The sequence below is a fragment of the Excalfactoria chinensis genome, chromosome 25, assembly GCF_039878825.1.
Source record: "Excalfactoria chinensis isolate bCotChi1 chromosome 25, bCotChi1.hap2, whole genome shotgun sequence".
NCBI lineage: Eukaryota > Metazoa > Chordata > Aves > Galliformes > Phasianidae > Excalfactoria > Excalfactoria chinensis.
This window is the reverse complement of record NC_092849.1, coordinates 1,360,461-1,421,408: the sequence shown is the minus strand read 5'-3', so window position 1 is coordinate 1,421,408 and position 60,948 is coordinate 1,360,461. Positions and strand designations below refer to the sequence as shown.

The window sequence follows — 60,948 nt, the reverse complement described above, 5'->3', positions numbered from 1 at the left end:
TCGGATGGATATTTCAGTATGACTGAACAAGTCTCAACCTTAATCCTCTATGTTAGGCTTTTAAGTCCTGCATCTTGCTATGACATTTCTATTAGGTCAAATGAAAAGACATGCAAAGTGAACAAATTTCCTTTGAGACCCAGTTTAATCTCCAAAGAACAAACACGGAATACAAGATGTAGAGATTAGCACAGATAAGCTACCCGCTTGATTTATGCTTTGAGTCTTTGAGGGAAGACTGAGATGATGCTTGCAGCAGGGATGAGATGTGTCAAGAGAATGGAAAAGGGCTGGGGAGCACTCCGTCTCTTGACTGCAGCATTATATGTGAGTCTTTGAGAGCAAAGCTGGAACTCTCTGCTCCTAAGAACATCACCCAGCTCATATAGGGGATGAAAAGTCATGAACCTGAGGGAGGTGCTAACCCACAGCATCTTCTCCCACAGTTGCAGGACATTGCTGGCCCTGACAGTGGAACCAGAGGACCGAGGCCCAGCAATGCCCCAAGCAGCCATCCCCACACCCCAGAGCTGGCTGCCACAGGGCCGGGCATCAAGGAGGCTGGTGCTGGTGGTGGTGTTCGTCGCACTGCTGCTGGACAATATGCTGCTGACTGTTGTGGGTAGGGTGAGCACTGCAGGGATGGCTGCAGAGAGCTGTCAGCCCCTGCTGGCGACAGGCATGGGGACAGGAGTGGGGATGGGTGTGGGGACAGGTAAGGGAAGAGCAGTGGGGACAGCCATGGGGAAGGATGGGTGAAGGAGCTTCCAGCATTGACACTGAGCTAGCACCATCCAGTTCATATGCATGCTGAGCCATAGAATCAAGCAAACTCACTGATGAACATTCTCCTTGGCTTTTTTTCCCCAGTGCCTATCATCCCCACCTTCCTTTATACAATAGAATATGAAGGTGCCAACAGCTCTGCTGCCCCACATCAACCCGAGTCACCTCCCTCAGCCATCGAAGGTCCTCCTTTCTCCCCCATGTCCTCCTATTTTGACACCAGCACCACGATGACCTTGGGCTTCCCCAGCACTATGGAGCTGCAGAAAGGGACCAGTGACAGGCACCCACAGCATCCCACCATGAGCTCCCCACCACCCAATGGCTGCCCACAGGGGGAGGAATTCCTCACCCAGGAGAACATGCGTGTTGGATTGCTTTTTGCCTCCAAGGCTCTCATCCAGCTCCTGATCAACCCCAGCGTGGGGCTGTTGACTAATAGGTACGTCTGCAGTCTATTGCTTGCTAGTGAGGTGACAAAGATCAGTCACATAATGATCCAGTGAGAGAATAGCAAGGAGGAGAGTGCAAGTACAACAATAGGAATTAATTTAGCTTTTTTTAAGAGCCTACAAATGGTTTGCAAGCTTGCATTATAAAATCAGCCTCACAAATGCTCAACGTCATATCAAAACACTTCAATACACACAGGCACAGCTGTGCCAAACATCTTTTCCTCTCACTCCAGGATAGGATACCACATTCCCATGTTCATTGGTTTTGTCATCATGTTCCTCTCCACGCTCAGTGAGTACTGCCCCTGATTTTCCCTTCACACACAGCAGGATGCCCCAAAATTAAAGCAGCAAAGGAGACAACCACCTGCTCTGTCCCCATGCATGAAAAGCTGGGGACAGGGAAGGACTCAGCTGGGCACAAGCAGTTGCTGCTGCACTTTAGCAGGGCTTTAGATGTGCAGCTCTGCTGGGTACTGTGTTTCTCCTTCTGCAGTGTTTGCATTCTCTGGCACCTACGTGCTGCTGTTCATCGCTCGTGCTCTACAAGGCGTTGGTTCCTCCTTCTCATCAGTTGCAGGTGAGTGTGCTGGGTCACTGCGTGCCGTGAAGCCCTCTGCCAATTGGGCTCAGTCATCACCTCGGGTTCTCTCTGCTCCCAGGCTTGGGCATGCTGGCCAGCATCTACACAGATGACTTTGAGAGAGGCAACGCCATGGGCATCGCTCTTGGAGGGTTGGCCTTGGGTGTGCTGAGTAAGGACCTGTGGCTGCCAGGGGCTTTATACCCACAACATCCCCATGCTTTGCTGCTTGGTGCTGCTGAGCATCCTTCGTTCAGTCCTGGGGAAGGGCGGGGGAGTCCCATTCTCTGCTCCCCATCCATTTCCATTGGCTCCACCAATATAGTCCATCACGAGACATGGGTTTGGGTTAAGGCCAGTTGCCTGCCGTGTGGTGACACAGCCTTTCCCTTGCAGTTGGGGCCCCGTTCGGCAGTGTGATGTACGAGTTTGTGGGGAAAGCCTCCCCCTTCCTGGTCCTGGCATTCTTAGCTCTGCTGGATGGAGGTGAGGGGCCACGTAGTTAACCCAACCCCAAAGCAAACAACTCACCCAACCATAAACCAAAGGACATGGAAAGACTGAAATACAGCCACCTCAGGAAGAACTTCTCAGGGCTCTCACAATTAATACAGCATCAGTTACTCTGTTATTGCTAAACCATATGCTTCTCACCACCAGGCGTTTGACATAGCAATACAGTAAGAATTACTCCCTCATTACTTAATGACCCCCTTGATTGCTTTAATGGCTCAAATAGCACATCAGTCAAGCTCCCTGAACAGAGTTTCTCTGCAGAAGGCACACGTGGTGCTGCCTGCAGCATCTCCATCATAATACAAAGAAATGGGATGTTGCCTGTGGATGGCAATCCCTGCTCTTTCTCTGTAGCTTTGTTAAAGATTCAGGCCACGACAGCGTTCAGAATTACAGATAGCAGAAACACACAATTTTAGTGAGAACTATTAAGCTAATTAAATTACAGTCACAGTTACCATCTTTGCCTAGATATAATGTAAGACATCTTTAATGGAGCATGTAAGAGACTTTGGAAAGTGAAATGTAAATGCCCTATGTTTGAAGCTAGTTTTTTTCATCCTGTTCTTTTCCATGTCAAATTTTGGCTATGCCCCATTTGAAATCCCCCAGCTGACAGCTCCCTGGATGATGCCCCAACAGCACAGCTTTGCATTCTTGGGGCTCTGCCAGCGATTGGTGCCCCTCTGAAGGAAAACCCACAGGGAAATGTGGCTTGGAGGAACACTAACAGCACTGTTTCCTCCCCAGGTTTGCAGCTTTGCATACTGCAGCCCTCCAAGATCTCCCCTGAGGTGAGTATGGGCATGATGCTGGGGCAGATGCTGCAGGTGTGGGGTGGCTCAGCCCCCACCTGCAGCTCCCTAAACCCCCATCTCAAGCAGAGCACCAGAGGCACACCAGTGCTCACCCTGCTGCGGGACCCCTACGTGCTGGTGGCTGCAGGTAACCTCTGTGTTCCCACATTGCCCCATTTCCTTGTTCCTACTCAAAGCGGCAGCAGGAGAAGCCTTAAACACTTTCCCTTCTCTCCCCACCAGGAGCCCTCTGCTTCTCCAACATGGGGGTGGCCATGCTCGAGCCCACCTTGCCCATCTGGATGATGCAAACCATGTGCTCCCCCAAATGGCAGCTTGGTAGGTGCTTCACTTTGCAGTCCTCACTCCTCAGCAGCAGTTTGATGCAGTTTGGCCTGAGCAGGTCCTGCTGGGCACTGAGGGATGGGCTGAATATCTCTTATATCATCTTAAAAGGAAGAAAACATATTCTCACAGCGTGATACCAGCCTGTGTGCTGCTCCAATTTCAGCAGGAAATATCCTTGGTGGTAGCTATACAATGGGCTTTTCACTATTATTGAAAAAATGGTATAGAATCAGTCTCCCTACCACAGCAATAATGGTGGAAGAAAGGCTGAGTAAATCAGTGTCGTGCTGAGCTGAAGTCATGGCAGTCAGATGGGTTTTGCAGAGGCAGCTCTCAGTAGAACGCGGCCATTTAGAGATGGTGTGTGCCAACCACCAGCTGCCTTGAAAACGTGATATGGAGAAAACACTGTCTGTCCTATAAAAACAAAAACTAATTGTTCTAAAATCCAGTTGGCTGGGAAATAACCTGGGGGACAACACTTACAACCCAAATTGAATTGCAATCTGGAAGCAGCAGGGCTGAGATAACCCTCCTAATCAAGTTATTCCCTTGGTCAGGCAGCAGTATCCGTCCCAGTAAGAGCTCAGGATGATCTGTGTGATTGAACACAGGTGGGTGAGTGTAAGGCAGCACCTCAGGGCACTCAGAGCTGCTCTGGTCACTGCTGAAATCAAAGGGATTTTTAGAGTTACCCAAAAATGGGGAGAGAGCAGTGAGCTGGCAGCAAGAAACCCCCAGATACACTATACCTGAGATTTGGGAGTGGTCTGCATTTAGATACGCTTCAACCAAAGCTCCCTACCTGAAAAGCTCTCATAAACACAAAGAGCTTCATTATTTATATCCTTTCATTTGCCCACTTCCAAAATTCTCAGACTACTTTTCTCATAAATAAAACAGAAAAGCTTGGACTAAACCTGCAGAATTAACAGTGTTTTGTAACTGTCAAAGAGGAGAAAGCAAGTTAAATATAACTCCGTGTGTTTCGACGAGGAAGTTGTCTCAGTGAAATATAGCTGATGTGCTTTATCTATAGTCAGCAGGAGAGTATATTAAAAATAAACAACTGGTAAATCAGCAAGCAGCTCAAATATTGACTTTTGACTCATAACGATCGCTAAGCTTTACATTCAAGCAGCTATTTTATCTCTCTTTATTTAGCCAAAAGCAGAAGGCAAGGGGAGAAAGATAGACAAGGAAAAAGTGATGACAGGAGAGAAGGATGGGGACAGAAAGCTCTGCAGTTGGCTGCAGCTGGCTCAAATCTGAGTGACTCAGTTTCTCACCCCTGCAGAAAGAAAACTCACTTTCTGTGCCCATCTCTGCCTTTATAGAGGAGCAATGGGGCTGTGACAAAGAGGACAAGGAGAAGCACCACAGAACCTAAGGGCACCCTCAGTGTGTGTTGCAGATTCTTTGCATTTGCAGAGGGATTGCACACTCCCTTTTATTTTCTCCCCTAGGGATGGCAGGAATGCCAGTATATCTTACCTCATTGGCACCAATCTCTTTGGGCTCCTGGCTAACAAAATAGGCCGGTAAGTGAACAGCAGTGATCACAGCAAGGATCCTGCTTGCATACACTGAAGGCATCACCCTCTTCTGCTCTCGTTGCAGGTGGCTGTGCTCCCTAATCGGCATGGCTGTGGTGGGGATCAGTCTGCTCTGTGTGAGTACTGCAGGGCAGCTCTGAGACCTGCTCAGGGGTCGCACCACAGATCTGTTTCACACAACTATGCTGTGCCTCCTCACCTTACAGCTCTTCTGGCCTCATTCCCACCTTCTCTCTTTCCTCTCTAAGGTACCTCTGGCAAAAAGTATTTATGGGCTGATCGGCCCAAACGGCGGGCTTGGCTTTGCCATAGGTGAGTGGTCAGTCTGTACAATCCCCAGCACTGCTCTGGGAAAAGGGAGTTCCTCATGATCTCACGCTTGCTCTGGGCAGGAATGGTGGACTCCTCCATGATGCCTATTATGGGTTACCTCGTGGACCTTCGCCACACCTCCGTCTATGGCAACGTCTATGCCATCGCAGATGTTGCCTTCTGCATGGGCTTTGCAATTGGTATGGACCCATGGGGTGATGTTCTCAATGCGTTCCTCCGCCTAGTGTTCAATGGCAGCAACTGGCACTGAGTCTGTAGCACATCCACTGCAGACTTCAGACCCCCTCCAAAGTGGAAGAGCACCTTTTGCTCTTTTCCTGCCTCCTGAGCCTTTGTTCACGTTTAAATGTGCAGGTCCATCAACAGGCGGTGTGATTGTACGAGCTATTGGGTTTCCCTGGCTGATGGTCATCATTGGAGTTACCAACATTGCTTATGCTCCTCTCTGCTGGTTCTTGCGAAGCCCTCCTGCTAAAGAGGAGAAGATAGTGAGTGTACTTTTATTGCCCTGAAGTATAGGAGTCTGATAATCCAGAGGGAATGAGGATAAATTAGCCAGGGACTGTGTCCTCCTAATTCACAGCTTGTATTCCCTGGGGAAAAGTTGCTGGTTGCTTTGGCTTTCTCTAAAGCTAGTAGGTCATTTATTATTAATTTTCTACTAAAGCATCACTTCTCTCCTTTATGTAGGCAATCTTAAGCCAGGAATGCTCCATGCAAACCAAAAGCTCCACTGCTCAGAAGCCCCTGCAAGATTTCCCCCTCACAGACAACACTGATGTGGAGGCAGAAAACGCGGAGTAGCAGCAAAGCTGCGTGTCCTGCTTGAAACTAAGTTAAATTCACAGAGCAATGTCTTTCTCAGCACCCAGGAATAACCCAGATCCCTCCAGGACCTGTGGGCACAGGATGGACGTGGGCTGTATGTTCATCTATTCTGGTACATCAGGGAATGCACAACCAGGACTTGGAGGCTCCCAGACCAACTGTGCCAACCCTTTGCTGGGTGACATCAAATAAGGTCACTGCAAATCCATCTCAGCTGTAAAAAACATACGATGTAGAGAATGGTATCACACTGTCCTAGGCTGTCTATAGGGATAAGACCAACACCTCTCCCACACAAAGTTGCATTCATTCATGTCTTTTAAGTGCTTACTGCTTTTGGAAGCAAAGCAGCAGAGAATATATTATATATTATATAATATAGAATAGTTCTGCTGTAATCCCCTTTCTGTGCCAACAGGATCCAATAAAGACGCCCCTGTCCTGTTGATGTGCTCCATGCTCACCTGAAAACGGCTTTGCAGAGCTCACTGTTGTCTTGTTACAGCTTCTGTGCTATTTATGTGTTATTCACGGCTGCTTTGACTGCCCTTCTGAAGTGAAGGAATTCACTTAAATATAAGGCTGAAAGTCGTAAACCTTTAGACACTGCTTCAGCCAACGAAGCCTCTGAGTTCACTTGTTATTACAGAGCATTTCCACAGACGCCTTTAGCTGAGTTAACGGGATGTTTGCGATCCCAACTTATCGCGCTAAGTAACTTCGTTTAATGTCCATTTTACGACTTCTGAGGGAACCAGTTCCAGCTGCCCTACAGCCGCCATATTGTCCCCACGGCTCTCGCGAGATCTTCGCAAAACCCTCGCGAGACTTACGCGAGACTCTCTCCTCCCGAATGTTCCGCCCACTTCCGGTAATGGCGGCGCGCTAGGCCGCGCGGCTCGGTACCGCCATGCACTCCGACGACGTGAGTTCGCCCCGCGGTTCGGTTCGATCCGTCCCTACCAGGAGGCCGCACCGCAGCTCATTAGCGGCCACCTTGTGGCTGGGACGGTTGCGTTTGGCCCGGGTAGTCCCTCCCAGCAGCGGGAAAATAACACGTGGAGGCGGCTGGATCGGGATGGGGGGGGGGGGGGGGGGCACCTCCTATAATGCTGCACTATCAGAGCGGGTCCCCTCCTTCATAGCGTGGGATTGGAGGGGTTGTGGGGTGCTCAATGAGCTGTGCTTTGTCCCTGCAGGTTGTCTGGGACACGCTGGGAAACAGGCAGTTCTGCTCTTTTAAGATCAGGTGAGTGTGTGAATGTAAAGGCAGTAAGCTCAGGCAATGCACAGCTCTATCTTACAGCTCTTCCTTCCAGGACTAAAACTCAAGGCTTCTGTCGCAATGAATATAACATTACTGGGCTCTGTAACCGCTCCTCCTGCCCGCTGGCCAACAGTCAGTATGCAACCATCCGTGAGGAGAAGGGTGAGTGCTGCTGGGGCAGCCCCTGTTCACAGCCCTGGGCTTGTGGGAACAACCTGGAGGGTCTGGCTCTGTGTCCTACCCCACACTCAGGTCTCAGTAGGGGTCATGTTCTTCTCTATAGGCCGTTGCTACCTGTATATGAAGACCATAGAGCGTGCTCCATTTCCCCGTCGGCTGTGGGAGAAGGTGAGTTGATGAGACTGCTAACATCATGTACCCACAAGCAGGGGACAGTCCAGCTCCTCCCAAGTACAGATGTGGCCCCTTCACTCAATCCTTCCCCTTTTTTCCTCAGGTCCTCCTGAGCAAGAACTATGAGAAAGCGTTGGAGGAGATAGATGAGAATCTCATCTACTGGCCACGGTTCATCCGACACAAATGCAAGCAGAGGTTCACTAAGATCACACAGTACCTCATCCGCATCCGGAAGCTGACTCTAAAGAGACAGTAAGTGACACCAAGAGTGATTGCATTGGTTTGACTTAAAGCTGTTGCCTGTGCACTGAGCTGCTGTCATAGGCTGCATGCAGAGCCCTTTCCTGGCTCCACTGCACCTGCATGTGCTGTTTTCCTGCTGGCTTTGGCAGGCTTCTAAGTGAACCTGGTTTAAACTGATGCAACAGCATCTTAATATAAAACTAAACTTGTTACACCCACGTGTCTAATGATGCAGCTGCTGGTTGTTGTTCTGAGCAAGCGTTTGCTCATCTGCTACACAAGAGGCTGAAAGGTTCATTGAGCAGCTCTTGTTCCCTGCAGGAGGAAGATTGTTCCATTAAGCAGAAAGATTGAAAGGCGAGAGAAGAGGAGAGAGGTAATGACTCTTCTCATCTCCTGTCTGTTGCTTCTGTTTCTCATGCCTTTGGCAGATCTGACACAGGTCCTTTTTGCTCTCTTAGGAGAAAGCCCTGATCGCTGCTCAGCTGGATAATGCCATTGAGAAGGAATTGCTGGAGAGACTGAAGCAGGATACGGTAAGAATCATTGCCTTCAGAGCACAGCAGTAAAACTGCTTCTGCTGGCTCTGTCCTTTCCCAAAATGCTGAGCTCCTCATTCTTTAGGAGTGCCTATTTCAGCCCAGTATGGTACAAACTGTACAGGCCTCAGATGACTCTACTACCAATGTCTGCTTCCCCCTGGACTTAAAGAAAATCTTTTTCTTGCTTGTTTCTTTTTCTTCAGTATGGAGACATTTACAACTTCCCCATTCATGCCTTTGACAAAGCCCTACAGCAGCAGGATGCAGAAAGTGAGAGCGAGTCTGACATGGAAAAGGAAGAAGATGTTGATGAGGTAATGCTTTCAACCAGAGCATCACAGCTAACCCTCCCTTGAGTTGGTGCAACAGCTCTAATTCACCTGCAGACCAAGCATTCAGTCTTAGTGCTGGGGGAGGGGAACAGATCAGGAGAGTGAATGCAGACACAGCAAGTGCAGCCTTCATGGCTGCTACACTGTGAATTGTGATGGGGTATTTCTCAGCCCACTTCTGACTTTGTTTCTGACAGGACAAAGATAAAAGAGAGTTTGTGGAAGCAGATGACAGTGACCTGAGTGACTTTGAGGTAAGTGAAGCAGCAAGTAGAAACTTGTCAAGCTAAACTGTTTGAAAGTAACCTCTGCCAGCATGGGGGCTCTGCAATGGGATCACATTTGTGGGATATAATGATACAGTTGGACTGCACAGTGCCCACCACAGCCCTGTTGCTCTGGCTAGACGGCTGGGAGCCAGGAATTGTAAAATGGAATTGGATACACAAGATAATTTTGGAGAAAGTGGGGGCTCAGTTGTACAGCGTGCTCTGATTCTTTTCCTTTCTCAGGACATGGATAAGTTAGAGACAAGTAGTGAAGAGGAGCAGGAAGATGAGGAAGAAACAGAGAAGAAAGTGTCTCAATCCACATCTAAGGGGAAAACTCCTTTGAAAGGACCGACCAGAAGAAAACGCCCTTACATTGAAATAGAGTATGAGGAAGAAACAGAGCCAGCCACCAAAACAAAAGTGTCCTGACTTTCTCCTGAACTTGCATTTTTTTGCTGAATGACAACACCAGATGTGTCCATCCACTAGAACTCCTGCAGCCTTCACCACTTTAAACGGGATTATCAAAAATTGCTTTTTTTATATTGTAGCTTAATATTTGTTTTTTTTAAAAGGAGATAAGGATTTCTGTCCTGAGCCCAGGCAATTGCAGCAAGTCTGTACAACTGTTGTACAGAGTGTAGTTACAAGAAAAACTTCCCCAACTTCTCTACAACCATGTGAGGCTCAGCAAGGACTGTTTCACAAACAGAACCTGGATTGGGGACAGTGCTGCTTCATTCTGAAGCTGGAGAAGCCTGCATGGGGCTAGGAGAGCACTCAAACCTTGTTTGAAGGAGATATGAGGCAAAGGAGAAGGAGAAAGTAACTTAAATAAAAAAATATTTTACTGTACAAAAAGCAGAATGAACATTCAGTCATGCCTCACGTGTTCTCTTGCACTCTCCTGATACATTCCCGTACACGGTTCTCCTCACAGCAGCTGTACACACCTTCCAGCAGAATCTGAAACAAGAAAAGCATCAGTTTCCAGTGCCTTGGCACACTGGGATGTATGGTGCAATCAGCTGTGCCCATATGCCCTTGGGAGCAATACAAACTGTATTATCTGTTGCTGTATATCAGATCCCCTATCAATTAAGCCAAGTACTAACAGGGTGGGTGGAAATACTGTTGGATTTAAGAAACAAACGGGCTCTTTCATGCACCATACTTCTTTTTTTTTGAGGGGGAAGAGCAGAGATAAATTATTATCGGGTCTCCAGCTAACCTTCACTTGTCCTTCAGAGCACCGGTCCAGCAGGATAAGGCACTCAGTGGCTCTCTGGAGCAAGGCAGTTCTCACTGGCTCTGGTGTTGAACCCTGGTCAGTATGGACATCCCAGATCATCTTCAGCAGGGCTTTGAGCAACACAGGGAGCCTGCACGGCATTCTGAAAAGGAAGAGAGCTTGCATGCCTTAATATAAAACATCTTTGTGAGCCAGGCAAAGGTGCAGCCTTGCTTTGCAGTTCCAGGCAGAAGCTGTTAGTGGCTGTTCACATGTGAAGCTGGATTACAGGAAACAAGTGCTTCAGTGATGAGGCTGAAGGAAGCTGCCTCTTTCTGAATGCCCACCGGAGGAAAGACACAAGCCCTGAACACAGAGGTAACTTTAACAGCACAGGACTTGCTCCACAACCCTGCCATACAGAATGCATAGATTTACATTTTAGGCAAGGTTAGGCTTCTAGAGCAGGAAAAAGATAAAGACTTAGCTTTTGGGCAAGGTCTTTCAGGACTGCAGTCATGCAAGTGATTGCTCCCTGTGAGGTTTCCCTCTAGGTTTCAAAGCCTTTGCCTCAGATAACACTAAATGTGGCTTTGAAAGGCCCAACATCCATTCAGGATATGCTTTCTGCAGCATCCTTCACCCCAGACCAGTACCTGGGCCAAGCATGCTCTATAGTGCACTGCAGTGTCTCCAGTGTTCCAAGTCTGGCTTCTTCATCAGGGCCATCAGAGACTTCCAGGTAACCCAGGATAACCCTTTCTAGCCTCTTCAGGTGCCGTGCTATCAGGATGCCAAGTCTGTTGACACAGAGCACACACTGAGGAGGGAGATTTATATCGGGGACAAAACAAGGCCTTGCAGAGTTGTGGTTGCTGCTCTCACCTCTGCACAAAGGCAGGCAGGGTTCTGGCGTATACCCGCCGCAGTGCGAGCCGATGCTCTGGCTCCATGTGGGTCAGAATCAGCTGCAACACCTCATCCCAGGGTGAGGTTGGCCTGGGCTGCTGCTGCTGCTGCCGCTGCGCTCTCTCCAGGACTGGCAGCAAGTCCAGCAGGCACAGCAGTACTGCCTGGTGCAGGACAGGAAATCTGGGCAGTCCCTCTGACATAAATTACATACAGCTTCCAGTCCCTACAGCTGCAGCCCTCATAGACTTCTACTGCCAGCTTCCCCTCTGGCTGGCCCTCTTCAGCAAGGCTGCCACCTCCTCTGAGGTGGTTCCTGAAATTTGCTGAGTTACTTTGTCCCCTGGACACAGATATCTGCTGGTAACAGCCTGAACTATGAGCAAACAGATTCTGCCTCCCCATGCCTTTATCTGCCTATCTCACATAGTGATGATATGCAATACCATAAGGCAGATTAAAATTAAGTTCTGCTATCCTACCTGGATGAGAGGAGCCTCTCGTGAGTAGAGGTGATTGTAAAGGGCATGGTACACAACCTGAGCCCTGTTGAACTGGCACAGATCAGCACCTGGCTGAAAAAGAGAGCACACAACATTATTCCCAAGCATCACCTTTAGTGCTCACTTAACTTAATCACAGGGGAAAGTCTAGTTTTGTGACAAACCTAGGCTTTGTGAAAAGACGCATAAACATTTAGAACATTGCATACAAGACAGTGGGAACAGGTGCCATAGCAAATGCAGCTTGAGCCCTGCCATGCACAGGAGCAGCCACTTTCCCTTGCCTCCCCAGCTGCTGCTTTACAGTTCCACTGGCATTAATTTAACACCTTGCCCTGTAAATCATTGCTAGGTTGATATGTGCATCATCTGAATTCAAAATACGCTAAAGGAATTCTTTGCTTGCTGCAACAGATGGGAGAAATACAAACTTAAACACTCGGAGCAAGGAGAAAAATTACAAGGTTCACAGAAGAATTAAGAAGTCTGGAAACCCAACAAAGAACAGCCAGAAGGAGATCAAACCTCCCCTTACCACATTGAGAACGATGTGGTGCAGGCAACGCACACCCAGCACTTTATTCTCTTCCCGGAAGTCATCTGAGATGAGCAGTGACGCAGGGAGGACACGCTCCAGGTGCTGGCTGAGCCACGGCCGGGTGACGTGCATCAGTGTCCAGGAGAAAACGTGCTTGGTGGCCGGGTTGCGTTTCCAGGTGTCTCTAGGAATACAAACAGGAGCCCAGAGAATCAATGAATAGTTTGAGTTGGAAGTTGCAATAAGCTTTTTCCTTATATCGAGCCCAAATGTCTCCTCTTTTAGTATGAAACCATTTCCCCTTGTTCGATCACAACAGACCCTACCAAGGAGTCTTTAGATACTGATACCTTTAGATACTGAAAGGCTGCTTTGAGCTCTCCCCAGCTTTTTCCTTATATCGAGCCCAAATGTCCCCTCTTTTAGTATGAAACCATTTCCCCTTGTTCTATCACAACAGACCCTTCTAAGGAGTCTTTAGATACTGATACCTTTAGAGGCTGCTTTGAGCTCTCCCCAGAGCCTCCTCCTCCCCAGGCCCCGGATCGTTTCTATGTCCCTCCTCATAACGTGAGCTCACCCTGCACGAAATCACACCGAATCTCCCCACGTTTCCCACCCGGGACCCACTTCTCCCACTCACTTGCTCAGCCGCGGCCTCAGCAGCCCCATCACCGCCGCGAATCCTCCTTCCTCCTCTTCCTTCCTCCCCCGAAGGAGCTCCTCTACCGTCCCGCAGCCCGCAGTTCGCACCAGAGCCTCCAACAGCTCCGAGGCCACCGCCCGGGACCCGGCGCTGGTCCAGCCTCCCTCCGCGCTGTGTGTCACCGCCAGTATATAGATGTGCCCCATCACACGCCGTAGGACCTGCTCCACCGCCGGCCCCAGCGACTCCTCTGCTTTGGCAGCCTCCAGCTTAGCGAGGAGCCGCAGGAACACGCCGCCAACATCGGCCGCTCTCTCAGCTGCTGCCTCGTAGGCTCCGTCTCCATCGCGGAGCTCAGCCGCGTCCTGCTCGCCCTCCGGGAGCGCCGCGAAGTCGCTCAGCTCGGCCGCCAACCCACCCAGCGCGGCGGGGCTCCCGGCCCCGAGCAGCCACCGCGACTCCGCGGCCTCCAGCAGCGCTCCCAGCTCCGTGACCACACCGGGACGCTGAGAGAGGAGCCGTCCGAGCTGCCGGAGCACCTGCTCGGCCGGCGGCTGCGGCTCCATGGCACCCCGCGGCCTACACTGCCCCACAGGCCTGACAACGAACGGTTGTTGCCTCCGCGCTGCCGTAAAGCACGCTTCTGTCGTAAAATCTGCCATAACTGCGCAGTGGGCGTGGCGCCGCGCGAATAAATTAGCATAGGTAATTTTGAGCCTACACGGGGGATCGCGCAGCCCCGGAGAGGCGCAGAAAGAAGAAATAAGAACAGAAGTGAATTGTGCTCATAGGCGAGATGCCGAAGGGTGCAAAAAGGAACGGAACAATGAAAAGAAGTTGCCTCGCCGTGAGCTATAAGTGAGGGGCACGACAGTACAGGCTGGACGCGGAGGACTAAGAGCTTGATCCTTCCGGTTCATAGCGAATGATGAATGGGAGTTGCACGCGGCTGCGTGACGTGTGCGCCCTTCTGTTACGACGTGCACAGCCCCTTCTGAGCGCCGGAGGGTCTCAATGCACCAACAACAGCTTGATGTCAATATAGGATTAAATAAGGGGGGGGCTACGGGCTGATTTTGGGGTCCTTGGGGTTTCCAGTTAATAGGGTATTTTGGGGGTGATTTAATGGTGCTGTTGGAGTCTCTTAGTGTTTCCAGCTCTTTTCTTAAGCACTCAAAGCTGAGTCCGGCTGACAAACATGAGTTTAATCTGTTTTTACACTAAACCTGTACATTTCTCCCCCAAAAGGGGAAAGGCTGAGAGTCCATAGGGATGGGTACAGATGGATACAGAGAGCAGGTGGGTACAGAGAGCAGGTGGGTACGGACTGCAGGTGGGTACAGAGCACTCTATGCACTGAGAGGGGAGTCCCACACTCCCCCCAGGCTGTCCCTGCAAGGCACTTTGGGGTGGGGTACAAACAAACCCCCCCCCCAACCCACACACACACTGAAAGTGATGCACCATGAGCCAAATCCCAGCTCTCAAAACCCCAAATCCTTCAGGGTTAAGCTTTTGTTTTCCCCGTGAAAACCCAGCAGGGCTGTTCACACCATCTCATCCAGCAGAGTGCCAATGCTGGCGTGGGGCTGAGCCGGACCTGCCATAGGTTTGTTGCACATGGGGCACACGCAGCGCACCTCCAGCCACTTCACCAGGCACCTGCAAATCAGAGACATGGGAGGATGCAAAGCAGAGACATGGGAGGATGCAAACCAGAAGGGAATCCCCCCCCCTGCTGCCCCAGTACTCACTTTCGGTGGAAGGCATGTTGGCACGGCAGCACCCCCAGCTCCTCCTTCACCTTGAAGTCCTCCAGACAGACGGCACAGGTCTGCTGCAGGGGGTGAGAAAGGGTTGAGAGTGAGCAAGAATACGTGGAACCCAAAGTGATGCTCATCTGCAGCCCCACTCCTGCTAGAAATGCTGTGGAAGCCCTGCTGCTGGAGTGCCTTTCCATGGGTATTCCCAGCCCCATGCTGCCCCAGGACGGGTTTTCCTTCCTGATTTCCAACCCAGCACTGTTGATCCCAGCCTGGCGCTGGCACATGCCTGTCTAACTCACCATACAACCTCAGGAGCCCCAGTTCCATGCTAGCCCAAAGGATGGAGCTGGGATGAGTGCACCATACTCACCCCATGCACATTCAGCCTCCGGGCATCGCCTTTCAAAACCACCTGGGGAAGGAGATAGCAGTTGAGTATCAGGAGCAGCTGGGACTGATCCAGTGGTAGGTTTCTATGAAGCAAGCATGGAGCTGGGTAAAGTCCAAGCTAGACAAACTGTGTCCATGGCTCATCAGCCACCCCAAATGGGGCTTGTGGCTCCTGTGGGGCAGCCCCAGCCCTTAAGCCTCACTGAAATGAGCCAGATGGGGGGAAGGTTGAGCTGGGCATTGCAGCCATGTGCCCAACATGTTGGTGGATAATCTGGGGACCAGAAGCATCACACCCTGCTGCATCCCCACCAGCTGCTCCCACCTCCTCCATTGACCCCACATCTCTAGGGGTCATCTGTAGAAAACAGCCATCAGCCTTACCTCCTTGTACCCAAATCTCTCACTCTGTGCCTGGTGCCGCAGTTTGCTAGAGATGGGGAGAAAAAAAGCACTGTGAGCTTCACAGCATCTCAGAGAGGAGCATCTGAACAGCATGGGTGCAGTTCCAAGATGATCCCCGAATACCCCTCCCAAAGCCCCTTTTCTGCAGAGCTGGGGGTTCTATTGCTTCACCTGCAGGAATCAGCAGCAGGCAGCAATAAGGGCTGACAACCCTGATTGTTTGCCTTCAGAAGTCATTCTCGGTGCAGGAAGTGCCCTATTTCCAGCACTCACCCACTGGCAGCTCCCAGCCCTACCACTACGACCTTGGCTTAGACAGACAGAGGGGAGACCTGCTTACAAAGCAACCCAGCAAAGCACAGGGGGGAATGAGACCACTCGCAGCCTTCACTTCTCCCCCAGGCCGAGCACTGAGATGTGCTCCCACAGCCCCCAAATGGCTGAGGGGTTGCAGTGGGGCTGAGGCATCCTGTGGTGAAGGACGGAGCAATTCGAGCCCAAAGAAACGCCAGCTGCTGCTGCTGAGTTTAAAAATAGCCCTCCCTGAGCTGGGAGGGGAGTGGAAAGACATCCTTCTCCTGTGCAGCACTGCTCCTTCCCCTGCCCAACACAATGCATTGCTCTGCGTGGTCCCCTGAAAAACAAGAGCCCCTTCCTGCGTTTCCTGCTCTGCTCTGCCGCAGGGGACCAAAGGATTGTGCCTGGCCCCTGATCCTTGGGGCAGAGCCTTGTGGTGAGCAGCTCTTGTATGATGGGATAAAGCAATGGGCACAGGGGGTGCAGTGGTCCAGGCGCTGCGGATGCTCCTGGATGATAAGGCTCCATCAGAACAGCAATCGGTGCTGCAGGGTTCCGGCTCACCTGATGAAGTAGCAGCAGAAGATGAGGCTGAGCACGAAGACAAAGATGCCAGTGCCAAAAATGACCATGTAGATGTTGAGTGGCAGGTCCTGAAATGTGATGGGGGGCATCGTGCAGGATTTACTGGTGTAAATCAGCCCCAGACTGCAGGAGCACCCTTTGGGGGGAGAAGAAAACTCAGTATTTAGAATAGGAAAAAAGAGGAAGAAGAGGTGAAGAACTGAAGGAGGTGAAACTTACCTTCTTCCATGCCATAAAGGATATGCCAGACAAGGCAGGAGGGCACCCTGCAGCCCAGGGCAGGAGATGTGTGTAGCTCCTGCTCATTCCCATCCGACCTCTCCCAATGCAGCCCCCAGAGCCTCCCATCCCCTAACAAAAGCCCTGATGCTGTCTTGTATGCTGGAAATCAGAGATCTCTGCAGGGGTTGCACCATTACTGACTGCTGCATCTCCACAGGCATTGAACTGCTCTCCAGCAGCACAATGTGCCCAAGACAGACCTGTGCACTGGGAAGGATGGGAAGCATCCAGCTTAGGGATGTGCATCAAGCAAGCACCTGGGCTGCAGGAAATGAGGTTTTCCTGCCTACAGAAGGCAGAGCCACTGCTGGCCTTTGCCTCCTGTAATTGCTTGACACAGCCTATGTGCCACTCATCTACAGAGCAAGAAAGGGAGGATTTGTTTTGTTGGCTGCTGTTCTCCCAGCATTCTGCTCTCCAGACGACCAGGTGCAGGAAAAGACAATAGGAAAGGCTTTTTTTTTTGTTGGGGATTTTTTTTTTCTCCTGCTGGAAATGATTGCAAGGGGAAAAAAAAGAATTAAAAGGATTATTTCAGCTCTTAAAAAAACACCACAGGACAAGTAAATGAGGTAATGCTGTGTGCAGGGAGCTGGGGCATGGGCTGCTCAGGATGGAGGAAGGCTCATTTGAAGGTGACCAAAAGGAGAACAGTTGTGGCAGCAATCACAAGTCATGAGCATGTAGGAGTCCTGATGAAGCAATGCTGCTTCCATGTGTGTTTCAAACCAAGAGCTGCCTCCCTGGACATATGAAAAGCTCCACTGCTGCAAGAGCTGCGGCACCAAAGCAAGATAAGGGCTGGAAAGCTGAGTCCCATTCGGCCCTTCTTTTGATGGGAATGCAGGCAGAATAGCCCTGCTGGACCCACACCTCAGCAAGGGGCTGTTCCCACAGTCCCCACTCACACAGGGATTGGCAGAGCAGTACCATGCAGCAGGGACACAGATGAGGTAGGAGAGGAGAAGCTGTAACATACAGCCCCGTACTGAAGGAAGCAGAGAGAAACAGCCCTGACACGTCCCTGCCAGCCACAACACAGCTGGCAAGGCTAATTTTAGAGCCACCAGCTTAGCAAGGCTCATTCCTGTTCAAAAGACACTCAGGAATTCCCAAGGGCCAGAAGGAAGCACAGCTCTGGGCAGTGCCTGACCTGGCTGGGGAGCAGGATGGGCCCTGGAGCAGCAGTCCCAGCAGACCCAGCCACACTTCCCCCATCTCCTCCACCTCCTCCCCAGTGGAATTTATCAGCAGGGTGGGCGCTGACTCGGTGCTGGGATTAATTAGCACAGCCCTTTGCCTGACAAAGGCTTTCATATTTTTAGCTCGGGAGGAACAGAGCAAATCTGGTTTTAATACAGCAAACACCCAACAGGCACCAAACCCAAACCAAGCCACTCCACCAATCTAAGCCTCCCCAGGGCTAATTCTGCACCTGAAGGCAGGGGCCTGGAAAGCAATGGGCAGGAATGGTGACTTGGTCTGTGCAGTGCTTTGTGAACCAGGCACAGGCCTGGGGTTTGTGCTGAGCGCAGCTTCTCCCTCACCCCCCCCAATTCTTGTTCAATCAAACAAATGGAAAACTCAGCAGGTCATTAAATAAAACCATTCTTTCCACTCCCACACAAAAGCTATGGGGCTTTGCATCACCAAAATTGAATGCAGCTTCCATATCTTTTTTTTTTTGCTGTGATGCTAAAAATGGGCTTTCCTGCAAAAGCCTGCCCTGTGCCAACAGCTCACAGCAGGGACAGAGCCCACCAAACAAAGGTTAGGGCTGGGGACCACCAAATCCCCTAGAGAATAGCTGAGCAATGGGAGGAAAAGCTGCGATGCCAAAGAGGAGCTGCAATTCCAGTCCAGCGCAGCGCATACCTTCTGTTATGAAACGTGGAGCACAACTATTTGTGTTGCAAACCTCAGTTTCATTGCTGGGTATCACGTTTATTTGCACCGATGGCCCCAATTCTGCGACGGCCTTCCATGGTAAACAACAAAGCGATTTTTGCCAGACTCCACTGACTTAAATATTTGTGAGGTCAGGGCTTAAGGCCAAAACGCACACATCAGATGCTTAGGGCCAGTCCTAAACCCACGTCCTGGCCTTTGCACAAGGGCAGGCTCTGTTCTCAGCGCTGCCCAAAGCCCAAACCAGGGGAAGTTGAGAGAGCTGTGGCTGCTCAGAGCCTCCCAAAGCAAACTGTGTGCCTGGGGCTGCTGCATTTGCTGCTGAGGAGCACTAATGCAGCTCATGAGGGCAACCCAATGCTGGCAGCCTGCCTGCCTGCAGGACCACTGCTTGCCCCAGCTGCACAGCACACACAGGGCATTGCATTACAGCAGAGGAAGCCACTGGGTTGCATTATATTTAGCTTCAAAGGCTGCAACCCCTCCATAAATTAAAAGAACCCGGCCTTTGTTGCTGAGGCAGAGCTTTGATGGTGGAATTCCCAGCGCAGCTTCTCAGCTATTAGTCATAAAAATAAACCACTTCTCATTTAAACAGAACTCCCTCACATGTGCAAACAGTTCCATGTTGCTGTGAGTTTCTTTCAGCCAGGAGCAGAGCGCCTGGGCTCCACTAAGTGGAGTTTGTTCCACTGACACGTGGGAGAAGGGTTTTCATTTCGAACAGCAAGAGCAAAAGCGCTGCAAGTTCCACCAGCGGCGGGATGGGTACTCTGGAAGCGAACCAGAAGCAAGACCGAAGTGACCCTAACCCTAACCATGACCCTGACCCGAGTCCACGGAGTCCCGGGAGGAGCCAGAAAGCATCGCGAAGCAGCCCGGAGCCACCCCAACCCCTCAGCCCCATCCCGGTTAAGGCTGCAGCCCCAAATCCCGGCCCTTCTCTCACCGTGGCACCACTGGAACGGGGGCATCCGGGAGCGGCTCCGCGGGGCCGAACCGGCTCCGCCGTACGCAGCGCCGGGCCATGGCCGGGAGCGGGGCTGGGCCGGGCGGCGAGGAGCAGCCCCGGCCCCTCAAACCCCGCCCCGGCCCACGGAGCCGCCCCCGGAGCCGCCCCCGGTCTCGGAGCTGCGGGTTCTGCTCGCCCCGAGCCATGTGCTTTGCTGGGTGCATCCCTGCGGGACGTCCCGTACGTTGGATGGGGCTTCGGGCAACGCGGGCTGCTGGGTGTTATCCCAGCCCACGGCAGGAATGGAAATGGGAAGGATTTTTAGGTGCATTCCAACACAAACCCTTCTGTGCATTAGCCCTCTGGAGAGCTGTGCTGCAGGCGCTGAGCTCCCAGTGGCTCTCAGTCTTGTGCAGGGGATGCAAAGGAGATTTGGGCATGATCAGACTCTTCCAAAGTGTAGGAGCATCCCTTGCTGCTCTTCGATCTCCCAGTAGAGACGTCTGGGTACTGCCAGCATCCAGCAATGCACAGCACATAGAGCAGGGCACAGCACACAGCAATGCACAACACACAGCAGTGCACAGCACACCCAGCAATGCACAACACACAGCAATGCACAGCACACAGCAATGCACAGCACACCCAGCAATGCATAGCACACAGCAATGCACAGCACACACAGCAATGCACAGTACACAGCAATGCACAGCACATAGAACAGGGCACAACACACAGCAATGCACAACACACAGCAATGCACAACACACAGCAATGCCCAACACACAGCAATGCACAGCACACAGCAATGCACAGCGCACAGCAATACACAACACACAGCAATGCACAGCACACAGCAATGCACAGCACACCCAGCAATGCACAACACACAGCAATGCACAGCACACAGCAATGCCCAACACACAGCAATGCACAGCACACCCAGCAATGCACAGCACACCCAGCAATGCACAGCACACAGCAATGCACAGCACCCAGCAATGCACAGCACACAGCAATGCACAGCACACAGCAATGCACAGCACACTCAGAAATGCACAGCACACTCAGAAATGCACAACACTAAGCAATGCACAGCACACAGCAATGCATAGCACATAGAGCAGGGCACAGCACACAGCAATGCACAGCACACAGCAATGCACAGCGCACAGCAATACACAGCACACAGCAATGCACAGCACACAGCAATGCACAGCACACACAGCAATGCACAACACACAGCAATGCACAGCACACAGCAATGCCCAACACACAGCAATGCACAGCACACAGCAATGCACAGCACACAGCAATGCACAGCACACCCAGCAATGCACAGCACACAGCAGTGCACAGCACACAGCAGTGCACAGCACACAGCAATGCACAACACACAGCAATGCACAGCACACACAGCAATGCACAGCACACACAGCAATGCACAACACACAGCAATGCACAACACACAGCAATGCACAGCACACACAGCAATGCACAGCACACACGGTCTGACAGTGACTTCACTCTCTGATTCACCCCCTTCTGCCCTGGACTGAGGATCAGGGAGGATTTCTTCCCATCCCAACCCTGAGCACACCAGGGTGATGCTCTTCTACCTGTGGCACATTGCAGCCTGAACACAAAGTCTGTCCCAAAGCACACAAGGGATGGCCAGGCTTCTTCCTTAGCACTGCCTTTATTTGTACAGGTTAACACTAAGCATGGAGGACACCCAAACACTACGACTAAAGGCCTGTTTGCCAGGGACAACACGCCAGACCTAATTCACATTGCTACACAGACTGAAAACAAATGGGAAACAAGACAAGGAACACACACAGCTTCAGTCTCCTGGGGAGGGAGGGATGGGACCGGCTTGGCAGATGCATCTGCCATATGGGAGAACCAACCCTTGAAGGCTTCCAGGAGCCAACAGGGGTCGAGAATAACCTGAAAAGTGTTGCCATGTCCCTCCAGAGGCATCTCTGCGTGAGCAGGCTGGGAAGGAGGCTATGCATTAGGCCTACCTAAGTGTCAAGGTTGCAGATTGAGGGCCTATGCTTTACCACTAGGAATAGCTCGCATGTCTGGGGACCCCCTCTGCTGGGGGGGGGAACCTGTTGCATGGAACCCACTAGCTGCCAAGCATCTGCACCAGGAGGAAAGCCCTATCTATCTCTGCCACTCAGCAGGATGGGGTGAGCACTGCGCTGCTCCCACCACGCAGCCCCTCTCATCCTCCTTCATGCACTCCTCTTCAGCCTCAGGGCATTGTCCAGGGCGACCAGCTGGCGCAAGAACCCCCTGTTGGGGATGATACCACGGTGGTCTTTGACGGTCTTTATGGCTTCTACGAGGGGCATGTGGTGGCGGATCATGAGGTAGGCGAGGACCAAGGTGGCCGACCTGCTCACCCCGACAGCACAGTGCACAAGGATCCTTCCTGGGGGTAAAACACAGGGGCTGTGTCATAGCAGGGCGAATATCTCAAATACAAAGTTACTGAGGGTCCAACTTTGCATCCTTGTGCTGCAGTCAGGAGTGCAGCCTCCAGGGCTGCATGTAGGGCCTCAAGTATGGCGTGAATGTGGTCCCCTCCATGGCAAAGGGTATCAATGCAACAGGGTCTCCCAAAACAGTTTGAATAGGAGCAGCCACAGTGCTGGACACAGGCTGTGACCCATGGGGCAGGGCTCTAATATAGCCTATCTCCTCTTTGGAGGAGGTGATCCAGACCAGAAGATGGCTGGACTAGATTACCTTAGTGGTCTTTTCCAATCTTAATGATTCTATGATTCTTCATAGACATCAGGCTGGAAGTAGCTTTGTTTCCTAGGATGCCAATCAGCTTTCCACCCACCCTCCCCATTCTTTCCCAGCGCTCTTCTCTTTACCACTGACCTTCATTCAGCGCCTGATGGATGAAGTCAGCTGCAGGATAAAAGTAGGGGCTCATGTCAAAGGAGGGCGAGTCGTGGGCCTCGATGCCCAGGTAGCGGATGCCCGTGCCCTCATAGTACTCTGCACCCCCTCTCCATTTGCTGTGTGAGGCATTGAGGATGTGGGTGATGCGCAGGTGAGCCAGCTCACGCCGGTTGGCTGCTATATCTCTGCAGGGGGGGGGGAGAAACAGTGCAGGAAAGTTCCATGTTAAAGAAAAGTCTCAAATGTCCCGGTCCATTTGCATCTGAGAAAGCCAAAGGAGAAGGAAAGATGCTGAACTCAGACTCACAGTCATGGGTAATCTCACAGCCCATGGGCACGTGCCTCCACCCACCTGCTTCAGTACTTCAACCCACGTCCTCCTCTCCCTCACATTCCCAACTGTCCTCTCCTAACTTCTTCCATTTCAAAAGCCATCCCTCATCCCCTCGCTTCCCATTTCCCTTGTGATACATACTGATCTCCCAAGTAGAGTCCCGGCCAGACCTCATCAGCATGGTTACAGGCTGTCTTCCCTGTGTACAGCAACCGTTCGAGCTCGAAGATGCTGAGGATGGGGTGATGGTTGCGTTCCTCCCGCACACCCCGGCTCGGTGACCTGGTGCTATTCCTGGAGAACCGGGACAGGAAAGCCATTGGAGCTGCTGAGACCCACAAGGCATACCTGTGGGGTCGTGAAGGCCGCAGAATGGCCTGGAGGTCTCTTCTGCTGCTGCTGCCACCCACGGTCCTGTGATGGAAGTGATGGAGATGCTGTTAGAAGGACAAGGAGCCCTCACCCCATCCCTGCTATAGAGCTGCTGGTCTGAAGCAGCCAGGCCCAACCTTCCTGCAGAGAGGGCAGTGTACAGGCAGCTATCCAGTGGTTCCTGCTGTGAGACAGCATCACCTACACTCCCTTCCAACAAGCAATACTGCTGGGGAGCAGTTCGCAATGCCAGGGCTGGGGAGGGAAGCCAGAGAGGCTGCCAGATTGCTGAGTCTCCATGGGCTGAGGTTCTGCTCCAGCTCCACGACTTTGGGTTCAAGCCATACTGGCAAGAGATGCTCCATACAGGACCACCTTCCTCCTGAGCTGGCTCAGGGGCTTTGCCTGCCAGCGGGACAATGCCAGCTCAAGAACTGATGCTGCCAACCTGTGATCAGAAGCAATGAAAGGCAGCCAGGTCTGGGCAAGCCACCAGGATTGGGGAGGAAATGCCCCAAACAGGTGGAGGATTCCATATGGCACCATGCAGAGCCTGGCCCGGACCCAAACTGCTGCAGACCAGGCACAAAAGACAGCAGGGAGGGAGTGCAGGGTTAACCCTTCTGAGCACAGCAGTCCTGCTGCTGCATTTGAACATCAGGACTGATTTGGGTGGGAAAGAGTTAATGTCAGTGGATGAGAGAGATCATTTTACAGAGCCGATCCTCTGGGACACAGTTCCACTCTCAGACCTTTAGATCATGCTGATACATGTCACCCATCTGCAGAAAACCTCCCCGGACAAACCAGTGTCAATCCCTGCAGCCAAGCATTAACTCAGAGTTGCCTTCTGCTGCCCCACAAACACAACCCCTCCAACACGATCCCTCTGTCTCCCCATGCAGCTCCCTTTCCCACCATCTTGCTGCTGCCCTGAGTTGCCTGGGGACAGGAGGTGTCCCCAGGGCCCCCATCACAGCCCAAAGCAGTAGCTCAGCGCTGCCCACTTCTCCCAGTGACCCCAAGGGAGGAAGAGCAGTGACACTGGGGAGCTGGAGCAGATCACATCTCCCTGCTCTAACATTTTGCCCAGGGCGCCTGCCAGCAGCCAGCAGCGTGGAAGGGAGAAACCTGCGGCCATTTCTTGGCAATGTGCATGAGAAAAAACATTGCAAGGACATAGGGGAGCTCAGAGAGGTTCCAGAGACCCCTGGGTGCCCCCCTCTTTCCCCCCCTGTGCTTGGGGTGCTGCACAGAGAGGTCAGTGCCATTTCATCCCTGGCAGTGCTCCTCGGCTCTGAGCAGGGCTGGATCTCACCCTGACACATCTCCCCTGCCCTGATGAATTTTGGACTCCTTCGTGCTGGGAATTGAGACTTGGCAAACCCCACCTGGAAAAGGGATTCTGTGTGGCTGAGTGCCGGGCCCTTAAACCTTGGGTGACCTTGGCTGCAGTGCAGCCACATGCCACCATAGGCAGCATTAGGAAACAAACAGCAGAGGGGTCTGAAATAAACACCACGTCATCATTACGAGGCTGTGCTGAGCCAAACAGCAGACCCCCTTATTGCTGCAAAACCAGCAGTTCATACCTATGGGGGGGGGGGGGGGGGGGGATGCAGCTCTAACCTCAGGCCCAGAGCTGGCTTCCAGCATCCCACCCCCAGCACACTGCTGTGCCTGAAGTGCTGCAGGGGAAGAGAAACTGCCCCACGTCTAAGTACTCAGAACAGAACCCACCCTCCCCCTATGGGCACCCCCCCCACCGGGGGGCTCACAGCCCGTTCTGCCCATGGCTGCACGGAGCTCCTCTGCCAGTCATGCCACGCTCAGAGGGAGGGGAGCAGCAGGAGAGCTGCCTGGAGCAGAGCACACTCCCAGAGACAGACAGACAGACACGCAGGAGGGAGGAGACGCCCACCCCCTTTTACTCTACCTTGGTGAGGGCTGAGATGGCTCGGCTCGAAACAGTGTTGTGCTCAGATCCAGTCGGCCATGTCTTCCTGCTGCTGCCGCCGCTGCTGTGGAAAGGCTGATGTATGAACATCTATTTTAAGCCATGACATGTCCAGAGGCAGGTTTGTTTATATCATGCTGTGCATGGATGGATAAGGGAGGAATGAGGGAGTCGGACACAAACGCAGGCTTGCGTGCAGGCATGCACACACCCTCACATAAATGCCCATTACTACGCAGACAAAAACAACAGCAACAATAGCAGCTTTGCTATCACTCCTCCTCCAGCAAACCAAAGCCCCGGGCAGACAGAGAAGGGGAAAGGAAAGCTCTGATGCAATGGTGCTGGTGGCATGGTTACATGGTTACCACCATCGTATCTCTGCAGCTGTCTCTGGAGGATGCCTTGCTAATTTATTTGTGATAATTGACCCTGATGAGCTCCTTTGCTGGGGTCTGTTTAGCAAAGCTGGGGTTTGGCGTCAGTTTCTTCTTCATTTGTGAAGGAAATAAACCATGGGAGGTGAAAGGGGGGAGGGGATATGTTATATCTATTGATACATTCATGCCAAAGTCAGGGATGAAAAGAGGAAGCTCAGAAGACTGAAGCTGTTTGTTTTGACGTCTTCTAAATGACACCGTTCGCTTCAGAAACGCTTCAGTGTTTCAGTTAAACACTTCCCAGGCGGAGCGTTCTCCCGTCCCTTTGAAGTGCTGGTGTTCAGTTTAAGTTTGCCTCGAATCAGAAAGTGGCAGTGGGGGGGGGGGGGGGGGGGGGGGGGGGAGAAACAATCTGAGAAGGAATGGAGACACTCTGTTTCAGAGCAAACCATCACCCTCAGGTTTATGGCATTCCCTCCTGCACTCCTCTGCAATCCAACAGAAAACTTTCTGCTTAGTTGTGCATCTCAGGATGCAACCTCAGGAGCTCCGGGACTGAACATGGCATCCCCATGCAGCTCCCCTGTGCGCTGCTGCCCTCCAGGCCTGCTGCCAGCTCCCTCTGCTCCCTTTGGCTCCTGTTTAGCACATGGGAAGATGCACCCAGAGGCCCCACAGCAGACTCCCAGGGGAGCACAGGTGCCAACAGGGGACAGCCCCAGTAAGCCCTGCCCCTGCTGAGCCATTGTTTCTGTGCTGCAGGATGCTGCCAGCTCAGGAAAGCCTGTTCTGTGTCTCATCCTGAGCAGAGGGTTTGGTGCCTCTCACTGCAGAAAGGCCCCATTTCTGCCCTCCAAATCACAGCAGCCAGGTGGCCTGTAAGGAAATTTGCAGCTGTTGCATGGACAGCTTTAAAGTGGACCCCCCCCCCCCATTCCTGTCCCAACAGTCTGTAAGTTGTGCTTCTAAACAGAAGTGCCAACAACCTCCATCACAAAGGGTGAGATCTGAATTAAAAAAGCCCTACATGAAATAAAATTAGATGGATAAACGCTTTGGCAGAGCGTTGCCTGTAGGGAACTTACTGGCCATTTAAACAGAGGATTAGTAGTCGGTATGTTTTTATTCCAATAATAATACTGGAATTGCTTTGTAAAGCAGCCAGGAGTCTCCAACAAAGCCAGTGACTTCTTCTGAGATAATGACATCTCTGATGGTTTGGAATGTCTGGGCAGCTGCAGCGAGGAGTGTCAGCAATCTATTTCTGCGTGAGGGAAGTTTCTCAGACACAAGCCAGACCTCCTCCCCTTGTTTTCCATAAACAGCGGTGTTGTAGTGCAGACTGACTCACTCCTTGCTCCCTGGCAGGCTTTATCAGCTCAGTGTGTCCCTCCTGCAGCACCTGTCCTTGAAGACGAAAAGCCAAAACCCCAGAGCTGGGATGCAGGGTAGGGGGGGCACGAGCCCCACTCAGTGTTTGCTGTGACTTGCACACACCTTGCTCAGTTTTCCCACCTCATTCAGACCACCCTGTTGTTGCAGTTCCATCCCTCACTTGTTTTGCTCAGGAATGCACTGAAAAGCCCAAATCGCCAAGGCACAGGGAGAGAATTGAGAAGACAAACCTGAAAAGCCTTTCACCTGCCCACAGTTCCCCCAGGGTTATCCCCCTGGGCAGCACCCAGCTGTAGGATCAGCCACAGCATCCCATGGCCCCACTGTCCTTGCCACCTCTATTGCTCCATGATACCTGTCCCCCACAGCTGCAAAGAGCTTCTAGTGCTGGGCAGGCAAAGGCTGTGTGGATGCCTGGCTGGGGGGCACAGGAGAGGAACACTGAGCTGTGGGCATTGCTGCAGAGAGCTGCTTTAGGGCTGAGCAGCTGAAGGGCAGCACAGCACAGGTTTACTGCAACCCGTAGCTGCAGATCTGCTGCTGAGGGGCTGCTGCCATACAGCAGGGTTGGGATGCTGGCACAGGCAGTGCTGTATCCCTGTATCTCAGCTATTGTCAGAAACTGCTGTGCACAGCAGGCCTGTGGCAGCAAGGGCAGAGCAGCTGCTTTCAGTTCAATTAGAGGCAGAATTGGCTCCCAGCAGAATAAGCAGCACACCCACAGCTCCCAGCTGTCCCTCCCCTCCTAAACGGAGCTCAGAGCAGGGAGGAATAGGGTTTGGGGCTCTGTGAAACCCACAAGCAAACTGCAAAAAGGGCAGCTTGGAAAAGTTCTCAGATCCGACCACTGGAGGCTGCTCTGGTTATACATAAATCACCACCACGCACGTTGTCAAACATGGAAAACTCAACCCAAGGAAATAAAGGGCAGGGGTTAGGGAGTTTCTAAGCTGCTCTTTCCTGCCTTTATACTCCACATGCATGCAAATGCACCGTAGACTTCACAGCTCTATTTTAAAGATCAGAGATCAATCACTTTGCGCAGTAAATGCTGCATGTCCAAAAGCCACCTGGAAGGCACAGGAGCCAGAGTTTATTACACTCAATCACAAACAGAACGTATGTATTTCATCCAACATGCACCGCTTGGCAGACCCACTGCAGAGTGCAGAGGGAGCTGCAGAATACCAGCAGAAAATTAAGCCTCGTCGTGGCAAGAAGGTGACATTATGGAGAGGGGCAGTGCAGGTGAGAGCAGTGTTGCAGCAGTGTATTGAGAAGGATCTGACAAATGGGGTTTGCTTGGCACTGAGCAGCCCAGGAAGGAGCTGTGTGCTCAGGTGGGATCAGTGAGCACCCAATGGGGGAGGGAAATCCTTTGCAATGCTCTCTGGCTGTGCTGTGGGGTGTGCTGCAGGCTGCCTCAAAAAGCATCACAGAACATTGATCTGCAAGAGGCTCCTGAGGCCATGCAGCCATCCCAACGTGGTATCAACTGCATCAAAGCGGTGAGGTAACAAAGAGCAATCTTTATTCTCTATTTGCTTGCATTTAGAACAGGATTGAAGGTTTCTCTGGGGGCTCCATCCGTGCTGTAGCAGTCTGGAAGGAAACTGCGAAGCTCGAGGTTACCTTCCCAGGCTCTCCCAAAGCTCTCCATTCTCTGGGACAGCAGTGGTGTGTTGTTAAACCCTTTCTCAATGCCAAACAGACTTCTGCTTCCCTATAAGAGTGGGATCGAAGGTAATAAACCCTTAGAAGGAGGATGTGCAGGAACACAGCCCCTCTGTGCCCACTCCAGAACAGACGTTAAAGCCTCATCACTTGGCTGGATCGATTCATTGCTGGAGGGGCTACTCGAGTTCTGGCAAAGCTGAGATATTTTCCATTAAAAGAAAGGAAAAGGCTGGGGGGGGGGGGGGGGGGGGGGAAGGAAGAGGAAATAACAGCACCAGACTCATTGTCCGACAGCTGTAAAACCCACAGAGCCTCAATTTGTGAGGAAGCAGTCCTTGTCCAGAGGGAGAGAGACAGCTGCTCGCTTTGTTGCAAACTTGCAGTGTTTATGATTACTTAGCAGGGAAGACTCAGAATTGCTGGTGGACGCATTTTGCCTGTCATCCGCTGTCTTGTTAATGTCAGGAGCAGCCCAGGATGGATCTGAGTCTCTACAGAACACAGAGGGAAAAAAATCACTAGGAAAAAAAAAATACAGCTGAAAAAAAACCAAACAAACACAAAACCCAAGTTGCTGGCAAAACACGCTGTGGAATCCTGATGGCTGCTGTCTGAGCACTCACTTCAGCTTGTCTCTTCTTGTTAGCAGAGAAGCTGGGGCACAGCCCGAACCCTATGGAGCTGGTGGGAGGTTTTGCTGTTGACCTGATCCTCATTGTGTTTAAATGCTCAGAAGGATGTCAGATGGAGGAGAACTTCGCATGCCTTCCCTGGAAGGGAGGGCGGCTGAGACACAGCGATCCCCATTAGCAAAGCTCAGCTCCGCACGCTTTTGAAAGGCTAATCCTTCAAGACGGAGGTCACATCTATCTCTCATAGCAAAGCACTCTTCAGAGCAGCACCAATCAGCACTGGAAGCTGCACCTTGAAGGCAGGGGGTGGGAAGGTGGTGTGGGATGCCCCAGGACAGCCCTGGTGTGATGCTCACCCAGATGTGCCTTCCTGGGTCCTCCAGGAACTCAGATGCTGCTCTTACAAACCTCAAATCCTCCACAAGATCTGCTAGAGAGAGAAAAAAAAGGAACAATATCAGCGTTGAGGTGGAAATTGAGGGCAGGTCCTTAGCAGATTCACTCTGACTTGCAGGGAGGTTGGGACCTCGCTGTGATTATTTCTCTTCTCCAGCGTTCTCAGACCCAGATCTGATCACTGTGAGCACGGACACGGAGTGCTGTCTTTCTGAGACCCAACACAATGGGGTTCTGCTCTCTACGCACCCCAACACCCCGCGCTGATTTCTAAAGCAGGGAGAAGAGCTTCGGGCTCAAATATGAAGTCGTTCAGTTGGGTGCCTAATTCCTTTCAATCTTTATTTTATTTCCTAGCCTCGGGGCTCTGAGCAAGCAGCTGGTTTGATTTGATGAAGAATAGAGCTGTCCCATTAATGGGTCTGATGTCTGAGAGGGCGCTTTCAGCTGGGGATGGATCCCAGCACCCTTTACCAGGCCACACTTGCTGCTAGATCATATTTTCCCTTCAATGACATTACATCTTAAATGTGCTTTCACTGTAATAACGTTTGCAGTAATGAAATCACTCTGCTGCACGGTCTTCTTTTAACAGCACAAATACCTGAGTTGGCTACAAAGGGAGATTTAAATGTCACAGAGGATGTGCTGGATGTGTCCATCAGAAGATAAGGCTTCTCTTTGTCGATGAATGGAGACACAACGGTGGCTGCCGGGCGTTCGGGGCACAAAGGCTCACTGCAGCTCCTTCAATAGGGAGAGAGGCAGCTCAGGGGAGAGGCAGATAATTCAGAGAGCTTTCAAATCTCATGCTGGCTATAGGGCTCCTAAAGATGTAACAGTGACAAGGCACTACATTTGCAAATGAAATGGCTCCAGAGCAGCTCCTCTCTGATCTCAGGTTGTCCAAGGAGGCTGTGGATGCCCCATCCCTGCAGGCATTCAAGGCCAGGCTGGATGTAGCTCTGGGCAGCCTAGCCTGCTAGTTTGTGACCCTGCACATAGCAGGGGGTTGGAACTGGATGATCTTTATGGTCCCTTTCAACCCAGGCCATTCGATGATTCTCTTGCCTCCTGAGTTCAGCATTTGCTTTGAGAGCAACGATGCGAGGGTGGGGAGAGGGATGGAAGGCCATTGCCCTGGGCCAACCCCACCTGAACCACTGAAACAGGCAAACTGCAACAAATGGAGCTGCATCGTTTCTATACTGTTGGTTTGCTTTGAACAAACAGAAGCTCATTAGGTCTCCCCAGCAGTTGGAAGTTGTGGTTTCAGTTGCACACACTCACAACCATTCGGGCCTGATTGGCTGCAGCTGGTTAGACCCCAAAATTCTCTTCCAATTTAGTCTGTGAGAAATGGATCTCCTTTGAAACGTGTGGCTGCTGGATTCCATTGCTTTGCTTATCCCCAGGAAAGCTCTCCTTTGGTTGGCTGATTTACTCCAACAAAAGAACTACAAATCCCTGCTTCCATCAAAACCAGCTGTAAAACTTCCAATATCTTAAAGGGAGGATTGTGCCTTGGGGGTGTAGGATTTGGTGAACTGAAGAGCTACATGAGAAGCCACTGCATTTTGCTGCTGGCTCTGAGTGGTGATGCTGCCTGTACCTGCAGCATGAGCCCCATTGCCACCAGCAGAGACAGCAGCACTGCACCTACATGGGAAGTGCTCCTCTTTCAAAGAGAGGATGGCAATGAAGAAAGGAAAACATCAGGGCTGATGATTCAGGGCAGATCATCATGCTGTGCCACATAACATGGCTATGAGAGGAGCAGCCTTTCCTCTGCAGCGATGCTTGGTGCAATGGGGAAGGGGATCCATTTTCTACTTCTGTTTTTAGCAGAAATGTTAATTTTAGCCAAAAAATAAAAGGTCACGAAGGACGAAAGACTGGGAGGTGGTAAATAAACAATCCTCCTCCTCTTCTCGCCCAAAAGAGGCTGCAGTTCTGAGCTGCTTTGCCTAATGGAAACAGGCAGCAAAGGGTGTTTGGGCTTTAATAATTCTAATTATTCCACAGTATTGTGAAGTAAATTAGAAACCCAAATGAAATCAGCGTCCCATGGCATTTGGAAATGTACAGTCACAGAATGCAGGTATCTAAACCTATCCTGAGTTCTGTCTCACGTAGACAGGGCAGAAAATAATGGAAAATACACTCAGAAACAGCGTAGAAAATTAAAGCGCACACTTCTGTACACTGAGTGCTGCATGGGCACTGCCACGGGGAGGAAAGCATGAAGGAAAGCAGCCCTGGAGCCTCCTGCACATTACCCCCATGCCTTATCTTTCCTTTTCCAAACGTGTCTCTAAGGAGGATGTTCCACTGTTTCCCCCTCTCCCCTTCTCCTGTGGGATATGCATTCATTGCCCCCTTGCTGCAGCTGTTGGTCCCTCAGGAGGAGCTGGGAAGTGCAGAGGGATTGGGCATTTAACAGCTGGGAAATCCATGAAGGTTTGAATGGGAATCCCTGGGGGTGTTTGTGGGGCTTCCCTGGAGATTCTGCCCCACAGGAATGGTCTGAGTGCAAGCAGAGAAGAAACTCAGAGTTTTTCCACAGCAATAGAGTAGGAAATTCCCACCCCCTATTGTATGGCACAGCTTTGCCCTGGGCACAGCATCTAATGATCCAGAAGCCTTTAAGAGGTGAGCAGGAAGACAATTCCTACAGCCAGGTGTGAGAGCTGGGGACTCAGAGCACTCTCCCATAGAAGCAGCTATTTATCAGCATCCTCATCCATCATGCTGAAGCATGAAAGGCCAAACCAGTGCCACTGCTTCTGGCTGGTTATTGCAGCACTACTGCACATGGGAAGGCAGATACCCTGAAAGCACTGAGTAGAGCCTGGGAGCAGAGGGCAGAGCCTGATGGGCTGAATAGGATGTGACAGCAGGTAAGCAGGTGTGCCCAGGTGAAGCCATCCTGGTGGGGGATGCTGCTGTACTGCAGCTCTGGGTGATTTGTGCTGCCCAGAGGCAGGAGGTGCAACGAAGCTCTTCCTCCATCTCCACAGCACACATTTTGCTGACAGCAGGCTGTTATCTCCCCCACACACACCTGGGAGAGCTGGTGCTTCAGTAAAAGCCTTTAGCCTCCATTTTTCTCCATGGAGTAACAAAGCAGAATGAGTAGCATCTGTTTGACTGTGGCCATCTCCACTGTGCCAAGGGGTATTTTACCCTCCCCGTTGGGGCCAGGGCAGAAATCCAGCAAGCAGCCATCACTGCAGCACCAGCCTTTATCTGCTCCATGCACCTGGAAGGCATTCAGGGTAATATCCTCACAGCTGAGTTGCAGCAGGGGCAGCTGTGCCACCTGCAGCAGGTGTTCAGATGGATGCCCATGGGGAAGAGAGTCACCAGCAAGTGTTGCCATCCCATCATTAAAACACGGATGCTGAACCACTCAGGGAAAAATACACACAGATCATCTGCAGGTCCTAAGTCATACTAGATGACTCTCTGAGGGAAGCTATCTCACTTTGGAGCTGCTGCCTGAGGGAGTCCTGCTCTGTTCCATTGCCTTTCCTGCTATGTACAGGAGCAGCGAGATGGGTCCCTGTGTGCTCTGGGCAGCACCAGCATCACGCAGACCATCTATCTTCATGTTCTTTTCATCCAGTGATTTATACTGTCATGCAAAAGCTTGAGGCTGAGCAGGAAATGAAAGCAGATTTTCCACTATGAGCCCCATCTTTGGGTCCCTCCACACCTCACCAGGGTTCTCACGCAAATCCATGGTGATAAGGTCTGATGATTGGCTCTTGGACTCAGAGGACCACGATTCTGAGCTGCCTTACACATGTATAGAGGGAGATAGTGCCTGTCCCAGAGAATTTCAATATAACAGCCAAGAGATGGTAGAAAAGAAGTATTTCTGTCTGACATCTGTGTTGACCCCCTCCCTGCATCCACACAGCTGCACCAGCAATGCTTCCCCTGCTCTCTGCAGCCAAGGGTTCAGCAGCCACAGCTGTGCATAATGCAGCCCCTTCCCTGGTGCCACTGCCAATGCACACTGATGGGACCCCGCTCCTTTTGTTCACTCATAACCACTTTGCTGAGCAAGTGGAGGCAAAGGTTGAGCAGAGCTGTGGCGTCTCCCAGCAAGGCTGGGCTCTGCTGGGCTGCATCTTTTGTTCTTCTTCCTCATTGCTTCAGCTGGCTTTGGCCATCTTTCTTCATAAGTTTCCCAAAAGTGACAAGGGCAATTTATTATATGTGCACAAGGCCTTGGGAATCTCCTGGAGACATATCATTCCTGCTATTATCCTCCTCACACGAGGAAGCGTTGTTCTTGTCAAGTTCACTCTCTTCCTCCCCTGCAAAGAGAAGAGAGGGTGCTGGGGATTTTCCATTAATCATTTTTTTACGCTGAGAGCTGTAGCTCCCGTCTGCATTCTGATCACTTCTGATCTCTGCCACCATTTTTCATGGTAGCACTTATGAGGATTGTTTTATGCTGCTGACTCGAGGTGTGATAATGACCGACCATTCGGTTGCTCCAGAGTAAAGCCTTACATTTAATGTATGCTCCAGTGGGGAAAATCTATTGCAGTGATATGTTTTCTTTCTTCTATTCTTCTTCAAGGAAGGTGCCAAGAGTTGCAAAGATGGGGGGGAGAGTGATGGAAAAGACCAGCAGAGGGGGTTTGGTGTTAGGGAAGAAGGTGGTCTTAAAGGTCCCTTCTAACCCAAACCATTCTATGATATGGTGAAGGGAGGGAGAATTGAGCAGAGGTTTCTGCACCTGAGCTGGGAGCAGCCCTCCCTCCCTCCCTTGAGTTCCACGTTCTCAAAGCTGCACTGATGAGTGCAATAGGTGATAAGTAATCACGACAAAATGTGTAATTTCTCCTGTCACTTTTGCTCTGAGTCCTTTGGAAAAGCTGTGGGACTGAGCAGCTTTCTCCCATTTCCCCTCTGGAGAGCAGTAAAATATGCAGTATCCAAATACAACTGCCAAAGTGGGCCCTGAATGAGGCCCTTCTCTTCACTCCCCATCCCAAGTGCTGTCTCTGGGTTGGCTCCCAGCAGATCCCAGCACAGGGATCACTGCCCCTTCCCTCATTGCAGGGTCCGTGCAGAATTCATCTCAAATGTAATCTCATCCTTCTTACACAAGGGGTTGGGAACTGGCTCCTGCTCTGCTTGTGCCTGAATGGATGCACAGTGCATTGTAATTCCGACCCTCTGACATCTCATTTTAATACAAAAAAGCATAAAACAAGAGATTGGAAAAGACCTTCTGGACCATGAAGTTCAGCTCTTTGAGATAAGATCTCATCCACTCCCTGTCACGTTCTCTCTTACCACCTGAATGCTCCCCGTGCCACTGCCCGGGGTTCAGGATCAGACTTTTCAGTGCTCACAGACCTCTCTCAGTGTGTGTTTACTCACAGCACGATTGCTCTTAGACTAACAACGTCCTTTAGCTTAAACAGCATCTCCAACACTAACACTAACAGTAATGATGGCTAATTACGAGCCCAGAGGGGCTGTTGCTGGCACCAAAAATAACCCTGGTAATAGCCCAGCATATTCAAGCTGGGAGTAGTAATAAATAACATCTCAGATTCACCAGCAGTAGAAGTGCATGTCCATACTGGAGGATCCAGGGGGGTGAGAGCTGCTGTGGGGGAGCAGGAGGGCCCAGGGCAGTGTCCTGTGTGGTTGGAGGAAGACAGACAGCTGCTCAGCCCCCAGGATGGGCAGGGAGGGGGAGAGAGTGGTCCCTGCTGCCTTTCAGGCCAGACCTACATCAAACTCGTTAATGTCAATAGGAGGGAAATTGAACTGAGCTTTGTTGTAACCTTAATGAATCCTTCACCGGTTACAGTAAATTTATTCTTTTGATTTCCCTTTCTCCCCCCATCTTGTTTCATGTGGGCTCTTTTTTTTTTTCCTTTTCTTTTCTTTTTCCCCCTTTTTATTTAATGTTCCTTTTCTGGCAGCTTCTTCTTTTTATTTCTCTCCAATTTAAAACACAGTTAAAAAGCTGTGGTTGATTCCAATTAAATACCCCCTTTGGGATTACTAAAACACACACACTCACACGCACACAAAGACCCCCTCTTTGATTGTTTCCACGGCAACGTATTTAAATATCTCATTCATGGTGTCCAAGTGAAAAGCTGAAGGATTTGGAGAAGCTCCTTCTTTTCCCTCTCCCTCACCTCTCTCCTCCCCCAGATACTCACCCAATGGCATTAATGGTACAGCTGGAATGCAGAGTGAATATGGAAGATGTGTATATGCTCCTGGAATTCCAGAGGAGGACGTGAGCCAATAAGATGTCCAACTATAATGCAGAACTGTTGTAATTACTTAGGAATGGTGAGAATGATAGCAGAGTATTGTCAGTAATCACATGTCAAATTCTGCCATTCCCTAAAATAGAACAACCACAGAGCAACCCATAGAGCTGTGTTGGCTTGGAGGTGGTTGAGAAAGACGGGGCTGATCTTGAACGATGCAGTTACCCAAAAGCAATGGCAAACCAAAGGCAAGGGAGCTGCTCTGGGATGTGCTTTTCCCCATGCTGATGTGGGACTCATTTCCCACCTCTCTTTCAGTGATTTTCACCACAAAAGTGAGAATCTGGAGGCATTTGGACCATCAAGTAGAGGTGTGAGGAGGTGAAGGAAGTTTTCCTTCCCTAGCATGGAGGTCTTAGTGTTGAGTGCTCACTGAGAACACAACCCAGGCACTGTCGTTCCCATGCTGAGCTCCAGCCCATCCCATCAGAGCTGATTCAGGAATGTCCATCAGTGCCAGAAGTTCCTTCCTCCTCTGCCCACAAAGCTCTCACAGAACACAGAACTGCAGCGACTTTTCTGCTTGAATTTTTCCCAGTGTTTTTGTCCCATATTTCTGTAGGAAGCATCTAAATTTTCCATTCCTCGGTTGCCTCATCCGTCTGCTGTTGTGTCCTCCTCCAGTGCCAATATCCCCAGGGCTGCTGCTTGCTGGGACTTGCACACAGCACAGAGCTGTACACATGTACACACGCATATAGTGCTGGATCTGCAGTTTGCCCATGCAGGGACCCATCAACCAGCCATCAAACACAAGCGGGGACGAAACTGCAGCACCCGTGGTGCCCTTGACATTTCCCCTTCCTCCTCTGCTGAGGAAGCAGTCTGCAGTGTGAGCGGGTTGCTTTGCAGCTGTTAAAAATTAGTTCTGCTTTAGCAAAGGTGGTATTTTATCATTAAGTGTTCTGTCTCCAAGGAGGGAAAAGGGCTGATAGCAAAGTGTGTGAGCCCAGCCGTCATGGTAGTGATGAGCAGGGCTCCTACAAGGCATTCATTTTACCCTTTCCTATTGCTTTGTGTTCATTCTCTTCTTGACTTCAAGAAACGCAGCTTCTGGCTGAGCTTTCCACACCCACACAGTTGGCCAAGTTTAGGGAATGGCAATTTATAACTCTGAGGTGCTGCTATATGCACAGCCAATGCAATCCCTCTTTGCTTTTGAGGATTCGTGTCATAGATACGGTCTGTCTGTCACTTATGCAGTGTTTTTCCTTTGGAAACATTTAGCAGATACGAGCACATAGCTTGATCTTCGGAAGGAAGCTATCCAACCCCGTTGGGTTTCTTACAAAGGGAGAAAGGGAAACACATAAGCTTGAAACCATGACATAAGCAACTCGAAGAGTCAGACATCAGAGGACGAAGTTGCTGCATGTATCGTAGCGTTGCTGAAGTTGTGGCTTCAAAAGAAGGATGGAAATATTTCTGGCTGACACTCATTTCCCAGTGCTCAGTAGAGACCACAGAACCTTGCAAAATAGTTGACATTCATCAATGTTTTATTCCTATGATTAAAACCCATGGGATTTAAGTGTGTTTCTCCATGTTTTTTGGCAAGGAATGGGTAATGAATGACCACATTAGAAACCACTTGGCCAGAAAACAGATGAGAACAGCATTGGTGAGCGCTGTCTGACCATGAGGAGTGAGATGAAAGAGGGAGAGGGGTGGAACGCTGATGACTCATTGCAGCTTTACTTGGGAAACTCTGCAAAGATGGCACTTTGTGCATCTTTCTCCTTCACCCATTTTATTCCGTTTCTGGGCTGTCATTTCAGCAACATCTTTAACAAATGAAAACCCTCTGCGCAGTCAATAGTAATTACAGGAATTTATCACAATTGCCAATCAAGGTGTGTTGGAAAGACTCATCTTTCTCCCTTAAATTAGCCTTTCGCTGCGCACAGACCACAAGTTATCTTTAGGAAATCAATTGTGGGAAAATTACAGCTTTTGTGGTGTTCTGTGACCCCAGCAGCTGAGTTCCACCACCACCCCCCCTCGGCTGCTTGTGTGGCCTCGTACAGCTGTTTGCTTGTGGGGGGGTGTTTAGCCCTCAGCACAAAGCCTGGAATTGTTCTTTATTCATCTGGAGGCAGTGAGGGTGTCAGACAAAATACAGGCGCTATTCGGGCGCTTTTGTAAATGAATGGGAGGAGAGAAAGCCCTGACCATATTTACACCTTGAATCTGTTTCACTGCTCCCAACCAGGCTGGCATGAATTCTCCCTTTCAAGCGGTGCTGATGCAGCTCCCATTGGAAATGCAGACCAGGCTGACACAGCTTAGGGCAAAATTCAGCTGTGCGTGGAGCTGCAAACGCGTCTCCCAGATGATTAATGTACATTTGTAAGGAGTTTCTTCTCTGCTGATAATGCTGCCATGAGGAAGGATCCTCAGCTGCTATATATCAGCCCGAGTTCTGACTGTAGGTGAGTACAGGTAAGTAATTCAAACCAATAATGGGCCGATGATTTCATTCTGCTGATAGAGTCTATATTCCTGTCTCATCCAGAGTTATTCTGCCACCCACATACTCCTATTTCTAGGTTTTGGCCAAGTACATATGTCAGAGACTATATGAGCCACAGACTGACACAGCTGAGAAATTAAATTAGATCATAAAACTGCCCAGGGACTGCTGACTCCTTCCCTTGACCTGGCTGTGCATCTGGAAACAATTCATCACTCGAGTTTTACATCTAAGCGTGACCCTTTGGCTGAAGAAGAGGCTGTCCCACATTTGCTCATGCAGGCATGCAGTGAGAAGCATGAGAAGGAACCAGTGGGGCTGTGGCTGTTCTGTGATTCCACCCTTCACCTCCACCTGAGACCAATTTCTGTTGCAATCCCCAGGAATTTTTCCACTGGCTTTCAGTGGGATCTGCTACTCCTGCACAACCCCTGCTCCCACTTGCATTGATTGACTTGTGATGAATCTGACACCTACCCTGGTGGGGTGATCCATTAGCAGGTCTCATCATTCTCTAGGAGCTGCATGAGCATCCTTCCCTGCAGCTCTTCATTTTCAGAGGGCTGTTGATCCCTCTGAGGTACACAAGGGACAGCTGCTGACCAGTCCTCCAGTATCTGGAAGCTCCAGCAAGGGCTGCTGCATCTTCCATTGTGGTAGCAGAAGTGAATGCATGTAAGGATTTCCCTTCCTGGGTACAATATGGAGCCTTGTGTGAACAGTGGTGGTGGTACAGAAGTACAGGTTGGGCTTCAGCGTGCTGGCATGAGTTGCTAATGGTTAAAAACTAAAAAGGATCAAGAAGGATACAAGGTGAAAACCAAAAGGGAGGTTATGGAAAAGTCACTTCTATTCCTCTGTGTCTGTTCCAGAGGATAAACCACATCAGCCCTCATAAACTGCCACAGCTGAGGGAGTGATTTGGATTTGCAGCGGAGAAGTGCAGAAGGAGTTTGAGGAGCTGTGAGTGATGGCTGCTGCAGATGTGGGCTCTGCACTGCTGCTTGTGAGGGACTGCCAGGGATGGTTCCTCTTCCCCCTCTGGAAGAGCAACTGCAGACTGTGATGGTCACGGAAAGAATCAGAACAGGGTCTGTGTGTGGCACACAGAAATCACATCCCTTCAATTGAACTGGGACTTGCTCCAGGGAGCCTGTGTGTTCGTGCTTGTGTATAAACCTGGCATCAATTTTGCACAGATGTGATCTTATGGGGGGAAAAAAAAAGAGATGTTGGAGTTCTTTGTCTGGTTTTTGGCCCTGCACCAAAAACACTGAATGAGGCACTGAGAGGCACCAACACCGAATGTAGGGGCAGTTCTACTGACAGTCTCAGTTTCAAACCTTCTGAGTGTTGCTCCCCATTAAATCCCAGTATGCATTGAAGCCTTGGTGATGTTTTCCATCCAGCTCTGCTTTGATGCTTACAGAAAGGCTCTGTGGTACCCATGGCCCCATTAGCAGCCTCAGACCCACCATGTCCTGCAGCCCCACTGCCAGTCTGCTCCCCCAGCTTTAAGCCATCAGTTCGCATCTCACACAATTGCCTTTCACAGTGTCTGCATTAGACTCGGTGCCGTAGGTCTTGCTCTCAGTTGGGGCCTTTAAACACCATCGTACCATAAATACTACTGCAAACCTTGATGGTTTCCACCAAGCCATATAAGTACAGAGCATTCACAGGTCAGGGCCATAAAATTATGGCCTCTGTTGGGCAATTTCTTTCTCAGTTAATGAGGTATAAAGCAAACAAGTACTTTTAAACGGAGTCTGATAATCAAAGGAGCTTCACAGCAGCAAACAACAGGAGGAACAGCGCTGGGATGTGAGATATTTCACTGAGTTCACTTCGGTCCACACACCAACTCCCCGAGCCCCACAGTGGTCCCACTGCCTGCACCTCCTGCCTGCAGCCTCGGGGATGGAATCTCTTCCTAATTCTAGGTTGCAAAACTGCAACATCCATTAAGCAAAAGCTTTCCAGTTCAGCAGCATGGAGGTGCGGACAGGCAAGTGATGTATCTCTGGAGGTGAAGAAACCTCCACCTTTGGGGGCGGGGAGGGAAGTATCCCCAGGATGTGAAATTAAAAAGCCAGAACAGAAGAGGCCATGGTTTAAATTCACCCATTCCAATTCTGCGAGGTGATTCTTCGCTCCTGTTAAATATTCTGAGAGGGGCTGGGAGATAAATGGGTCAGCCTTAGCCTTTGTCAGCGCTCTTGCATCTCTAAATCTCCGCTATCCTTCCACTGCTGTAACTGTTTGCTGGGTTCCCAGATTTCAGGAGGCATTTCCTGCATAAAAACCAGCACCTCTCTTCCTCCACACCATCGTTTTTTTTGCTATGGATGAAAGTTATACCTGCAAATAGATGACATCCCCTCACCCTAAAACACCTCCCAATGAATACAAGAACAGCAAAGAGTGCTGGGATGGGGAGAAACCTGGAGGTTGAGGAAGAAGCAGAAATTGGTGTCCTCTGGTTGGTGAGAAACGACCTCAGATATGAGGATACACCCCATAGGGCACCCACTGCTGGAGTGGGGCAACGCAGGGGAATGGAACTGTGTAGTTTAAGGGGATAAGCAGCAGAACAAAGCACTCCCCTCCTTGTAGATAACTGCTGTTATCCAAACGTGATTCCTCCATCTTTTAAGTACTGAAAAGGTCTCCGGTTCTGGAGGAGCACAAATAAAGCATCTGCTCCATGCACTGGCTTTCTTGGCTTGCTTTAAACGACTATCTCCTGCACTTTGTTAATTACGTGATTACAGCATCCACTGACAATGAGAAAATTAAAACTCCACGCCGCCTTTCAGACAACACTTTATTACTCTGCAAAAGAGGCTGAATGCAATTTAGCACAGCGCTGCGCCGAACAACCGGAATTGTTCTCTTCCATAGGTTTCCTCCTCCACTCCCACTGCTTCCCCAGAGACAGCGGTGTTTGCAGAGGCTTAATAAAGCAGGAAAGAGAGCAGGTGTGAAAGGAAACATCAATTACCATTAGCCCTGACAATCCTGGACGATCCCACCCATGGTGAAGGCACAATGGCAGTCAATTCTGTGGCTCTTTCTATGCAGATAAGTGAAGTGCTTTGCTTTGCTGCTGAGGCTGAGGAAGGCGCTGGGATGGAGGAAGGTGTGGATTTCTGTTTGTAAGGTCTGTGCTGTTGTTGTTACCGGGCTGAGTTCAGACTTCCACAGGCAATTCCTCCCTTGAAGACTCTGCAACCCGGACACGTGGGAGAACCAGCGGTTCTTCTGCACAGCACTCATTAGAGATGGGGAATTCATGGTCACGTATTAGAAGGTGCCCAGGAATGGGCCTTCTGCTGGAGCAAACGCCAAAGCCATTAGAGGAGCTGAGCTCCAAGGGGCATCCAAATACAGATCGGGTTCTCCTGCTCAGATGAGCTGCTTGCAGTGCTCTACATGCCGTCCCCAAAGGGGCAGCCTGAAGCCTCAGCAGCAGTCTTTAGTGCTGCTTCCTAATTATCACCCTCTGACTCGGACATCTGCTCGCAGTGAAATTTCACAGGTCCTTCAATAGCTAACGGGTGGTATTTGTTTCCATTCCTTCGGTGCTTCAGCCTTAAGTATAGCAATAATTCAATGTATCTCATTTTGGGGGAATGAAAGATTGCCCTTATTTTCAGCTCATTTTTTTTGTGTGTTTTATTTCTCTCTCTCCCTTTTTTATTGAGCTCTGAACATTAATAATCAGCCCTCATTAACTCAGTTAATTCTTCAAATCCTCATATTCTTCATGCCCAGCACCATAAAGCCAAAGAAGGGACTAATGAAAGCTGAAGAGATGGTTAGAGTTATTAAAAATCAATTTTTTTTTTTGTATTTGGTAACCCTGGGGTGTTAATATTCTCATCTCACGTCTTCTCAGCCTCGTTCCTCCCACAGGAACTCTGGGGTTTGCAGGAGGATCTCAGTGCAGGATCTTCAGGAAGCCTTTGGTTTTGAGGCCGTCCCATGAGGTTACAGCTCTTCTCCTGGGGGACTGCTGAGGTCCCTGCAGTGCAGAAAGGAGTTTTGCAGACCTGAAGCCAGCCGTGCATTGCTGGGCACTGCAATCAGCATTAAAGGGCAGGGTGAGGGGCTGAGCAGGCGCTGCTCTCTCTTGTGCAGGCAGAGCACTGCTGGGAAGGGGCTGGGAGCAGCCTGAGCTCTGCCCTTCAGCTCAGATTAGCGATAATGGAAAATGCAGAACATTAAACAGTGGCGTGATTGCATTGCGGAGGAGGACTGGCAAATAGGTTTGTCCTGATGCAAGGGTGTGAAAAAGGGGTCACAGAGCTGAGTTTACTTCAGGCTTAAGAACCGAGAGAAATGTTCTTCAGGTTTTGCAACAATTTGTTCCTGTCTTGTTTTTGATCTGACTTCATTCCCTAAGCCTTCCTCTCTTTTCGGCAGTATCTTTAATTCATGAATTCATTTGCACGCCCTGTTTTCCTGAATTACCCTCCCCATTTCCTTTACTGGGGTGAGTCCGAATGTCCCCCTCCAAACCAAACGCTGCCCATTGGAATACAGCCCTTGATGCAGAGATCCCCGTTGCTGTTGCAGGGCAGGGCTGCTAAGGAGGGAGGGAGGGGAAGGGGAGCAGTAGAGCCAGCAGGGCTGGTGATGTGCAGCTGCAAAGCTCCCACTGGGCACTGCCGGGCTGAGGCTGGGCACCATGGCAACCAGGATGCTGCTCTTTGGAGTCCCTGCTCTGCTGAATGGGTGGCAATCTCTTTATGAAAGGTGGAGAAAGGTGTTTGTTCTTTTTTTTTCCCCAGTATTTTCCTTCTCCTAATGCTGAGAATACACCAAGAGGAAGCAAACAGAGCCAGCATTCAGACCCACTGCCATGGGATGGTGTGGGTGGCTGTGCTGCTGAGCTGTGTTCCCTTTGGAGTATCACTGCCTCACCCAGCAGGCAGCTCTCAGGGGGATCCCATTGTGTATGCTGCCCGGCTTCCTGCGGGATTCGCTTTTAAATCTCTTTTTCAAACAGATAATTAAAACATAATGGTGTTTACATTACAGATGGAGCTGAGAGAAAAATAATAATAGTAATAATAATCGTAATAAACACTACTTTGCCACTCAGGGGAGTTTGTCAAATGACTCTTAGAGAGGCTTGGCACACTTTAATGAGTTTAAAGAAGAGGATTTACGCTGAACAAACTCACTCCATGGCTCACACGTGGTGGTGGGATGAGGGAGTGCTCAGCAGTGCTGAACCTGCAGCAGGACAACATGGAAGAAAATAAAGGAAACGGTATTAAAATCCCATCATTTTTACTGCAGTGGATATGCAGAATGAAATTGCAGCTCTGCAGAGTCCAGAAGCTATTCTAAATTAATGGCTTGGCTTTTCCAGTCCATTCAAACAAGCTCATTTCATGCAAGATAAATTACAGGACCTGCCACCCGCGCTCCCCAAAGAGAGCTTTTTGTAATTCACGATGTGTGTGTAAGAGAATGGGTAGCTGTTTTTCTGACAGATATCCTGTGGCACAATGACCTGCTCCTGAGGCTGCAGTGTTTGATTCCCACAGTGGTAGCCATGAGTAAATGCTGCAGGAAAAGGGGGAAAAGGACCAAAGAAAGGATCTGGTTCAATCTACCCCAACAGCCGGTTATTAGAGATAGGAGACTGGCTGAGTGCTTCCCTTGCCCTGGAGGCACTGATAGATACCCTGTGGATGCATCCCCTGAGCGTTCCGTTCCCTCCTGCCAACATCATCACTGCACTCCTCTGGTGTGTTTTTGTCACCCATTTGGGCCACTTAATTACATTCCTTTTTCTTTTGGAAAAAGCTGGCGTGTAATTATTTCCATGATTAACACTCTTGTGCAGCTAATTGTAATTACACCTTATAATCACAGTTACGATCATCAATTACTCATCTTTGCCTCACTTCAGTGTTTTTCTTTATCTGAGTTTCTGGAAGTTATCCTCACCCAATACAAGCTCACAACAAACTGCTTCAGCTTTCCAAACTTCTCTTGTCCCTCCAGAAGGATTAATCTGAGGCCGCAGTAAAGGCTGCATCATTAGCTGCTGTAAATCATGGCAGCTTCACTCGTGCCAATGCAACAGTGCTCTGCAGCACCCGAGATGTCAGATACTTCACTAAGAAAGCAGTGTCACTTGGGAAGATATATCTGCCTCCGAGTCATCTTCTAATATATTTTCCACATGTTGAGTAATGTGTATTTCTCCTTTTTGTGTCTCTAACCCTTTATGTATTTTAGGGAACTAAGAGAAAACAAACCAGCCTGAATACGTGCCTGCTTGTACATTATGCAGCGCTTTGAAGCATCCTACACCTTGTGCATACACAGGGGACCAATTCTCCTCCTGCTCCTGCCGCTGTTGATGTGTGGAACCATCAGTGGGAGCTGCGTGGCTCCTGGGTTGCACCCCAGTCAGAGCAAACAGCATCAGCCGTGGGATGAGTGCATCACTTTTACAGGGAGGATTCCATGATGAATCCAGGCTACACAGAGAACGTTCAATAGGCAGAGTCCTTTACTTACAACTTATGGAACCATGTGATATCCAACTCAGAACACAGTCAGGGTTTTGCTAAGCTTGCTTTGAGCCATCAACAGGTGACAACAGATTTATTAACTAGAGTGGATGCCCAGGAGCTCGGATTCATGACTTAATGGAGCTGGACTCTGCTGGGTGCTGTAGAAATACAAAATGGGTTTATGTAGGAGTCTGATGGAAACTATCACTGCGGTTCTCTCGCTCCATCCTCGCTGGGCACGTGCTTCTGTGCATGGTGCTGCTGCTTCTTCCCAACCAGAGAACATCAGAGCCAGAGCAGAGCTGCTGCCTTCACATTTATCCCCATTCCCAAAGACTTGGCTGAACGAACAAGGAGGTGAACTCCCAACCTGGAGATTACTGCTGCATTAATAAAGCAACTGTGTACGAACCGCTTCAGCTGCCTGAGCCAACCAGGATTATTAAACCAGCTCCCTGATTTAATTAGAGTGCATAAAACTCATGCTAAAAACAAAAATGCAGCTCTCAGCTGGAACAAGAGCTTTGTGCAGGAGGGGTCACTGCGAAGGTCAGCTCTTCCTGCAGTTTATTCACAGTGATTGAATCAAACACTGAGGTGGAAGCGGACGGTCCCAGCAGAGCTGCTGTCCTGCAGCACAGCTCTGGGCACTGCCTGAGGGCGGCAGGCACTGCGGCTTTGTTCCACCTCCTTGTGTGAAACAGCCTGAAAGAACAGGGTCTGCATTGGATTACAGAAATAAAGCCACACGCATCAGCACTGCCAGCCTTGCTGCATTGCACACAGTGAGAGCTGCTCCCTGCTGGGCAGATGGACATGAGATACAGTGATTTGGGGACACAAGGACGTGGGGACATGGGGACACGCAGGCATGGGGACACACTGGCAGAAGCTGTGCAGCTCGTGCTGATTTACTGTGCAGTTCCTCCTTGCATCAGCAGAAACTTGTGACACCCTGAGCTGGCACTGCAGCTTCTCAGCGGTGCCAATTCAATTAGGTGCCCCTTTCCTGACCAACAGAAAATGGACCTCCGTCTGCTTTGTGACCGACTGAGCATCACACGCCAGTTGTTCCTTAACTCTCACTCTGGATTTGAACTGTGACTGTGGGAGAAAGCCACCACTGCTCGTGGCTGCGGCTGTAAGCTGATAGGAAGCTTTTTTCTTTCTGAAGAAAACCAATTTCCAGACTTCAAAGGCTCTGTACCTCAGCTGTTCCCTGGCCTCAGACTACTGCACGTCACTCCTTAGCTGATGGCAACTGCCAGCATGACCTGGAGACACCACAGCCCCTGCAGATGCTTGTGCCCTTGGTGTGCTGGTACTGAACCTCCCACCACACGCCAGCTCTGAGAGCAGAGCACAAACTGCTCCTAATACTGGCGAGCATTGATAAGAAGGTGCAGGCAAATTAAGCTTCACAAAAGAAAAGTTAAATGATTCTATTGTTATCTGAGTCGTTTCCAAATGGACCCATCAAAGTCCGGAAAATTGTTTTAATTGATAGTGAGGTTGACAATAAGATAAATAGGGAGATTAGAAAACACCGGTTAGACACAGCTGAGGCTGTAGGAAATTTTCAGCCCCAGCTAATTGTTCCAGCTTGCAGTTTTAATTAAGTGCAGCCTCCCGAAGCGCACCGCTCAGACAGGAGCACCCCAGCATCCTGGCTGTGCCTGCAGCAGCTTATGGCTCCATGTGTGCCTCCCTGTGGTGCCAGCACTGTTCTGAATGCAGAGATCTCCACTGGGTTTGTAAGGGCAGGAGATGATGCTGTGCCACATGAAGAAGAAAAGGCGATTTAAGCAGGCTGAGCTCAACTCTGCTCCTGCATACCACAGCCCATCACTGCTTGCATTGGTACCAAGTCCCACCGTGTCACCTTCTGAGCTGCCCCCATGCCCTGGCTGTGCCCACTGCATCATAGCATCAGCCCAACTGCCTGGCTGTGACACAGTGTGCTCATTCTGCAGCCCAGTGCTAATAACCACAGACAGAATAGCTGCTCATTGAGGCCAAAGGTTCCATTTATTCCCGCAATGTTCCTTGGAAGAGAAAATGGGATATTGAATTAAGCACCGTGTTATGCTGGGCATGGAGGATGAAGCAGCAGGGCAATTTTGGGATGCTCAACACAGCACTGCCAAGAGAGGCGTTGGTGCCTGGGTTACACAGGATCCTCACTGCCCAGGATGGAAATGTTTGGAGCTCTCTGCAAGGCTTGGTCTCTGCAGGGAAGCACGAGCTCGGGTGCTTGTGAATACTGATGGCATATCCGTGCAAATAACTCCTTTTTTATCTTGCTGGCAATTAGATGTGTAGCACGCTGTGCTTTGTTTTGGCCGGCTACAAGAGGCTCTCTGCTGTGTGGGGACTTTTGTCTCAAAATTCTTGCTGCATCCAAAATTGAAAAGGGTAAATAATTTGGAGGGCAGTGAAATAGCAGCAACTGACAAACAGTGGGGGCAATCACAAGGGTATGGAAAAAGAGGCCGCTTTTTGTTTGATCAGCTCATCTCCTTGGCTTCCACAAACCTATTTTTAATAAATAAACTCAACAGAAGCCCTTGCAGACCACCTGCCTGATGCTGCTTGGCCTGGAGAGTTAAGAGTTTATTCCTGATTTGCCTTTCACTTAAAAAATGACATTGGTAATATACACGTTCATGTCCCCATTCCCATCTGTACAATTCTATGTGCTCTAGGGATGCTCTAGGGCTGCAGGATGGGAAAAGGGCTGTAAATCTGTGCACAGTGGTCCTGCAGGACACCAGGGCTGGTGCAGGGGGTTGCAGGGCACAGTGCATAGCTGGATATGGCACTGCCTTCACCACCACGTGTGTTAGAGAGAAGATGCATCCCAGAGTGAGGATGTGCTCCGACACAACAGATCTTGTGATCTCCCCGCTTGACAGCGATGAAAAATGAAAACAAGTGGGGGTGTTGGCCTTATCGCCTCTGCTCCTGGGGCTGTGTGTGCAGCTCTCATTTGCAAAGGGATGATAACAGAACAGATAGGGTCGGCTCCTCGTCACTGCACAGCTGGCCCTGCTCCTACAGCAGCTCTGGCTCAGCACCGCTCAGGAAGAATTTATGGATTTATCTCATGGCTATGAATGGGGTCTATGGGGATGTGCTGGGAACCAGAGCCTTTAGTGAGAGGAGAGCACGAGGCAATGGAAATGCCCTGCTGCGTGGCTGTATCCTCACATCCCTTCAGCTGCTGGAGCTGATGGTCAGGCAGAGGACATAAGTGCAGCTAAGAAAGAGTGAAATACACAAATCTTGCAGGAAAAACTCCTGGGAACAGAGGCAGCGGGGAAAGGCGGATGAGATACACTCTTATAGCTGACATAATGAAGGGAGAAAAGCAACTTGGAGGTGACAGGGAAGGAACAAATTTGCAGAGCTCCCACAACAGCAGAGAATTGCAGATTTGGTTATCGCTCTCCTCTTGGCCCATTTTCTACCACAGAAGGTACAAATTCTACCTTTCACTGTAAATGAAGATGGACACGGATGTGTGCTGGCAGGCAGTGTCACACAGAGGACATTCCTGCTCAATAATGTACTCTAAAGAACCCTGAGTTTGCACTTAATTGGAGGAAAAGTACAGCAGTCCCCATATCCTGTTGTTGCTTAGGGTCACCCTGGCAGAGGCAGCAGCTGATGGTGAGGTTGGATGGGATGGCAAGAGTTTGGTGATGCTGTATTTAGTAGAAGCCACACCACGTTTGCATCTCCTACCTGCCCGTGTTACTGATTCCTTGGGACATTTACACAGCAAAAAAAGCCATTAGTTGTGCAGGGAACCAACAGCGTGGGTGTCACCATGTGGGTACAGAGGATACACCTTGAGAACTGAAGCCTGTGTTCCATCACTCCTCCCCAGCGATGCTTCTTTGATCCCACTAAAATCAGAGACATCTTCCAAAAATTCAGGTTGCATTAAGAGTCTTATCCTTAATCCCTCAACTTGAGTGTATTGATAAGGAAATACCAATTAAGATCCATATTCCCATGCTGGACCTGTAGTCAGAGATTAAGGAGATTAAGTGATCATTCTAATTTCACACCCAAGAATGTTAAATAGTTATAACTTTATCTCCTTCAAACAGCAATGGCCCGTGAGCTCTAGGGTCCTTTCGGCCTATTTGTTGCCACCACTGCAGTTGTCCCTTGACCTTCAATTGAAGCAACCTGGGTTGACTCCGTGCCTTCCAAAGAAAGATTTCTGCAGGAAACAGGGGCTGTGTTCATCAGCAGTCTGACTGGGCTGGTATCAAAGTGCTCCACCTGAGTCCTCAAGACAGATCCAAGCATGGACAGCAATGTTAATGAGCAGCTGCCAGTGCCAGACTCCATAGCTCTGCTGCCTGATTACATGGGACAAAAATACAAGGCTCTGTTTGTAAGACTGCAGGAGATGGAGGGTTTGTGTAGAGCTCACTTCACCAGGCACACCTGAAATCAGGCAGGAGCAATAGGGCATTAGAGATCTCCAAAGCACACATGAAGCTTGCAGCTGTACAATGTTAAGTTTGATGCATATTTATACAAAGTGAAACAACAAATGTTGGCTAGGGGAAGTTTTATCAGCAGATAGCTTTAACAGCATGGGAAAACAGGGATTGAACTAGGAAACCCCACAAAGCCGAATGCTTTTCCCTTATAAAATCCAGGTAAAAGCATTAGATCTGGGAATTCAGACACACAAACACAGAAGCTCACAAGTCTGCTGACAGTGGCTGGGCAGAGGATGAACCTTGTGCTATTGATCAATTTAGTGCATCTCTATTAGGTACCCAAGGCTGGATGGAAAGGTAACCAATCCAATAACGCTTTCTCCTCGTTGCTCTGACATCTTCCATCCCTCCATGCAACCACCCCTTGCAGCAGCACAGAGCTGGGTGAGCAGCCTGCTGCCTCCTGCTGCTCTCTGCAGCCCCCAGCAGAGCTGGGCCCCCGGGCCTGCTTGGCAATGATGGAACACAAAAAGCAGCCATAAAAAAAAAAAATAGCAGCTCCAGGCTCTACAGATGTGGGAAAACTGACTCCAGCTTTAGTTGTTGCAAGCCATTATTTTTACAGGAACAAAAGAGCAGAGGGTGTTTTGTGAACAAGCGAGAAGACACATTCCCTGGCTGCAGAATCTTGCTGCATAAGCCCAAGCTCTCAGTTGGCATTAGAAGGCAATGAGCTAACCTTTCCATTTCATTTCAGAAAACTCCAAACTAATTATCTTTTCATTCTTCTTCCATCCTTTTCCTGCCAAGGGAGAAAAATCAGGACAGCACTCCTGGGCTTTCTGGATCTTGCAACATTTATCACCTGAAGTCTTGTTCCCAACCGGAGCTGAACGCCTTGTGCTTCAATGAGAGCAGGGTGGGTGCTGTGCAGGCAGCCCTGCAGGGAACCCATGGGGTAGAGCCAGAGCACCCACTGCACGTCACATATTAGGGGTTTTGTGTTTTTAAATAGGCACCAGAAGAGGGAAACGGCTGTGGGAAAAGGATGGAAGCAACAAGAAAAAAACATTAAGAAAAAGAAAAGAAGGAGAGATTGAAAAAACCCCAACATACGAGGGATTAGGATTCAGGCCAGCATTGTCTGCAGCTTCTAAACCATATGATATATCTAAGGAAGAGGCAGACAGAACATCTGAGTGAAAATTACAGGTGGCTGAATTAATTAGCTCCAAATCCCAACACCCCCAGACATCAGGCGCTGGGATTAAGGACTCAGAGCTAGTTTGCTGCTGAATCCCAAACCTCAGATAGTATTTGGATTCAAACTGGAAGTGTTGCAGATGGGTTCGTTTAGGGAAGGAGAGAGCTGTCTTTTCCCACCCTCACTTCAGCTGAGGCAGAAAGGCGTATTTCTCTTTCCTTCTTCATCGCACCATATTAAAATCACTGCAGCCTTTGCTACCAGTGCCTGTCCTTGGCTCCTGTTGATCTAAAGAAGCTTTCAGCTCTTCAAATACCCCAGTGCTGCAAGGGAGGCTGGCAGAAATGTACATCACAGCAATGGGAAATTCACCTCTTTCTATCCTCCTTGCTTGTGGGACATTATGTGTAAGGAATGTACAGTCCTTAAGTGATGATGAAGTCTTATTGCATGACTAACCAGTGGGGCCTAAGGACAAACAGCTCCTGATTTTACCCTGAAATGCTGATAAATTGCCAGTTTCACTTTGTTTTAAGGCAGAACTGCTAAAACATTGTCAATAACTGCGTGCATGAAGATTCAGAGAGGTTAATAGTTAATTGGCATCACACAAACTAGATTCATTTCCTGGTCCCACCATCACTTAGCACCCTATGCTAAGTCAGTTCACGTGTTGATGATTCATTTCTTCCTATGGAGTGGGAATGATCCTCATTTGGCCAATAGCAGTGCAGGGAGAGTAAAGCACTCCTGCTGGTGAGGTGTTCAAATCTTTATTGATGGAGAATCTCTGCAGGTTGAAAAGTTCATGAATCTTGCAACAAATGTAACCTGCATCTCCTGCTGGATCAGGTGAGTATCATTATTTGCCAGGACCATCTTGCACAGGTTTAATTATCTGCTGGCAAAAGATGTCCAGAGGCACAACTGGCAGTGTGCTTGCTTCGTCTGGATGGTGCCAAACAAGCCAGTAAGTTCATCACAGCCCATGTAAAGCATCCAGAAGTAGTACACAGGGAGACAATTAGTGTTTGTGTGGCTTTCATACTGAATGCAATCAGAGGGCTGGAATATATCCACGTTTATTGCAGCACCAGGAGCTCAGGGCTGAAAATATACTATTGCTGAGATGCTCGCCTGGAAAAGGATTCAGTGCAAGGGTCTGAAAAAGCTCAAGCAAGGAGAGAAAGGGAGGCAGCTTGAGAGCACTGGCAGTGTGCAGCCCAGTTGTTGGCACTGTGGGGATGCCATCTGCTTTCTCAGTGCCTTGTTCTCTGCATTCCCCAAGCACACCACTGGCTACCAGAGATCCCTGAGCAAGAGCCACGGGGCAAACACATAGCAGACCTGCATACAGCTGGCACAGTATTGCCTTAGTTTGTGTGGGGAGAGAACATCCTGGGGGCGGGGGGGGGGAAACAGTGGTGTATGGTTCCATGGAACTTCCAGGAAATTGGCATGCACCAAAAAGCACAGCATGGGATTTCCTACATCAGATGAACAAAAGCTCTTCTGCCTCATTTTAAAACCCACTGAGCAAAAAGACTTCAGATTCTCTGTGTCTTCACCCCTTGGAAGGTGACAGATGAGTTTATGAATGGAACTCACTGCCTCAAGACTGCTAACAACAGCGTAATATTTTCTGCCAAGTTAAATGAGGGGGGGATATTCTCCTGTATGTCGATATGTGTTAGCAGTGATGAGAGCAGCAGTGCACGGTGAGGAGTGAGGAGCTGACCTGAAAGAACTGCACAGGAGATGAGGGAGAGAGCTACAGGACGGGGACAATTTCCTCCTGCAACTGTTGGAATCGATGTTAAGTGTTTGGGAACTGGCACTCTCAGCTTGTGCTGCTGTGTGCTGTTCTGGCATCTGGGACAGCACCTCCACCATGGTGTGGTGGTGAATTCTCCTTTTCCTTTCTGAAATCAAACAGTGCTTTCATTGCAAGTCAGCGCAGCTCGATGTCTCTGTTGCTGCCATGGCTGCAGGGGCTCCAGATGGTGCCCTTATAATTCCTCTTACACGAGCTTTTGGCACAGGAGCAGATCTTCCTTGGGTTATAAGAAACTCGGCAGTGGTTTCTCTGGGAGAGATCCGGCTGTCAGGAAAGAAACGCTCTGTCACAGTTTCTCTGACAACAGCCAAGGAGGGCACAGTTCTCCCTGCTGCAGGCAGTGCTGATCCAAGATCATAAATGAGAGGGCTGCCAGGGATGGTTTTAGTCAGCTCTGCACAGTGCAAGGCAGCAATTGGCATGAGGGGCAGTGCGCTGGAGTGTCTGCTTCTGCAAACTGTTGCAAGAGCTGCTGCCCATGGAAGTCCTGAGGACAACCAATGCTGTGGATATCTGGTTCTGTGAAGGCTTTCAATTGTGTTTATGGTATATTCCTTAGAAATACATGAGTGAGACATGGGGCTACAAGGCTCTCTTTGTACAGAGACATCATCCCTTCTCTCTGTGCACCAAGTGGCACAGGCTGTCTCATAACAGTACAGTAATATTCTATGGAACCTGTTATTCCCACCAATATCTTTGGTTAATGATTCCTGCTTTAGCTGCCTTGCTCACAGTGGCCATGTAGATACTGTTCTCAAGAGGTATCTGCAAATCCCTATGATAAAAAAACCCACATTAACAGAAAGAGTTTGCATCAAGGGTAATTAGTTCCATTTCCTCTGTGTATCCCTTATTCAAATGGTGCTGAGGGGCAACAAAATGCAGGGGCACATCCCTCCATCAGTCCTTGCCCATTTGTCTGTCTGGCTCTCTCATCTGTCTCTGTTCTCCTGGTTATGGGGACGGCAGGTGGCAGAGCAGGTGATGGATGGGCAGAGGAGGAACTGGAATAGGATCTACTCATCATCCATTCGTGCACCACAGCAAGATAGATGGTCAGGAGGAGTTTTCAATTTCTCCAAAGGCTGAATTGGAGCCCCATCACATGTCCTGCAAGGGCCCATCTTGGAAAGGGGGAAATTAATTTGTAGCCTCTGATGGGCAAAGCACCAGGGAGGGCACGAATACAGAGAGCTCAGAGCAGTGATCCCATCTGAGCAGTCTCAGTTTTGGAGGCTGTGGATGCATAACTGCATCACAGCTTCACCTGAGCTTCTCACAGGCTGCCATGGCCTTCTGCACAGGAAAAGCCCTGCAGAGGGAAAGTAAATCTTGCAGAAGGGAATCCCTATGGCAGGCTGTTTCCTGGCTGTGAGATCCAGATATGTCTGTTATTTACAGCTGCAGTTACAGACCCCAGGCCTGACCCTTGCACCAGGCACCATGCAGACATATATTAAAAACTAAACAGCCCTGAGGGATGTCCAGACCAACAGAAGTCTATGTGGGCAGAAAACACAGGTTATGGTGGGCAAATGTAAAGCCATGCAGGGACTCAGAGTTGGGAAGTGCTGTCCCAGTGAGCTGTGGGGGGAAGAAGCAGGGAAAGGAACTCAGCCCTTCTGTGCAACTTCTGCTGCAGCAAAAGGCGAGCGGGCAGAGGTGCTGATGAGAAGGGAAGCAACTCTGAGCAAAGAGCATGTACCAAAGAGCTTTTTTGGGTGAGTTATTAGTTATTTAAAATCTGTCCCTACCTCCGCAGCTTCCTGCACTTTTTCTTATGATTAAAGACCTCGTTCTATGCCAGCATTTTCCTATTCCCTCCCGTATACAAGTGAGCAAATTCAATCTGTGAAGCTTTTGTCATTCCCTGACTTCCACTCTTTGCTTTGCAAAGCTTTGCAGCGTGCCTGGCACAATGATAAAAAGCATCCTGTTTATGGGCAAAGAAAAATCTACCTCAGCACTTTCTCCATAGCAGGAAAAGGGGAGAAATAAGTATATTTTAAAGCATTTTAGATTGTGACTTCTGCAAATTAGAAAACGCACGCTTTTTCCCCAGATAGAATACAGGCCATTACGCTGTGAAAGCAAATGCTATTCCCGTCCCTTTCACCTCACAGCCTTCCTAATGCTTTTAAGATGCATGAAGATACATTTGTTTGTGGTGAGGAGATGACCACCTTCAGCAGTTTGCATTTGGTCTGTGAGATCATGGAGTGAGGGAAGAGCTTTGCTTTTTGTTAGGCTGCATATGAGTTAAAAAACATCCTTTGAAAGCTTTGGAAGGTGAAGTTTTTTATCCAGAAAGGCCTGTAGATTTTTCTTTGTGGTGCTCTTCAGGCCCAGGGTTGCAATTGATACTGAAATAGACTTGGCTACTTGCAGTGTGTGGTGTTTGGGACATTATAATACCAAACTGCCCTCAGCCTTAAGGCAGCTGTGTCAGGTCGGGGTGGCTTTGTGTCCATCCCAGGCCTTGCTCAACCATCTTGGGGTGCAGAGAAGCTGTCTTGTTAGTAATATGGCCTCCCTGCTTCCGTTTGTTCTGGCAGGATTGAGAAAATACATATGTGAGGCAATCAAATAAATATAGGAATAAATGGATGGCTAGACATATGGATATATAGGCAAACAGACAGATGGACAGATCAGATCTGTCTGGCGTATGCCTGTGTATGACATCCCTCTGCATTTGCTCTTCATTCAAAATTGAGACCATGCAGTTCCAGCCCACCTGACTCCAAGCACAGCAGCTGTGCAGCTCAGGGCATCTCTGCCAAAGGTAAGAAGTGCTGCCCTGGATGCCATTCCTCACCCCACCTTACCCCTCCCACTCACAGAGGGGTCTTCTTGTTAACTGTGGGTGTCTTCCCCCTATTACAGCCTTGGTATTTCTCAGCTGCTGGTTCTTTGCATTAGCAGAGTGTTGTGTTCTATTTTGTCCTCCTTAGCTAACCTTTAATCGCTCCGTATGCAATCAGAGGAGCTATCTAGCAGCAGCATATGTGTTTAATCAACTTTAATATTTCCACAGACTATAAGTAAGCAAAAATGTTCTGGATGGGGAATAATTATCATTTCAATTACATTAGAGAAGATAGTTGCAGCAGCACAGGGTGAGAAGACCTGTGGCTCAGCACGCTGCTAGGCTGGCTACCAGCAGCCTGAATGAGGAGTGGCTGTGGTCACGGGGCAATAAGAAATGTGAGCTGAGGGGCAATTCAGGAGCAGGTCTGAGCCACCAGCAGTGCTGGTGCTTGTGGGTGAGCTGGCTGGCCCTGCTCTGCTTCACCTCCATCCCACCCCATTAAGATTAAGGCTGCCGAGCGTCCAAGGCGTATGCAAAGTCCCATTAAATTTAAGGAATGTCTTTAGACTTGGAGTTTGGATTTCTTTCTATTTGCCCCAGGGTACAGGCAAGGCATATTTTCCATTTTTTTCTCTAAATCTACGAGGATTAGAAACGTTCCGTTTTGTAAAGAAACAAAAGTGCATAATGCTGAGATTCACATGTAATCGCAGCTCCGCAAGAAATGCAGCCTTAAGAACAAACAGTAAATATTGAGAGACTCGTACTGATGGAATCGCAAAAACTAGCAACGTTATCAATCCCTTTGGAGACTCTGAATATCTCCTGCCTACCCTTAAAAGCTTGCAATCCAACAGATATTTGCTCAGTACATTTTACGCTGCTACCCGCTGTCGATGGGGGGAGATTGGTTGCTGTCTTACCTCTCTGTTTCCTAACTAGAAGCTGGAAGTGATTTAAATAAGAGGAGAGAGAAAAACAAATGCTGTGCAGTGCTCCTACAAATGTGCACTGCCTTGGCTTTCTGTGGTTGCCTTGCAAGAGTAGTGCAATGAAACCGGGTTCTGGTTCCCCTTCTCTTAGCCCTGGGCTTCTCACTCAGCAGGGCTCCTTTCCCTCCTACTGTAACTAGTGCAATTACAGTTCTCTGTCATCAGAGTGATGCAGGAGAGGCCAAGTTGTGGATCACACCGGGTTAGCTCCTGTGTAAGCAGTTCCTTCTTGGAGCCCATCTCGCTTGCTTTTGCAGTGCCACAGTAAAGCTCCAAAGTCACGAAAGGAAAAAAGGGAGCAAGAAATGCAAACAAAATGTTTTAATTCATCTTGTCTTTGCTTTGGGGGTTGCTGGCTGTATTTAATACTTGTTTCATGTCAGCCCACACTCATATATCCATATAGGTATTCAAATACAGATCACTGGCAGGATTACCTCAGCCATCTCTCCCTGTTTCCTGCTTGGGATTAGTATAATCATGAAAGCAAGGAGGGTAATGAATACTGAAATATGAATTATGCTCCTGGGGCCAATTTCATTAGAGCCATCTTCTCAACACGTGTATACAGCACCTTAGATTTTAAGTGCATGATTATGCTTGGGATTTAACATTCCGCTTGAGACACGCTCACGTGGACCCAGTGATACCAGCAGTACTTCACACAACGTTTCTTTGCAGCACTAAGTACCAAATATACATCGGGTGGTTATTCAAGCAAGGAATGATGTTTTTCTTCCCAGCTCTTCCATTGCAGCTCAGTGCTGACCCAGGGCAGCCTGTGTACTCCAGTTCTGCTCATCAAGATGCAATTGTGTTTATTTTGGCACTGTCTAAAGATACAACAAGAAACGGTGCCAGGAAGACCAAGGAAAACAGCAGTCCTTGCCCCCACATGCTTATTATATCAACCACATTCACTTCTATGAATGTTATCTCCATTCTAAGCAAGGTAAAACATGTTTGGAATCATCCAGGTTTATGAAAAGTAAACTCTCCCTAATATGTTTAATTTTTACTTAGAGTTGATGGGAGCCCACATTACCCAGAAGACTGTCTCAGTCACACATTAATGTCCTGAGGCAGATAGATATCCAACCCAGCAAGAAACTGGGCAATGAAAACAAGACTGCAAGAAGGGCAGTAACAAAAATGCGATGTGCCCCATTTTAGCCTGTGTCACACTCCCTTCCCAATTCCATTTCTCCAAAAGTTACCAGATCTATCACACTGTACATTTCCAACCCAAGCAATGCAACTTAGCAGCTTTGTGCTATGGTGCTGAGCTGGATTGAGGCTCTGGTTCTGCTCCAGATCCACACACCATCCCACTCCATTCAGCCAGCAAGCAGCAGCTAACTTCCTTCAGAGCGTGCTTCTGTGTTTGGCTGCAAGTGTTACCAAAGCTAATTTGCTGTAACTAATGTGGTCCTGTCAGTTGTTGTAATGTTTTATTTGAGGTAAAGCGGCCAGCTGTGAGCAGGCAGTGCCCTAAGCAAGGGAAGATCAGCTGCTGTTAGATAGGGGCAGCTCTAAGGCTGCTCCCAGGGCTCCCCGAGCAGAAGGAGCGGACAGGGTTGTCTGAAGGAGCACACAGGGTTGTCTGAATTAGCACTACAGAGAGCTGGGCACAATTCACATGGTGGGGTTGGAAGCTCATGGGGCTCAGGGCCACAGTGTTCTGCAGAGGTGACAACACTGGGATGTCGTGGACATGGCTGTGCTCAGGGATATGCCCAGAGCAAACAGCCTGGGCTGCAGCAATAGAGCCAGCTGCTGGATCTGTGCAGCACCCACCTTGAGCCACAGCTTGCTGTGTGGAAGGTCCCATATATCCCAGAGAGCATTTTTCTTTGCTCATGTTATGGTTGATATCAACAGGCTGAGAGAAGTACAGACAGCAAAACAATACAGTATACCATGGGAGAACATCTGGTTTCCAGAGCAGAAAAGACATTCTTGGCTGGTGAATGAGTAGCATGGGTAGCAGGTCTCCCTGCTCTGCCCAGAGAAATGCTGAGATTCTTAGCAAAGTTGATCCTAATTAACTAACGATGTAAATTTAGAATGATGTACTTAAACCCCATTTAACCTCACGGGCACACACACACAGACATGACTGAAGTGATGTTAATTCCACGTAGAGAGGAAGAGAGCAGTCGGGTTACCTGCACATCAGACTGCTCAGCTCTCTGCCATCCTGCCTGCAGAGCAGCAGGGCAGCTGCACCCCACACTGTAACGCCATGTTGTTAATCTACTTTGAAAGTTAACTTGGATTAGGGTGTTTTTTTTTAATTACAAACTCTTAGTCTTTGTTACTCTGTCGGCAGCAGAAAGCCCCATGAATGCATGTTGTGTGCGCGTTTGAATTCGTAAGTCCCAGCTATAGATTATAAAGCTTGAGCATGAAAAATGCCTGGGTTTAATTTCAGTAGGTAACTACAGGAGCTCCCTTAATACAAATAATAATCAATAGGAGCTGTGGAGAGAGGCTGTTGGGAAAGCTGCCCTCTTGTTAAGTTTTCATATTAATTTTGCATTGCAAAATTGATTCAGATAATCATCTGAGGTTTTGTGCTTATCTGAAACTCCAAACCTTCTTACGGAGGCAGCATTGTTAGCAGCATTCAGCACACTAACGGCTGTGAGGTTCATGCCAGCTCTGTGCTCAGATTCTACCATCTACTGCCTGAGAATTTCCCCACATGGGGAGGAAATCCGAGGTCAGCAGCTCACTCATCTCTTAAATTCTTAATAGGACTTTTCAAAGTGGGACGGTTTTACCCCCAGGATCTTAGGAATGAAATAGGCAAACACAACTGGATTGTAACGTGCTGCTGCCCCTCTTGCCATGTCCTTGGTGAAGTCAATGGAAGCTCGCATACACCAGCTGGGTATCTCATTCTCTAATGTCAAAAATAATTATTGCTTCTTTGAAAAGAGCAGATATACTGGAATATTAAGAATTGCCTTTCCTGTATTTATGGTTTGCTTTGCTTATCACAGACACGCTGCAGACAAATACTGAATGGGCTCTACTGTAAGAGATCAAAGAATGGACCTTTTTCTCTGGTCGCAGGCCAAATGTGCCACTATTAGTCCTAAACCCCCGAAGGGCTGAGCAGAGAGCAGAGATCAGTCATCTCATTCAAACAGAACATCCTTTCCCTCAATGACCTTTGAGTTTGCCCCATCCTTTCCATTTTGTCCCTTGGCTACAACAGGATCACAAGTGATTTGGATCAGATAATGCTTTTGGACGCACATTAAGTAATCATTCCTGAAAACAATCTCCCCGTGATTAAAGATCCGCTACAGCTAAAAATATTTAAAGCAGGAATCATCCCAAATAATAGACTTGGCAACATGCACCAGAGATGACAGGAATTGCTGGCACTGTGCAGAAAACAAACATCAAACGAGAAAATAGCATCAGACGCTGAAGCGCTGGATTGTTTGTTCTTTCTTTTTGCTCTATGCCATTTTGCCAAGGCTGTTTGTGCATCTTTGTGTAATTCCAGCTAATCGCGTAAATTCTTCCATTCAAGATGTTCTTTGAAATCTCCCTGGGATGGCACCTACACTTGTGTGTCCCTCATTCCGCTCCTGTTCTGAACCTCCCTCTTGGTTCCAAATGAAAAGCAGTATTCAGTCGCAAACTATCAGGGGTGTTCCTTTTTTGCAGCTTTCATTCCACTCCATTTGCTTTCTTTTTCTCTCCCCCCTGAAGAAGTCTTTTGGAAGCAGCACTGCTTGCTCCCTCCTCCCTTCCCCCTCCCTCTCCTACAAGGGAACTCTCTCAAGACATCTCCTTGTTAGCTGGTGCGTCACCCTACTGCCCTGTATTGATAACTCAGCCAATAAGCAGTTCTAAGGGACACGATCTGGAAGTGTCACTAACGAGGGGCTGCATCCAGAGCAATTACCTGGACGTCCCTCCAAGGGAGCAGCCATCATGGCAGGACAGCCAGCAGCATCGTGCTTTCAGGGAAAGCCATGGCATTTGGCAGGGCTGGGCTGTGTCACAGCTTGATGCTGCTACCTACTTTGCACTTATCAGTGCAGTGCTATCCATCCACCTGGTGATCTGCACTCAGGCACAGAAATAGGGAATAGAACCCACAGAGCTCCAGGATAAGAATGAAGGCCATGCACGTGCTCTCTAGGGCTGATCTGCAGCACTGCTCTGTGCTGGCAGTTCTTAGTCCTCCCTGTGCCTTAAGGAGACTCAGAGCAGGCTGACAAGATGTGGATGAGGCTGCAGTGCTGGTCAGACAAGTTTCTGTGGTATCAGTGCTGTGCTCGGTCTGCTGGTGTCAGAACCCACGGGATGCAAACGGAACAGGGCTGGTGTAAGGCAGAACCATCCAGGTCTGGGCTGTGTCCTTTCTGCCCCAGGGAGTCCATCTCCTTGTGTGGCTGTGGATACACACGTCCTCACCTCTTGTCATTGAATCTAAGAGATGTGGCACGGAATAGATAGGCCAAACCTGCCTTCAATGATTTTGTTCCTGTAAGCATTATATGCAAGTGAACCTCAAGGAAAAAAAAAAAATAGATATTCCAATTACACTTGCATACAGTACTACCTCTTAG

At 49.6% G+C, this 60,948-nt stretch overlaps 5 protein-coding genes and 1 non-coding gene across 6 annotated transcripts; 3 read left to right on the top strand and 3 right to left on the bottom strand.

Annotated features, from left to right (window-relative positions):
* Positions 1-219: 219 nt before the first annotated feature.
* On the top strand, positions 220-6,178 carry SLC18A1 (solute carrier family 18 member A1). The gene is made up of 15 exons (XM_072357252.1): positions 220-622; positions 871-1,228; positions 1,475-1,533; positions 1,738-1,821; positions 1,904-1,996; positions 2,221-2,310; positions 3,091-3,134; positions 3,225-3,285; positions 3,381-3,492; positions 4,961-5,026; positions 5,106-5,157; positions 5,290-5,353; positions 5,434-5,553; positions 5,729-5,862; positions 6,065-6,178. Exons 1-15 carry the CDS (start codon positions 403-405, stop codon positions 6,176-6,178), a joined length of 1,671 nt encoding a protein of 556 aa, XP_072213353.1. The 5' UTR covers positions 220-402.
* An 882-nt stretch (positions 6,179-7,060) lies between these two features.
* On the top strand, positions 7,061-10,091 carry MAK16 (MAK16 homolog). The gene is made up of 10 exons (XM_072357051.1): positions 7,061-7,127; positions 7,402-7,451; positions 7,522-7,631; positions 7,753-7,817; positions 7,927-8,078; positions 8,391-8,445; positions 8,531-8,605; positions 8,815-8,925; positions 9,141-9,197; positions 9,456-10,091. The coding sequence occupies exons 1-10, from the start codon at positions 7,113-7,115 to the stop codon at positions 9,642-9,644; spliced, it is 879 nt and encodes a 292-aa protein (XP_072213152.1). The 5' UTR covers positions 7,061-7,112; the 3' UTR covers positions 9,645-10,091.
* Positions 10,041-13,678, bottom strand: TTI2 (TELO2 interacting protein 2). Its single transcript, XM_072357050.1, has 7 exons — positions 13,040-13,678; positions 12,394-12,580; positions 11,838-11,930; positions 11,332-11,519; positions 11,103-11,246; positions 10,447-10,609; positions 10,041-10,181 (listed from the first exon to the last, which is right to left on the bottom strand). Exons 1-7 carry the CDS (start codon positions 13,606-13,608, stop codon positions 10,101-10,103), a joined length of 1,425 nt encoding a protein of 474 aa, XP_072213151.1. The 5' UTR covers positions 13,609-13,678; the 3' UTR covers positions 10,041-10,100.
* Positions 13,679-13,947: 269 nt separating this feature from the next.
* On the top strand, positions 13,948-14,042 carry LOC140262745 (small nucleolar RNA U13). Its single transcript, XR_011905862.1, has one exon. It is a non-coding gene; the product is annotated as a small nucleolar RNA U13 (small nucleolar RNA).
* A 185-nt stretch (positions 14,043-14,227) lies between these two features.
* RNF122 (ring finger protein 122) lies at positions 14,228-19,751 on the bottom strand. Its single transcript, XM_072357053.1, has 6 exons — positions 19,625-19,751; positions 16,465-16,621; positions 15,583-15,628; positions 15,179-15,220; positions 14,797-14,879; positions 14,228-14,704 (listed from the first exon to the last, which is right to left on the bottom strand). The coding sequence occupies exons 1-6, from the start codon at positions 19,647-19,649 to the stop codon at positions 14,590-14,592; spliced, it is 468 nt and encodes a 155-aa protein (XP_072213154.1). The 5' UTR covers positions 19,650-19,751; the 3' UTR covers positions 14,228-14,589.
* A 1,561-nt stretch (positions 19,752-21,312) lies between these two features.
* DUSP26 (dual specificity phosphatase 26) lies at positions 21,313-25,719 on the bottom strand. Its single transcript, XM_072357052.1, has 4 exons — positions 25,198-25,719; positions 23,031-23,303; positions 22,532-22,740; positions 21,313-22,073 (listed from the first exon to the last, which is right to left on the bottom strand). The coding sequence occupies exons 2-4, from the start codon at positions 23,207-23,209 to the stop codon at positions 21,874-21,876; spliced, it is 588 nt and encodes a 195-aa protein (XP_072213153.1). The 5' UTR covers positions 23,210-23,303; positions 25,198-25,719; the 3' UTR covers positions 21,313-21,873.
* Between the last annotated feature and the right edge of the window lie 35,229 nt (positions 25,720-60,948).

Bases quoted from the DNA above. Each gene is read 5' to 3' on its own strand.
- DUSP26 (XM_072357052.1), bottom strand. From the start codon at position 23,209: ATGGCTTTCCTGTCCCGGTTCTCCAGGAATAGCACCAGGTCACCGAGC. The intron at 22,741-23,030 runs GTATGTATCACA...CCCCCCCTGCAG, and splicing joins GGACTCTACTTGGGAGATCA to AGATATAGCAGCCAACCGGC. The intron at 22,074-22,531 runs GTCAGTGGTAAA...TTTTACCCCCAG, and splicing joins CCATCAGGCGCTGAATGAAG to GAAGGATCCTTGTGCACTGT.
- TTI2 (XM_072357050.1), bottom strand. From the start codon at position 13,608: ATGGAGCCGCAGCCGCCGGCCGAGCAGGTGCTCCGGCAGCTCGGACGG. The intron at 12,581-13,039 runs GTGAGTGGGAGA...TTGTATTCCTAG, and splicing joins CTGAGGCCGCGGCTGAGCAA to AGACACCTGGAAACGCAACC. The intron at 11,520-11,837 runs GTAGGATAGCAG...GTCCTGCACCAG, and splicing joins GAGAGGCTCCTCTCATCCAG to GCAGTACTGCTGTGCCTGCT.
- MAK16 (XM_072357051.1), top strand. The intron at 7,818-7,926 runs GTGAGTTGATGA...TTTTTTCCTCAG, and splicing joins CCCGTCGGCTGTGGGAGAAG to GTCCTCCTGAGCAAGAACTA. The intron at 9,198-9,455 runs GTAAGTGAAGCA...TTCCTTTCTCAG, and splicing joins GTGACCTGAGTGACTTTGAG to GACATGGATAAGTTAGAGAC.
- RNF122 (XM_072357053.1), bottom strand. From the start codon at position 19,649: ATGCCCCCGTTCCAGTGGTGCCACG. The intron at 14,880-15,178 runs GTGAGTATGGTG...CACCCCCTGCAG, and splicing joins GGAGGCTGAATGTGCATGGG to CAGACCTGTGCCGTCTGTCT. The intron at 14,705-14,796 runs GTGAGTACTGGG...TCTGATTTGCAG, and splicing joins CAACATGCCTTCCACCGAAA to GTGCCTGGTGAAGTGGCTGG.
- SLC18A1 (XM_072357252.1), top strand. From the start codon at position 403: ATGAACCTGAGGGAGGTGCTAACCCACAGCATCTTCTCCCACAGTTGC. The intron at 5,027-5,105 runs GTAAGTGAACAG...CTCTCGTTGCAG, and splicing joins CTGGCTAACAAAATAGGCCG to GTGGCTGTGCTCCCTAATCG. The intron at 5,554-5,728 runs GTATGGACCCAT...TTAAATGTGCAG, and splicing joins CTGCATGGGCTTTGCAATTG to GTCCATCAACAGGCGGTGTG.